Source organism: Budorcas taxicolor, chromosome 3, assembly GCF_023091745.1.
Source record: "Budorcas taxicolor isolate Tak-1 chromosome 3, Takin1.1, whole genome shotgun sequence".
In the NCBI taxonomy this organism is placed as follows: Eukaryota; Metazoa; Chordata; class Mammalia; order Artiodactyla; family Bovidae; genus Budorcas; species Budorcas taxicolor.
Genome location: NC_068912.1, coordinates 109,543,633 through 109,612,885, shown reverse-complemented (window position 1 = coordinate 109,612,885; position 69,253 = coordinate 109,543,633). Strand labels below are relative to the sequence as shown.

At 49.2% G+C, this 69,253-nt stretch overlaps 3 protein-coding genes across 4 annotated transcripts; all 3 read right to left on the bottom strand.

The window, feature by feature from the left end:
- Window positions 1-8,658: 8,658 nt before the first annotated feature.
- Window positions 8,659-36,868, bottom strand: OSCP1 (organic solute carrier partner 1). Of its 2 annotated transcripts, XM_052637820.1 has the most exons (10): window positions 36,729-36,868; window positions 26,507-26,661; window positions 22,011-22,178; window positions 21,378-21,458; window positions 13,647-13,750; window positions 12,592-12,720; window positions 11,981-12,050; window positions 10,226-10,365; window positions 9,229-9,292; window positions 8,659-8,990 (listed from the first exon to the last, which is right to left on the bottom strand). In XM_052637820.1, exons 1-10 carry the CDS (start codon window positions 36,838-36,840, stop codon window positions 8,874-8,876), a joined length of 1,140 nt encoding a protein of 379 aa, XP_052493780.1. In that variant the 5' UTR covers window positions 36,841-36,868; the 3' UTR covers window positions 8,659-8,873. The 2 variants fall into 2 exon arrangements, with proteins under 2 accessions (XP_052493780.1, XP_052493781.1); XM_052637821.1 differs by lacking the exon at window positions 10,226-10,365.
- A 6,801-nt stretch (window positions 36,869-43,669) lies between these two features.
- Window positions 43,670-49,456, bottom strand: MRPS15 (mitochondrial ribosomal protein S15). The gene is made up of 8 exons (XM_052637484.1): window positions 49,234-49,456; window positions 48,911-48,955; window positions 47,902-47,977; window positions 47,064-47,112; window positions 46,502-46,586; window positions 45,518-45,576; window positions 44,071-44,262; window positions 43,670-43,822 (listed from the first exon to the last, which is right to left on the bottom strand). The coding sequence occupies exons 1-8, from the start codon at window positions 49,367-49,369 to the stop codon at window positions 43,685-43,687; spliced, it is 780 nt and encodes a 259-aa protein (XP_052493444.1). The 5' UTR covers window positions 49,370-49,456; the 3' UTR covers window positions 43,670-43,684.
- A 2,415-nt stretch (window positions 49,457-51,871) lies between these two features.
- CSF3R (colony stimulating factor 3 receptor) lies at window positions 51,872-62,501 on the bottom strand. The gene is made up of 15 exons (XM_052637753.1): window positions 62,438-62,501; window positions 59,874-60,170; window positions 58,453-58,576; window positions 58,111-58,298; window positions 57,153-57,322; window positions 56,882-57,035; window positions 56,710-56,789; window positions 56,131-56,344; window positions 54,876-55,064; window positions 54,405-54,506; window positions 53,680-53,826; window positions 53,427-53,567; window positions 53,095-53,188; window positions 52,770-52,851; window positions 51,872-52,351 (listed from the first exon to the last, which is right to left on the bottom strand). The coding sequence occupies exons 1-15, from the start codon at window positions 62,499-62,501 to the stop codon at window positions 51,872-51,874; spliced, it is 2,526 nt and encodes an 841-aa protein (XP_052493713.1).
- Window positions 62,502-69,253: the final 6,752 nt, after the last annotated feature.

The window sequence follows — 69,253 nt, the reverse complement described above, 5'->3', positions numbered from 1 at the left end:
GCAAGTCCTGCGTTCTTGTCTCTGCCTTTGCTATCGTGCTCATCTGCCTGGGATTCTCTCTTGTTTATCTATGGATGTTAAGTCCAATCCCTCCTTCAAAGGCTGGCTGTACCTTTCTGAAGTCTGATAATGCCAACTGGGAGTGAGGCTGATAGCATATTGCTGGATACATGTTTGCTTGGTGCATGCAGATTCACCATAGCTATTTATGTAAATCTCACCTCTCCTACTCATCTCTTGGGTGTTGAGACAGGGAGAAGGCCCTAGGAGGCTGAGATGCTTCACCCTACAAACAGCAGTTTCAGGAGGAACAATGGTTTTATGAATGTGCTGTGATGATGGGAGCTGAATGAACTGGTGGCAGTGGGATGGAAAGAAGGGATGAGTGTTAAAGACCCTGAAGAGAGTGAATCAGAATCCTTGGGGACTGATTAAATCTGGAGTGTAGTTTGCAGGAGGGGAAATCAATGATTTAAATTTTAACGCTGATGGCCTATTGACAGGAATAAGAGTGGTAGGATTGGGAGGGGGTTCACGCCTGTAGAGGGTATCTCATTTTTGGGCTACACAGCCCACTGAACTCCTTTCCCCACCTTTGGGGAGATCTGCCATTCTGTGAATTTCAGTGAGAGGTGAGTTTCTGTTCCCACTCTAGATGGTTTAAAGGGCAGATATCGTCTCTGATCCTTGTCAGCTATGGCACAGGCTGGTGACCTAAACTCAGGTATTATCGGATTCCAAATCTGGAGCAAGGGACACAGACAAGCATGAACTGTTGAGGCTTCGTCTTGGTGTCTGCGTCATCCAGCGCCTCATCCCTGCGGGTGCTGCTGCTGCTGCTGGCGTGCTCTCCGTGCCGCCTCCCTGTCCCTGGTTCCTGGCCATTTCGCATGGTCCTTCACTCTTCCTGACAACTGTCAGTTGCCTGAAGCCCTTTCAGTAAATTCCTTCTCCACCTCAGTGGAGAATTAGTTCCTTTTTTTTTTTTTTTTTTTTTTTGCAGTTTCAAACCCAGACTAAGGCCCACTTGAATTGAGTTCATTTCAGGATCCTTGAGAACTTCCTTACTTCCTTGGTGGCTCAGACAGTAAAGCATCTGCCTACAATGTGGGAGATCCGGGTTCAATCCCTGGGTCAGGAAGATATCCTGAAGAAGGAAATGACAACCCACTCTAGTATTCTTGCCTGGAAAATCCCATGGATGAAGGAACCTGGTAGGCTACGGTCAATGGGGTCCCAAAGAGTTGGACACAACTGAGCGACTTCACTTTCACAGGAGCCTTGAATTTCCTTGTTCCCTGCACATGATTTCGTTGTGGTTCTGTATCCAACAGTCAGAAGATACAGAATCCTGAGAGTTCAGGTGATTCCCAGGCCACCTGCTCCAAATTCCCACCCAGGGTCCAAATCCCCTCTCCAGTCTCCCTCACTCCCGTGACCCCGTAGTCACTGCTTGATATTCCAGTGACCAGCAACTCACTCCTGTGCTGGGCGTTCTACTCCATTGTTAGGAAGTTTTGGGTAACTTCTATTCATTGCTTCTGGTGCTTTTCCATGGAGAACTGTCTTATTTTGTATGAAATTTAAGAAGATTCTTCATGCCTTTTGAAAGTAATGTGAATGTCCTGCGTAAATAAAAATGGTATCAATATTAGACCTGAAGCGTGAGGTGACGGAATGTCTCAGAAAAAGTGAACCTGCAGCCCAGAGACAGGAATATGGAAATTTGTGAGTTAATAGTACGGGGTCAAAGTAATGGCCTCTCTGAAAAAAGGAATGCAAAATAGTTTGCAGAAGAATGCAGACTAAGCACTGCAGGGCACATAAACTATATGGTCAGCAGGCATGGAGGTGGGGAGAGCGAAGGATAGGGCCAGGGTGAGAAATGGAGACAGCAGCCGACAGCTGAAGTGAGAGTGTGGTGACAGGGTGGGTGGGGGAACCCCAGGGGTGAAACAAGGATCCTCCAGCAATTGCCCCAGCCATTCTGACAGACTCTGAGAAATGGCTACATCAACATCTGTATCAGAGGGCGAGCTTCAATCAGAAGCCACCGAGGGGGGCCTTCCCTGGCGGTCCAGTGGCCAATAAGACTCCGTGCTTCCAGTGCAGGGGGCCCAGGTTCAGTCCCTGGTCAGGGAACTAGATCTGACATGCTGAAGCCAAAATATCCTGCATGTCACAACTAAAGCTGAAGATCCTTTGTGCCATAACTAAGACCCAACATAACCAAGGGGGGAAAAAAAAAACCCACTGAGGAAGAGAGGGGAAGTGTGGTCAGAAATTAGTAGGATCTGAGCACAAGGACATAGTAAGAAAAGAAAAAGGGCCTTGAACTGGGCCCGGGAGAATGGGGAGCAGAGACAGAAGCAGAATCCAGCAGAGCTGGGGCTGGAGACTGGAAAGGGACTGTGTTGTGACTGAAGCTACGGGAGTGGGAGAGAGCAAGGTGAAGCAACGGGAAGGCTGGAGAGCTGGTCGGGGGAGGAGGTCCTGGAAGAGCTGAGGCCATGCTGCGTGGGATCCAGGGGCTCTTTGGCGGCCTTTTGGCTTTTGGTGAAGTTCTGAGGTGCAGAAAGGGGGCTGGATAGGGGTAAGGAAGGTAAATGATGTGCTGAGGTAGAGGGGAGAGGTGAGGGAGGGCATCCCACACAGGTTATTATCTTCTCAGTTGTAACTGAAGCTGGGAGGCCTTCTGGATATCCAGAAAACCTGAGCTGAGAGCATCCTTCCTTGTCCTTCCCCTTAAATACACGAGAAAAGGAGAAGGCGAGGGTGGGATGGTTTGAGAGAACAGCATTGAAACATGTATATTACCATATGTGAAACAGATCGCTGGTCCAGGTTCGATGCATGAGACAGGGCGCTCAGGGCTGGTGCACTGGGATGACCCTGAGGGATGGGATGGGGAGGGAGGTGGGAGGGGGGTTCAGGATGGGGGACACACGTACACCCATGGCTGATTCATGTCAATGTATGGCAAAAGCCACTACAATATATTGTAAAGTAATTAGCCTCCAATTAAAAAAAAGAAAAAGAAATGAAAGGAAGTTGGGGAATTTTACAAAGAGGAGGGTGGAGGGATCTGAAGCCAATGTGCACGTGTAGGATTCAGGAGTCTTGGGTCTGCCCCCGGGTCTATAAAGCTTCGTTTATACTTATTTTATCCTTTGTGTGTTTTAAAATTTTACATTTTAAGTAATCAAAAAATAAAGAGAAAACAATTTATGAAGTTTATAGACAGTGACTTTTGAAGAATTTTGTAAGAGATGTGAATTTAAACAACTTCCTTTATTGTAATTTCAGCTGTCTCTGTGACTTTCAAAAGGTCACTTTTAAACTTTTCCTCTTATTTTTCTCCCAGAGTATGGGACTAGTGTTAATGACACATCCTGGCACGTCCTTTACCTTCATAATGAGAAAGAAAAAGGCCACACCTCGCTAGGCCTAATGTGACGGGTTTCCTGTGGTTTTGGGAACTAGCAGAGAAGATACTGTTATTTTTATCAGCAGAGGACCCAATGGCCAGAAACAAAAAGGATGTAGCGTGTGTGGATGTGGGGGGTGGGGGAGGTGTCAAGGTGACCAGAGAATCCAGAATGATTTCCACTGGCTCTTGGAATGCATTTTGACATTCTCATTTGAAAAGAGGTGGGCTATGATATGAAAATTTACTTTGCATTGAATCCTGAAGCTGGGTAGGGAAGATTCAACTGAGAAGAGGGGTCTCCAGCCCAGTCCCTTGAAAACAGTTCTTTCCACTCCCTCTGCTGCCAGCCGACCAGGAATTTGGCAGTGGAAGAGGAATTTTCCAGGCTTGACTTAAGGGAAGGAGCGTGTGCATGTGCTAAGATGCCTCAGTCGTGTCTGACTCTGCAACACTATGGACTGTAGCCCGCCAGGCTCCTCTGTCCATGCGGTTCTCCAGGCAAGAATACTGGAGTGGGTTGCCATTTCCTCCTCCAGGGGATCTTCCCGACCCAGGGATCGAACCTGTGTCTCTTATGTCTCCTGCACTGATATGTGTGTTCTTCACCACTTGCGCCACCTAAAGGGAGGAAGGGGTAGGTAAACGGTGTACTGACTTGGATTTTAATTTGGGTCTTTATAATTAGGTATTAGTACATGAACCAAGAACTTCCAGATGTTCAAGCTGGATTTAGAAAAGGCAGAGGAACCAGAGATCAAATTCCAAACATCTGTTGGACCATAGAAAAAGCAAGAGAATTCCAGAAAAACATCTACTTCTGCTTCATTGACCATGCTAATTAAGTGGATCACAACAAACTGTGGAAAAGTCTTTATTAAGAGATGGGAATAGCAGACCACCCTATCTGCCTCTGAGAAACCTGTATGCAGGTCAAGAAGCAACAGTTAGAACTGGACATGGAACAAAAGACTGGTTCAAAATTGGGAAAGGAGTGCGTCAAGGCTATATATTGTCACCCTGCTTATTTAACTTATATGCAGAGTACATCATGAGAAATGTCAGGCTAGATGAAGCACAAGCTGGAATCAAGATTGCCAGGAGAAATATCAATAACCTCAGATACACAGATGACACCACTCTATGTCAAAAAGCAAACAGAAACTAAAGAGCCTCTTGATGAATATGAAAAAGGAGAGTGAAAAAGTTGGCTTAAAACTCAACATTCAGAAAACTAAGATCATGGCATCTGGTCCCATCACTTCATGGCAAATAGATGGGAATACAATGGAAACAATGACAGACCTTATTTTCTTGGGCTTCCAAATCACTGTAGATGGTGACTGCAGTCATGATGCTCCTTGGAAGAAAAGCTGTGACAAACCTAGATAGCATATTAAAAAGCAGAGACATTACTTTGCTGACAAAGGTCTGTATAGTCAAAGCCATGGTTTTTCGAGTAGTCATGTGTGGACATGAGAGTTGGACCATAAGAAAGGCTGAGCACCGAAGAATTGATGCTTTTGAGCAGAGGTGTCGGAGAAGACTCTTGAAAGTCCCTTGGACTGCAAGGAGATCAAACTAGTCCATCCTAAAGGAAATCAGTCCTAAATATTCAGAAGAATTGATGCTGAAGCTGAATCTCTAATACTCTGGCCACATGATGCCAAGAGCCGACTCATTGGAAAAGACCCTGATGCTGGGAAAGATTGAAGGCAGGCGGAGAAGGGGACGACAGAGGATGAGATGGTTGGATGGCATCACTGACTCAATGGACATGAGTTTGAGCAAGCTCTGGGAGATGGTGGACAGGGAAGCCTGGTGTGCTGCAGTCCATGGGGTCGCAAAGAGTCGGACATGACTGAGCGACTGAACAACAATTAGGTATTATGGGGAAAAAAAAGTATATATATATACACTTCCGCCCTGTAATTTGCATTTGTCTTTCTACAGGTTCCTGTGACTTGAATTTGTCTCCATGGATGTAAACCAGAGTGACAAACCTGTTGGAAGAGGATGAGGGGATCTGATCCTGTTTAGACTCAGGGATCTCCAGGATCTGATTGCGATGCTAAAATTTGTTTCATGCCTACCAGGATCTGGATGTAAGGAAAAAAGTGAGTTAATCTTTTAAAGGATGGCATGACTTTCATCCTTGAACTGAGGGCTAAATACATTTCCTCCCTTTCTTCCTGCCCCTTCACTCTCAATTTTTAAAATAATTTTTCTTTAGTTGTTTTTGGCTGTGCTGGGTCTTCTTTGCTGCTCGTGGGCTTTCTCTAGCTGTGGCTCAGGCTTCTCATTGCAGTGGCCTCTCCTGGTGCGGAGTGCCAGCTCTAAAGCACACAGACGTCAGCAGCTGTGTTGTGAGGGCTCAGCAGCTGTGGTGCGTGGGCTTGGTTGCTCGGTAGCGTCTGGGATCTTCCCGGACCAGGGACCAAACTGGCGTCTCCTGCATGGCAAGGTAGACTCTGAAACCCTGGACTGCCAGGAAAGCCCCACTTTCAATATTTTATTATTTTCTCTCTTTTTTTTTACTCTCAATATTTAAAAAATATTTATTTGGGGATTTCCTGGTAGTCCAGTGGCTAAGACTCTGAGCTCCCAATGCAGGGGACCTGGGTTTGAGCCCTGGTCAGGGAACTAGATCTCACATGCTGCAAGTGAGACCTGCTTCAGCCAAAATAAATAAATACATAGATAATTAAAATATTTGGCTGCACCCGGTCTCAGTGGTGGCACACACTCTTCGACCTTTGTCATGGCATGTGAGAGCTTTAGTTGCAGCGTGTGGGATCTAGTTCCCTGACCATAGATTGAACCGGGGGCCCCTGCATTGGGAGGGCAGAGTCTTAGCCACTGGATCACCATGGCAGTCCCTTCACTCTCAATTTTTATTACATCTTTCTTCTGGAAGCCATTAAAGTACTTTTGTTCAGGAGGCGTTTCTAGAGCTTTGCCTTGCACAATTTTCATGATCAATACTATGATAAGAACAAGAGTAGGACAGTTTTAAGACTGAGTTGAGAAGAGGTAAGTCACAGATTTGCTGAAAGAGAACAGAAATAGCCCCCTAGAGCATGGAGATGGGGGGAGGCATGGGTAAAATTCCAGTTGTCAGATCCCACCTGAGGCAGCGTCTAGGAATCTGTAAACTCACCAACTTAGCTGGGGCAAGATGGCTTTGAGTCAGTGAACTAGTTCTTTCTGTTTCTTACAGATGAAGGGAGGAACTGAGGCTTGTTGAGGGAACAGCCCAAGACACCATGGCAAAATCGGGTCAGGGATGGGGATCCTGGTGCCCCTTCCCTTGGAGTGAACTGGGCACTGCTGTATAACAGCCTCAGAACCCAGGTGAAAGGGTTAGTCACTCATTCATGTCTGACTCTTTACAACCCTGTGGACTGTAGCCCACCTGGTCCCTCTTTTCATGGAATTCTCCTGGCAAGAATACTGGAGTGGGTTGCCATGCCCTCCTCCAGGGGCTCTTCCCAACCCAGGGATCGAACCTGGGTCTCCTGCATGGCAGCCACCAGGGAAGCCCTCACACCCCATAGCCTGGTGTTAAATGAACAATGATGCCTTGTCAGTACTCAGTCCAGATTCTTGCCAGAGTAATCCTTGTCTTCTTTTTCCTTTGCCCCCTCCCAACTCCCCTGCTTTTTCTGGGTGCCCTAAGCCACAATGCAAATAAACTTGTTTTTCTCAACATCCGTGTAAGACTAGAGACATGAAACTCAAAGGTTGCCTCATCACCAGGCTGCCTTACCAGAGATCTGTATCTTGTTTATTCACTGAGACAACAGGGAGGTTTGAGATCATCAGCATGGCTCTGGGGTAGGTGGAGGGAGGAGGCTGCCTCTTGGCCACCCATGGCCCATCTCCACGGTCCCAGGACACACTGGGAACAGATGGTGGAGTTCAGGTCTGTCACAGTGTGGTGGCAGCCAGACCCAGGACAGGGCCTTCCCTGCGCTTGTCGTCTGCTTACAAGAGACTGAAACTGCAGGCACTTTGTAAGCCTGTAAGAAGCAGTTTGGGGTCCCCAGGTGGCTCAGTGGTAAAGAGCCCGCCTGCTACGTCCAGAGATGTGGGTTCCATCCCTATGTCGGGAAGATCCTCTAGAGGAGGGCATGGCTGCCCACTCCAGTATTCTTGCCTGGAGAATCCTCATGGACAGAGGAACCTGGCGGGCTACGTCCATGGGGTCTCAAAGAGTCAGATACAACTAAATAACAGCAACAACAAATCTAAACCCTATGCCTTGGGTAGGCTAAAGGATGGGTACCCTGACCCTTGCTTTCCAGAAACATGTTTGCCTCCACTCTTACTGTGGGTGCAGGGGTCCCGAGTGGTCCTGGCTAGTTCAATCTCAGGCAGTGACCAGCTCAGCTCAGTTCCTCTCCCACCCTTTGCCGTTCCAGATATTGCTTCCAGGAGACTGAATGGACCTTGACCTCTGGATGTTGGCTGACCTCGAGCTGCCAGTTACTTGGCCAGAATGAACATGAGGTGGAGGGCTGAACCTCCTTCCTGAAGCAATGAGGGCAGCCCTGGCCTGAGACATTTCTCATGGATCCAAATTAGACTTTGGCATCCTGCCAAGGGAAGTATTGACTAACTCATCTGGTGCACGGAAGGGAAAGTGCTACGCCACGTGCCTCCCCACGTCCAGCTTACAGCTCTGCTTGGCTGCTAATGGCGAAGCAGAGGAGACGGCTGTCATGGCAACTCACGCTGGGCGCCTTTAGAAGGCAAGATCGCTACGTGGCAGAGGAAGACTCTGGGGGTAAGGAGGACGTATCACGCTGAAGAGCAAACACATTTCCATACGGGATAAGCCCACACCACATATGGATGGAGAGACATGTGGAGAACCACAGACGCCCACAGGCTCTGCGCGGGGCCTGCGTGAGGAGTCCCCTGTCACGGCCTTGCTTCCTCTGCGTCTGAGGTGACAGCTTCCAGTGTGCCAGGCTGTATAAACTGGGCCCCGACAGTTTGAGGCAATTGCCTTTTCCACTTATGTCAGACTCACAAGGCTGAAGACATCCCAGAGAGCTCTGAAATTTTGTGGCGATCCACGGGCATCTGTGAGCGGCAGGCCCCCCGAGCCAAGCTTGTCATGAAGGTGGCAACAGGAGCACCGACTTGCTGACTCTGGGCTCCAGATGCTCTGAGTGCCATAAAACCAGGAAGAAAATGGGGAAGGGTCCAATTTCAAAGCCAGAATATATTTTGCTGAAAATATGGATATGCGTGTTGCCTTCCGGACAGTGCGCTCCCCGAGGGAGACCCGCACAGTTTCTTAGGACGGAAATGGGAACAAGAGGGTAAGGGCTTCGCTTAGTAGAAAACTAGCAGCATCGTGTGGTTCCCTGGGGGGCACCCCCGGGGTCCTCATCAAGCGGCCTCTCCGCAGGGGAGGGGCGCCTGGTCAGCACAGCTATAACTCATCCATCATGGCGAGCCAGTCGTCGCCCTTGCTAGCGCTCCGCCTTGCCTGGTCCGTGATCTCAAACTCCCCCATGATCCGCTCCAGCTCTTGGTTCGTCTGCCGGTCCTGTGAGAGGAGAGGAGGGAGAGGACGAAGAAACACGTGGGCATGACGGCCTATCTGTGCAGCTGGTGGTTCATTTTCCCACCCCTGTGATGCACTTCGGTTCCTCGCCTGTTTGTCAGGAAAGGGACTATGTTACCTGCTGATTAGAGAGGAGGAGGAGGGAGGGCCTTTGACGTTCATTGTTATTATAAGAACAGGAGGGGAATAAGATTTGACTTGTATAATCGCCTGCACGCACCTGAGTAGCTTGGATGTTGATAACTTCGTAGGATAACTCTTCTGGCCTGGTGAGCGCTGCTTGTCTGTACGAGAGGGTCGAGAAACGGGTCAAAGGTTAGGATTTTCCTCCCTGCCAGCCTGGCAAATTGGTCCTCGATAATCTGGTAACCTATTTTTTTTCTCTCTCTTCAACTTTCTACCCTCTCCCCAGCCAATACACCCTACGCTCCAGGAAGTCAAGTCCTTTTATGTCTCTGTGCTTTTGCACATACTAAAGTCTGCCAAGAATAACTCTTCCCCTTCCTCTGCTTGGCAGACTCTGAGACCCAGCTCAGTTGCCAACTTCTTCAATCTGCTGGGGCCAAGTCAGTCCCTGTGTCCCTCACTGGAGCACGTGCGACACGGCGCACATGTTCATGCTCCTGCAATGCCGGGAGGACCTGAGGACAGGCCCCAGGTGTTGTGTGCCATCCTTGGGTCTCTACACTTCCCACAGGGCCTGCCACTCCAAAGGAGAGAGAAATAGAAGGCGCCCACCCCCACCCCAAATACATGGCTGTGAGATATCGCATGAGATAATGAACGCAGAAGTTCTCTGGAAACTGTAAGGCACATGTAAGTCTCAGTGAATTACCACCGCTATTGGTTCTGTGGGCGACTGTCTCATCCTGAAGATGTCATGCTCCAACCTCCTTCTGGTTTCTTAACAGTCTTTTTTAAAACAGGATTATCTTGACTTCCAATTCTCTTGAGCTGTGCTTTGCTAAATAAAACATTAGAGCTACTTTTTTTTTTTTTTTTTTTAACAAATCCAGAAGATTCAGGCTATTTAATACTAGTGGATTCTTCTTTAACTAAGGTTGTTGAGTTTGCTGATCTTTCATTTTTGATCTTTATTTACATTTATGTTTATAAGTGATAAGAGCCACTTATTTGGTTTATGATGGTCATTTTTTGGTTCTTACCACACTTAGGATTTTTACATAGGTATTTAAAGAAACAGGTTGAAAACATACTCCTCCTCTTCATCAGTGGTGAAGAGATTCAACCGGAATCCTGGCTCAGGGCCACTGGGTTTCTGAATCTCCATGCCTCCTATCAGCCTGGCCAGGAGATTCAGCTCTTCTTTAGCAAGAGGGTTTGGAACTATGCTTTCCTGCAAAATCAATTTCATGATTTTTAGCCACGTGAAGGTGATTCAATTCCCTGCTGATACCCCAGAGACCCCGGGTGGTATTTCAAAACAAGGCAAAACAGTAACTGTCTAAATGATTTCTGGGAAGGACTGGGTCCACATGAAGCATAGGAAATAGAACCAGAAGAGAAATAACCCATGTCAGAAGCAGAGGGACAAGCCAGAGATTCTCACACTTTCAAGATGAGTGAAAGGCCCCAGGGATCCTCGTTCTCCTCAAACCACCTTCCTTCCTCCTTGAAGGAGAACGCTGCTTCCTCTTCAGGCAGTCTAGTTCCCCCAGCCTTTACCCGTGGCCTGGGTGAAGCCTCCAGGGCCAAGGGCACGCGTTCCACGGAGCGACCACACTGCCCTCCGGTGGTGACTGGAGAACGCTGCTTCCTCTTCAGGCAGTCTAGTTCCCCCAGCCTTTACCCGTGGCCTGGGTGAAGCCTCCAGGGCCAAGGGCACGCGTTCCACGGAGCGACCACACTGCCCTCCGGTGGTGACTGGTGAGCACACCCTCGTATCCCTTCTCTCTCGTGGCTCCCTCTCTCGCGGCCTGGCCCCTCTGCCGCCTGCACCCTCCTCCTACCTGGCTCTCTCTAACCCGGCTTTTCCCCTGCTTCGCCTCTGGAATCAGGCCCTGTGTGCCTGTCTGGGCGGGTCTCTGGCCACTGCTGCTATCGCCTTATGATCCAGCTACACGAGAGGGACGCTGACTGCCTGCTTCCCCCGAGGAGCATGCCTCTGGTGCCTTTGCTCGTCCTGTCATCTTGGTTTGTGTGCCTTTCTCTCCTTCTGAGCTGTTTAGTATCTGCCTCACTCCAGAGCTCCACTTGAATGTCACCTTCTCCGAAAAGCCTTCCTGTTCCCTGTCCAGGGGGTTCCTTCCCACCCCCTGGACAGGATATGTCTTCTGACACAGTTCTTTGTTCAGAATGCTCAGCAAGTTCACCTTCTGTCTTCCGCCAGGTTATACTTATTTGTACCTATCGCTGTCTTTATAAGCCTAGCGTATTACAAGGCCCTTCAGGAAGGGACCAAATCTAAGCCAGCTCTGTGTCCTGGGAACCCCTCCCGCTGCCCCCAATAGACATAGTTCAATAAATGTTTATAGCATAACTGAATTGTCCATGATTTGGCCTATAGCTAGATGATAGCTAGTTCAGTGAAAATTTGTACAAAAGAATTCAGAGAACCCCAACCTCATTTTGAACTCAACTTTCACATCATTACACATGGAAGCAGGGAAAGGGGATGTTTTAACAATCAGAATACACACAAGTGCTGAACTCAGCAGCCACGGGCCTCACGGCACTGGTACAATGCTGTTTCACATGTCCTTATGTGCGGTTCCTGCTTAATTATGGTGGTGGAGACAAGCTTAAAATTACCTAATTAGTCAGATCACTAGAAGTCTCCATGAGAAACTATAATTTAAAACCTGTGTACTGGTAAGGCGGAACGGAGAAGACTGCAAACAAGGAGGGAGCCTTGGCCAGCTCTGAACTCTAGAGACCCCTCCCTTCTCCCTGTCCAGACTCTTGTATCTAGAAATTAGCTCTGAAGGTAAACACGGGAGGCAGAAGCTTACCTGCGTCCGTGAAGCTAAGTTCTTTGATGCTGCAGACATGTGGGTTTCCACGGGCCGGTTCACGCTATACCTGGTGGCAACGGAAAACCACAAAAGCATCGTCCAGGCCTTTTGCCCTGACTCCCTTCTAACTCATAACTATAGTGCACGGCTTTTACTTTGAGGTATTAAAAAGCATCCAGAAAGGTGCTGGGGATACAGACTATAACTAAGCGGGTATCAACCACTCAAGTTTTGCTTCTTCCCAAATCAAAATACCTAGGAAGCTGTATGGCAACTTTTCCTCTTGCAAAGTAATGTGTATTTCTGGAAAAAAACATGATCGGTACATGAAGGCCAAGGCCTTTTGGGTCTCTACTGCATTATAGGTTTTGGCTAGTTCTCTTGTATGGCTATTTTAAGTTATTTATCTTTTTGACCTGCTAATCTACCTTCTGGTGGAAGATCCGAGGTGCCCTTTGGAAATGCCGGGGCCCTGCCTGCCGTGTCTCTAAGAGGAAATGGCTTCAATTGTCAGCAGGGGTTTTTCACTGCAGAAGTCAAGCCAGTTCTTTAAATGAAGGGACCTCTGCTGCACGGGAACTCATTAGGGGAAGGAAGAATTTGCTTACATATTAGTTCCCAGCTTCAGGACTCGGTCTCCATAGAGCTCGAGAGACCCTTCTTTGAGGGCAGCGACATAGCTCCCGCCGTGCTTAAATTCTGTCTTCTTCACTTCTTTGCCTTTGTTGTTGAATGTTCTACAATATAAAGTAGGACATGATGGGACTTCCCTGGTGGTCTAGTGGTTAGGAATTCACCGTGCAATGCATGGGCTTGAATTTTGGTTGGGGAACTAAGATCCCATATGCCACAGAGCAGCTAAGCCTGCACGCTACAACTACTAAGCCTGCATGCTCTGTGCGCCAAGACTCGAGAGCCCGTGTCTCCGCAAGTGATCCCACCTGCCACAACTAAGACCTGATGCAGCCAAATGAAGAAATATTAAAAAGAGAAAACAAAGGAGGACGTGATGACACGCTCTCCAAGACTGGAGAGTCCCAGAGGCTTCATTATTCTTTGCGCTATGGGACCAAAGGGAATTTACACACTGCTTCAAGATAAAGACGCTAGCTGATGTAACGTGGTGTGTGTGTGTGTGTGTGTGTGTGTGCGTGTGCGTGTGCGTGACTTTGCGGCCCCAAGGACTGTAGCATGCCAGGCTCCTTTGTCTGTCGAATTTTCCAGGCAAGAATACTGAAGAAGGTTGCCATTTCCTACTCCAGGGGATCTTCCCGACCCAGACCCAGGACCGAATCCACGCCTCTTGCATCTCCTGCATTGCAGGTGGATTCTTCACCACTAACGCCAGCTGGGTGATAGTAATACAATAATAATGATAATAATATTTATTGAGTATATGCTATGTACTGGGTGGTGTGTAGCACTTTAGAGCATTACAGTATTATCATATTTATCCTCACAGTAAACATTCAGTAGATGAAGAAATAAATCTTGGGAGTATCTGCTAGGTGACAAGCTGGGATTAAACCTCATCTCCTCTCTGCTGTGCTTAACTGGGAAAAGGGAGGGGCTGAGTATGGCTGCAGTCTATGTGGCGGCTCACATATTGGTTTCCCGGCCCCCTGAACACTGGTCTGACAACTACTGTTGAGCATTCATTCACCTGATGAGTCCAGGGACTTCAGTTCCCCAGGGAACGGGTCCAGACACTGGCAACACAAAGCGACCATTGGAATTCTGAACTTTGTCCTTTAGAAATATGGACACCTGGGGGAAAAAGAGATACTTGGTGTCATTTTCTTGGCATATTTCCACAGACATATGCATTCTGAGGATGGGAAGTGTGTAATGGCTTAAGACAAGAGAGAAAAACACACCATAACAAACACCTGCAGGGTACAGTGTTTTCACAAACAGAACCTCTTTGGAGCCACATAACAAATCTTCCAGGGAGGTAGTACTGCTGTGCTGTGCTTGGTCGCTCGGTCGTGTCCAACTCATTGTGTCCCCATGGACTGCAGCCCGCCAGGCTCCTCTGTCCATGGGATTCTCCAGGGTAGAATACTGGAGTGGGTTGCCATGCCCTCCTCCAGGGGATCTTCCCGACCCAGGCATCGAACCGGGGTCTCCTGCATTGCAGGCGGGTTCTTTACCAGCTTAGCTACCAGGGAAGCCCATGGGACGCGCCACCTGCCTTCACGATGAGGAGGCTGGGGTTCACAGAGTGAAGTGACTTGCCCAGAAAGAACATTAGGAGTCGGGACCAGGATTCGAAACCAAGGATGACTCCAAATTCCATGTCCATTCCTTGGCTCCTTGCAAACTCTCTATATAGCTCTGAGGCTGGAGCTGTTAAGGCCCTCATTATCTCCTCAGAGGTTAAGACACTCCCTCCAGGCCCGCCAGCTCATAAGGGGCAGAGCTGAGGATTCACACCCTTGTGTTTCTAACTCCAAGCTCTCAGCCATTTGGTGAGGAGAGGCCAGACGGGTGGATCCAGCGGGCATAGAGTCTGAAAGCCTACTATATGACGGAAAAGCCCACACTACGCTTATTTCTCCTCCTTGCTTCAGGCACTCTTGTATTGAGGTCTTGGTTGAATTAAGATTGTAGCAGTCAATCAGTTTTATTGGGGAGTTTCCTGGCAGTCCAGTGGTTAAGACTGGGTGCTTTCACTGCCGGGGGCCTGGGTTCAGTCTCTGGTTGAGGAACTGAGATCCCACAAGTTGTACAGCATGGCCAAAAAAAAAAAAAAAAATCAGTTTCTTCCTCATCTGTAAAGTGAGATGAACTTGAAGACTCCTTCAAACTCTAAAATTCTGCAAGATTATATCAGTAACATTGCCAAGAATAAGCATCTGTTGCACGCAAGGCCGTGAAAGTGCAAAGTGGTAAGGAGTCGTACGCTGGCAGTGTGGCCTGCCGATGTTACACTGTCCAGGCTCACAGCTCTCAGCTGGGCCTCTCCTTGGCTCTGAGTTTTTTGGTAAGCTACACTACCTTTCTCTTTGGTCAACCGAAGATAGTAACAGAACCTATTCAATGGGTTAGTTGAGCACTAAATCCGGTAATGAACAAGAAGTCCTTTCCACAGAGCCTGACATACAAGTGCCCAATAAGAGGTGTTAACAGTCTCAGTATCACGGTCTGATTGGACACAGGACACAGCATAGAGTGCAAAAACAATGACGCTACCAAGGACGGCGCGCTGCACAGGCAAAGGAGCCCGCAAAGAGAATGGCCGCAGCCAGAGGGCGTGGGGAGGGGCCACTGTGGGTTTGCAGCTGGGCCTGGAGGACGGTGGGTGTGAAGACACTTCAGAAACACAGAAAGTGAAAGTGAAAGTCACTCAGTCACGTCTCTTTGCGACACCACGGACTCTATAGTCCATGGAATTCTCCAGGCCAGAATACTGGAGTAGGTAGCCTTTCCCTTCTCCAGGGGATCTTCCCAACCCAGGGATTGAACCCAGGTCTCCCGCATTGCAGGTGGATTCTTCACCAGCTGAGCCACAATCGGTGGGCAAAAAGGCATGTTTTGGTTGGAGGGTTTGGCTTTAACCTTGAGATTCTGTGACCACCGGATATGAATACAAGCAAGGAGAAAGAAAATTCTGAGAGAAGTGAGACTTTATGCCTGTTTTGGACTTTCTGGTTAGTTAATTCTAACAGGGGTGACTATGTCATAGACCTGAAATGTACAAATTTAGTCAAGGGTGTGTCTGGGTTTGACCTGAAGCACTGCCCTTGGCTGGAGGGGACTGTTAGGTCTGCCTGCTTGCCCAGCCCCTCTGCTGACGCTCAGCTTAGCTGTGACTCTCCAGTGCCCTGTCCCTCTCACTCCACCCTTTTTATTCTGAGGTGATCTCATCCCATACACCAGTGTTCACCTCAGTGCTGACGGCTCCCAGATCTGGAGCCTCCACTCGTCTTCTTTCCTGGGCATCTGACCCGTCTATTCCCACTGCCTATTAAACATGTCCACCGATTCATGGGAAGCACCTCCAATTCACCCTGCTCAGAACAGGGCTCCATCTGTCTTCCCTAACCTGATCCCCCTGAATGACACTACCAGGTCAAGGTCACCGCGTCAGCAATCTGAGTCCCCTGCCCACCACCTCCCCTGGCTGTTCAGTGGCCAGGCCCTGCTCACCCAGCGATTGTTTCTGTGTCCGGCCCCTCCTCTCTGCCCTGCTCCCTAGCACAGACCTTCATCACCTCTAGCCTGGCCACTGCAGAGCCTCCCTGCCTCTGCTCTCATCTGTCCTCCACTCTGCAGCTAAAGAGACTCTTCTCAACTCCTCTGACCGTGTTCCTCTCCTGCTTCGCTGGCTTAGCTGCCTGCCCGATGATGTCCAGCTGGCCCATGCTCCTCTCTGCAGCCGCGCGCCTCCTCGAGCCCGAGGCAGCCTCCTGGCCCCTGCACTGCCAGTTATGCCGGGTGGTCACCTGATGGTGCTTTACAAGGTGGTGTCCTCTTAACCCCTCCTCTTGTTTTCTCACGGTCCTGGGGAAAACCTCTCTCTTTTAAAGCTCTCGGATCCTCTGTGCAGACGCCCTGATGCTCTTAGGTAGAGGTGGCCATGCCCCACAGTGTCCTCTCTTTTCTGGGTCAGAACCAAACATCCGTGAGGCCCTTAGTGCACATTCCCTTCTCTGAGGAGGTGCTGAGGGCAGGACACGTGTTTCCTATGGAAAGGGGGAATGAAGGTTGAGGAGCTGTGGGGCTGGCGTGCTGGATGCTCCATGAGTGCCCACACTCCCCCAGGATGATGGCGGGATTCAGGTGGCTGGGAGGAAGTGAGCCAGGGATGTAAATGCTTGGAGAATGTGGGTGAGTGACTTCATAGTTGGTTTCAACAGTGAGGGCTGAGTGTGGGGCTTTGGACGGTGTGATGGTTGGTTTTGGACAGTGGTTGCTGGTCTGGCCTTACAAGAGGAGGGCTAAGTTTGTGTAGGCAGGACAATAATGATCTGAAAGGGAGGGGGAAGCTGGTAGAATGCCGACCCTGCTTCTTGCAGCCTGCCTGCGGATAAAAGAAAATGACTGGCCACCTTCAGGTGGCGAGAAGACTTTGCATACTGCCTCCCTGCTGCATGCTAGGATGCCCACAGTCATGTCTCCAGCTTGCCTCTCCCCTCTGAGCTCCAGGTTTAGACATTCAGCCTCCTACTTGACTCTGCTACTCAGACAGCAAATCGAGTGTAAACAGAATGACTTTTTCTACTCAAATATCCTTCCCTTCCGTCCTTCCCCAACTTAGAAAATGGCACCAGCAACCTAGTAGCTGTTCTTCTTTCCTCTTTCCCTCATTCCCCACATCCAATCTCTGAGTAAATCTTACTGACCCTGCCCTGAGGGTGAATATGTGAATATTTTTCATGATCTCCACAGCAAACATCTAGTCCAAGTGCTTTCGCTTTTCACCTGGATCTCATTTTTTTGCCTAGATTTTGTAACTGCTAGCCTACCTCTTTTAGTTCATTTTCCAGATCCAAGTCAGATCATGTTGCCAATTCATCTTAAAATGCTTCAGATCTTTTCTTTACTCTTCGGATAAAGTCCTTACTAGAATCTAAAGCTAAGTCAACTGGTAGGTAAGAACCAGTTTATTCATGATAAACTGGCATCTCTCTGCTTAGTGACCATTCACGCTACCTAGGTGGTTAACTTTATTTGAGTTATTGCCCCCCGCTAGATATGCTCTGTTCACACATCCTTGCTCTCTGTCCATGGAGCATTTTGTGCTTTTCCCACCTAATGGTCTTTGAACTCGCTGTCCCTTCAGGCTAGAAGCTCTTCCCTGAGATCTTTGTTAGTTACACTCTCAGCTGAAGCGTCTGTCCTCAGAAAGGCTGTCCTTGCCTCTACCATCTAAGGATATACTGCCCAATAAGGTAGCTATTAGTCAAGTGTGACTATTTAAATTTAGATGAAATTAACAGTTCGGTTTCTCTGTCTGATGAGCCATGTTTCAAGTACCCAACAGCCCTATGGGGCTAGTGGCTCTCACAGTGGACAGCACGGATACAGAACATTTCCATCAAGACAGGAAGCTCTGTTGGACAGCGCTGTTGGACAGTGCTGGTCGGAAGCAACATCCCATCCCAGTTCCCTCCTATAACTTGACTTTATAAGGCCATCTTCCTGAGAATTATCAGAACTGGAACACAACTTGATGTGTCCTCATGGTTTCTTCCTACTGGCATGGAGCCTTCTCAGGGCAGGGCCTCTGCCCTGTTCACTTCTATATCTCAGGACTGAAAATGACCTGGAGTGGAGCAGGCACTCAGTACATATTTGTTAGAGTGACTAGTTTTCCAGGGATGCAGTGTTTCCAAGTGGAGTGCATAATGGAGTGGAGATATAAGGACCAGGCTGTGAAGAGGTGAGATGGAGTGATGTTTCCCAACTGGAACAGTGGAAGCACAGGAGGAAAGTCCGTGATAGAAGGTGCAAGCATGCAGAGGGGCGTTCGGGAGAGGGTGGGGGACCTGAGGGTCGACCCTGTCGGAGGCAACTCTGAAGGCACTCTGGAGGGCTGAAGGGGTTTGGACTTGAGACGCCTGCACATAACTGCTCTGATTCCACATGGAATCTGTCTCTGTGGAGCCTCTGGGGCCTAGGGCACAGGTCAGGGCTGGGCCATACTAAGGCCACTTCAGGCTGCTTTTAAAAAAAAATCTCTATTTTATCATGTATTTGGCTGCTCTGGGTTTTAGCTGAGGCACATAGGACCTTCAGCTGTGGCATGCAGGATCTAGTTCCCTGAGGACGGAACCTGGGCCCCCTGCATTGGGAGTGCAGAGTATCGGTCACTGGACTGCCAGGACAGTCCCAGTCAGGTTGTTTTGTGATATCACAGGAAGCTCTGGACGGTAGGATGTGGAGTCTTGTATTTGCTTTGGTTAAACAATGAGCAAGGGAGTGTTAGGTCAGAGCTGTGTTTTCTTGATTTAGTTGGTTGGTTTTGCTAAACAATCTAAAAACTACCAAGATTGTTTTGAACACAGAGAAAATCAGTATATAGGCAATCATAAAGAGCAGCTGAGCAGAAACACCATTAAAGGCCAGATTTGCAAAAGCAGCCAGATGTTACAGACCAGTGGCTGAGTAATGTCAGGATATGTGGTTCCTATTTCTCTTGATGAACATTCTGATGTTTTATTGCCTGCCCATTTAGCAATTAAAGCTTAATGTAGTTTGTGGTTTAATATATTTTAATGATTTTGTTATAGACTTATTATTAGGAGTCTTCTCATCATAATGAATTTCATCTTGCCAGAACTGAGAAATCAATATGGCTGCTTGTATTACAACGATCCATAAAATACTGTCCAAATATGCACAGGCTTGACAGCCATATGATGCAGCGTTTTCAATATTTTAAAGTAATGTAAAACTTAATCTTATTGGTACTTTCACATTTTTAATTTTAATTGATGCCTATTAGACATCTTGATTTACATCGATGTTATTACTGCTCCATCCATAGCAAATGAAATTACTCATGAGGGTTAAAAATAAAATTGGCCTCAGCATTGTCATCTATTTGTCTTTCCCTGTTCATAGGAGGGAAATAACGAGGTTCTAAGCATAGTTTATTTCCTTTTTTTAAAAAATTTAATATTATTATTATTTTCTGGCCATACTGCACAGCATGTGGGATCTTAGTTCCCCGATCTGTAATTGAACCTGCACCGTCTGCAGTGGTCCCTATTTCTCTTTTAAAAAAAAAAAAAAAAATTTGTTTGTGAATATGTTACACATGAACATGTACAAAATTCAAAAAGTTAAAACAGCGGGACTTCGCTGCTGGTCCACTGGTTAGGACACTGTGCTTCCACTGCAGGGGACACGGGTTTGATCCCTGGTTGGGGAAACTAAGATCCTGTAAGCTTCGCAATGTGGCCAAAAAAAAAAGTTCAAAGAGTATACAAGGGAAAGTAAGTCTCTTTTGCATCCCTGTCCTCCATGCACTTCCCCACCCCTAGGAGGCAAGCACCATGACCAGGGTCCTGTCCCTCCTGCCAGAAGCACTCTGTAGTGTGTGTATATCTATATACACATCAGTTCAGTTCAATTCGGTTCAGTTGCTCAGTCGTGTCCGACTCTTTGTGACCCCATGAATTGCAGCACCCCAGGCCTCCCTGTTCATCACCAACTCCCGGAGTTCATGCAAACATATCTATATGCAAATACATATGTTACATGTGATGCCTTACTTAATGCCCCTGACAAACTCTAAATCAGGTATTATCATTTCCATTTCTTAGATGATGAAACTAAAGCCTCAGGGAAGTAATTTGCCCAAGGTCACGGAGCTGTGCTGGAGCTGAGTGCCTGAGTCTAGCGCCTGGCCTCACTGTGGGTGTCTTTCCCATATCAGTGTGCTAAATCATGGGGAGGAACAAAGTCCTGGCCAAGAGACACAGGCCCCAAAGTCAGAAGCTCAGGAATGTGGTTTTTCAAACTTGGAGTATAGAATTGTCTGGAGCAGGTATGAGAGGAGGTGGTCAGGTCAACTGCGAGGCAAGGGCCAACAAAAAGTATGAAGGCCTGAGCTGAGCGACCGGAGTGGACAGGAGGGTGTGGATATTGAAGAGGCAGACTTGATGGGCTGCAGACACAATCAGATGAAGATCAGAGAAGGGAAACCAAAGGTGTGATGGCCTGGGGCTGAGCCAAATGAGTGAGGGAATGGTGGTTCTCTCAAAAGAAACCAGGAAGTTAGGCAGGACTTGAATTCTGGAGACTCGTTTAGCTGCATGAGGCTGTGGGCACTGGGGGAACTTTTTAGAAGCAGGTGGAGCTGTGGGTCTTGATGGCACGGCTGGGGGAAGGGGGGTACAGAGGTTAGAAGTAGGAGTCACCACAGATAGAGGAGTTAGTTGGCAGCCAAAGTGGGGAGGAAAGTGACTCAAGAGCAGGGGGTGGGTAGAGGCAGAAGGGGAAAGGCTTGGAGACAGGAGGAGGGGAGCAAGGACTGAAAGATGGAGAGATGGGAGAGGGTAGGGAAGGCCGAGATGGGGACAGTTCCATGGAGCAAGAGCGTTGCCTCCTGACAGCTCAGATGCTGGACAAGTCAAGGCGATAAAGGCTCGGGAAAAGGTTTTGGAATTGAGATCAGGCTGGGAGCCTGGAGAAGCAAGGGAAGAAGCCATGTTTTAAAGAAACGTACAGAAGGTAACTGGGATGGAATGGTGGCATCACTGTCCTGCTTGGTCCCTTGAAAATCTGCTGAGATTTATCATCAGACAGTTGATCATCATGGAAACAAACACCGAGGATGTGCTAATGGGGCGGAATCCCAGTCTTGGTTTGTCCTGACGACTTGCGCCCTGTCTCGCAAGGATGGCAGTGCAGGGCGCTCCCGGGTCACCCACTCACTCACCCGGATATGCAGGTCCTGGAAGAAGATGAGGAGTGTCTGTCGGATCAGCTGAAACTCCCCCGCAGAGAGGTCCCCATATATCTGCGCAGGCAAAGCAGAAACAGGCATTCTGCTTTCAGAAGTGAAATGGGAGACTGTGGACAGGCAGGGGGGTGGGGTGGAGCGGGGGTGGTGGGTGCCCAGAGATGGAGCCAGAGGGCAAGGAGAAGACTCAGCTGCTGGGCGGGGTGGAGGGGCAGGAGGGGAATACCAGTCGCACCCCACCCCACCCCCCGTCCACCCAAGGGGCAAACCCCCCCCGCAGCACACTGAGCGGGGCACACTCTGGCTCTCCCGTTCCCCAAGATTCCGCAGAACATCTACTACCAACTCCCTCTCAGAAAAGTTAGGCAAGAACTGCTATGTTCTGTGCCGCTGCTTTCCGGGTGTGAAGGCCCCAGTGAGAGGGTATCAGATGACAGCATCTCTTGTGTTACCAAAATGGATTCCTGTGGATTTTAGAATTTTCTGGGAGAGTGGCCGGCTGGGTCATTCCCTGTCCTGTTTCCTTTGTCATAGAACCTGCCTGTCCTTAACAGGGAAATGGGAACGAGTGCTGGGGGCTGAGAGGAGGCGCACCGACAGCCCGCTTACGTCAGTCAGCTGCCGGAACGTCTCGTCCACTTGATGAAGGATGGTTGGGGAATCTTGGATGAGTCCCTTGATGGCATCTAAGTGATTCAAAGTGACCAGCAGCACATCCTTGGGACGAGGACACAGCAACACTTGATACTTGAAAGCCATCGTCATCAGGTCGTAGAGCTGCCAACCCACACGTGAACAAAAGAAACGGACCTTGTATAAAGGCAGGCCTCAGAACGGCCAACAGTGACTCAGTACCGGAATCCAATTCAGCGCTCACCATGCAGCTCAGTGACCACATCATGCAAACCAAGACGCTGTGGAGAGCGAAAGGGGGTGACGGTAACAAGCTGGGGCAACCGCAGTAAACCAGGACGTCCCTGGGCAAACCAGGATGTCCGGTCAGCTTCTGTGTGGCGCTGATGGTGCATGTGAAACAATACGGGCAGCTGTGGGGCCCGGGACTGGGTGCTGGCGGAGAATGAAAGCCTGAGTCCAAGCCCTCCTTGCTGCAGACTTGCTGGCGTGCTGCTGCCGTGCTGCGCGCAGTCGTGTCCGATTCTCTGCAACCCCTGGTGTGGACTGTAGCCCGCCAGGCTCCCCTGTCCAAGGGATTTTCCAGGCAAGAATACTGGAGTGGGTTGCCCTTTCCGCCTCCAGGGGATCTTCGTGACCCAAGGATTGAACCTGCGTCTCCTCCGTTGCAGATTCTTTACCTACTGAGCCACCTGGGAAGCCCAGATTTGCTGGATGGCCCTGGCCAGGTCTCTGTGCCTCTCTGAGCCTGAGTTTTCTCATGTGTAAAAAATATTCCCTAATTCCTCAACGTTGCAGAACTGCTGAGAGGTGTAAATGAGAAAACACAGGTGAAAGTGGCAAGACTAAGGTTCTGTGTATGAGATGAATAATGGAACTTAATGGGATATCAACAAGCTCCACGAATGGTATGACCATCCATGAAGATCAGAGGTGAGACGCTGGCAAGGACCAAAGTGGTCACGCTGGGCTTTGTGGAAGGAGTGGGCCTGATACAGACTTGAGGCAGGGTTCCAACTGGGTAAGGGAGGAGAAAGGCATTCGGGTGGTAGGGAACAGTATGCTTGAGGGTCCGGAGGCAAGCCGTGGGTATGCTGTTTTCCTGGGAGAAAGAGTAGAACAGCCTGACTGGAGGGGATGGTTTGTGTTGGGGGTGGTGGGAAATAAAGTTGGATAATTATGGCAAGGTTAGAATATTAAATGTTTTTGAAAGATGCACAAAATAATTTAGACTAGATGTGGTAGGAATTAGGAGGCTACTGAAATTTTCTGCGCTGATGCGATAAAAGTGGTAATTAAACAAGATCAGTGAGTCTGGCCATGATGAGATGTGTGAGAAGGGAGAGGGTGGAGGGAGGGCAGTTAGCTGGTGCCTGGCTCCTAGGAGGGTGGGAATAAAAGGACTGTATGAAAGAAAGACATTTTGTTGGAGAAACCCGGATGGAAGGCCTGGAGGAAGATGGTGGGGAAGATGAGGCAGGGCAAAGAAGAGACTGTGACACTCAGGAGAAAAGCTGTTTGTTAGTACATGTTGACTGCCTGATTGGATCTGGGGGACGAAGATGAGGGCTGTCCAAAATGACCACAGCATTTTCAAAGTGGTGCCTGGGAGATACATGATGTTACATGACGCTACTGATGGAGGCAAGTTTGGGAGAGAAGGTACGGACATGTCTGAGGCAGGACTGAAAGTTAAACCACCTGAGTGCTTTGCGGAGCACGTGGATGTGCATGACCTCAACTAATCCCATTTAATTTCACAGGAACTCTATGTGTGTGTTCAGTTCAGTTCAGTCGCTCAGTCGTGTCTGACTCTTTGTGACCCTATAGACCATAGCCTGCTAGGCTCCTCTGTCCATGGGATTCTCCAGGCAAGAATACCGAGGTAGGTATTATACCAAGTTTAAAAATGAAGAAACGTGCCTAATTTCACATGGCTGGTAAAAAGTAGCAGGGTGAGATTTGGAACTAAAGACAGTCAGATCCTGAAGCACTTGCTCGAACCCTCTCCATGATCTCCTTTCTCCAACATGCAGCTAGACATTTCACTTAGAAAGTGCCTGCCTACATAGAGGGGTGGGGTGGCGGGGTGGTAGAGAGGCTCAAAAGGGAGGAGATGTACGTAAACATATGCTGATTCACTTTGTTGTAAAGAAGAAACTAACACAACATTGTAAAGCAATTATATCCAGTAATAAAATTAAAAAAAGAGAAAGTGACATACAGCCCGAGCTGTCTTGGTTTGTGTGTGTGTGCGCGCGTGTGTGCAGGCTTGTCTAATACTAGAGACGTAGGTTTGTGACTCTCAGCCATCATCATCAAACATGAAGTACCTGTTGTGTACAGGACACTGTGCTAAGAATAAAGGATAAAAACAGGTATAAGATGAAGAAATGAAAGTTCAGAGTTATTCAGTGAATTGAGTCTCATAGCCATTGGTAGTGGAGAAGGAAATGGCAGCCCACTCAAGTACTCTTGCCTGGAGAATCCCGTGGACAGAGGAGCCTGGTGGGCTGCTGTCCATGGGGTCGCACAGAGTCGGACACGACTGACGCGACTTACCATGCATGCATGCCATTGGTAGAACTAGGACTTGAACCCAGGTTTTCTGTTTCTAAATCCTGTGTCATATCTCAATGGAAACCTAAACTTTCTTAAAGGCAGGGGGAGAAGAACAAGCAGAGAGGAGAAGATACTGAACATTTATCTATGTGCTAAGCTTTCTTCTGTCATTATATGTATGTTTCTCACTTAATCCTCCCTCTGACTAATGAAGTAGCTGTTATTATCCCCATTTTATAGATGAGAAGATGGAGGCTCAGGGAGCTAAAGTAACTTTCTGAAGGTAATCGGCAGGAGGCAAGAGGGCACAGTTGAAGGCAGTCTGTCTCTCTGAGGTTTCCAGGTGCCAGCACTGAGACAGTGTTGCATTTTTGCACACCTGGGACCCACTGTCAGTCCTCATGATTTATGAAAATTCACATAATAAAGAGACTTGAAAAGGGATTCTTATTAAAATTATTTCGCATTGCAGGAAGATTCTTTACCAGCTGAGCCTCAAGGGAAGCCCAAGAATACTGGAATGGGTAGCCTATCCCTTCTCCAGGGCATCGCCCTGACCCAGAAATCAAACCGGGGTCTCCTGCATTGCAGGTGGATTCTTAACCAACTGAGCTATCAGGGAAGCCCTGTTATTCAGATTAGTTTCTCCTAACATTTTAGTTCCATTTCCCACATTCTATTTAGTCGTCATGGCTCCTTAGGTGTCCTCTTGGCTGTGACAGTTTCTCTAGTTTTCCTTGCTTTTGGTGGCCTTGACAATTTCGATGACAGGTCAGGTACTTTGTAACATGACCTCCGAATAGTATTTGTCTGCTGTTTTTCTTCATGATCAGCCTGGGGTTGTGGGTTTTGGGGAGGAAGATCACAGAGGCAAAGCATTATTCTCATCTTGTCATACCAGGATACCGCCACCTGGCTTATCACTGCTGATGCTATCACCTGGTTGAGGTAATATTTGCCATGTTTCTCCACTGAGAAGTTAGTTGTTTCCCCTCCCCCGCTATGCATATTGTCTTCCTTGGAAGGAAGTCACCAAGTGCCACCACATTCAAGGAGTGGGGAGTTCTGCTCTCTCTCCCCGAGGGCGGGGCATCTATATAAAGTGTCTGGAATTCTGATGAACAGGAGATCTATCTGTTCTCTGACATTATTTATGTGGAATTATTCCTTTTAAAATCAGTACCTTAAAAAATTGTTCCACAAAGAAACAGATATGTTTACAGTAGAAGTAGAGACTGAGTGGTTTTGAATTTGCTCTTTAAAAAATGCCTGGCTTGCAGGGCCGAGATCTGTTAAGAAGGAGGCAGAATTAAGCAGGGCTGGGTGCTTGGATCGGACTGGTGGTGTTCACCCAGTCGAGTCTGACTCTCTGTGACCCAACGGACTGCAGCATGTCAGGCCTCCCTGTCCCTCACAATCTAAACGTGGACATGCAGACCAGCACTCTCTGTGGGTGATATAATGACTTAATAAACTACAGAGGGGTTTGAAGCTCCAATATTTGGCCACCTGACGTGAAGAACGGACTCACTGGAAAAGACCCTGATGCTGGGAAAGGTTGAAGGCAGGAGGAGAAGGGGACAACAGAAGATGAGATGGTTGGATGGCATCACCAACTTGATGGATATGAGTTTCAGCAAGCTCCAGGAGTTGGTGATGGACAGGGAAGCCTGGCACGCTGAAGTCCATGGGGTTGCAAAGAGTTGAACATGGCTGAGAGACTGAACTGAACTGAACAGAGGGGTTGGTGCGGATGACTTCTGAGGTCCTTCCCAACTTGAAACTCAAGAACAAGCCATGTTTACACGTGCCTGTCCTTTGTCATGCACCACTGCACACATCATCTCCTTGGATTCCAGTCTGTGGTAATCCATAAGAAACACAGCCCAGGGATGGAGGCAGCTGCTCACCTTATCCATGCTGGCCTGGTTCAGTCTCATGATCGAGGCATGAGCCAGGCGGTCATAGACAGTCCTCAGGGCCTTCTTGGAGTAGAGCTCCTGGGGTTTGAACAATTCCTCCATGAACTTTTGATTGAACATGGTTGAAATGATGTCATTCATAACTGTAGAGACAAGAGAGGATGCAGGTGAGCAAAGCACTGGGGGAAGCTTTATTCAGGAAATGCTCCCTGTGTGCAGATGGAATGGAGGGGCAGGGCCTATGTAGTATGGGGATGCAGTGTGCTTGGAGATCTGCTTCTTGGGGAGAAACCCCACGTGTGTCCCAGTGGAAAGCAGGGTCCAGAGTGCCTTATGAGCCCATCTTAGGGCAAACGTAGACGTGGCAATGTGCTGTGGTTCAAACCACTTTCACATACAACATTTCACTTGATGATAGAGAATATATTTATTCCTTCTTTAGAAAAGACTTCTATTAGCATTGCAGATTAGATATCCACCTCAAAATGAGAAACAACATCACTTTTTCTGTTTGTTTAGCAAGTCTATAACATTTTTACTTTAAATTTTATAAAATGGGACCTAAATGGTAATTTTTCTTTTGTTCTTCAAAACAGTTTACAAAAATAGACACAGAACCTACCCACTGGTTAGAGATTAAAACTTTTTCTAGTGTTTCTACAAGACATGTGCTTCAGATTAATACTATTTGCTGCTGCTGCTGCTAAGTCACTTCAGTTGTGTCTGACTCTGTGTGACCCCATAGACGGCAGCCCACCAGGCTCCCCCGTCCCTGGGATTCTCCAGGCAAGAACACTGGAGTGGGTTACCATTTCCTTCTCCAATGCATGAAAGTGAAAAGTGAAAGTGAAGTTGCTCAGTTGTGCCTGACTCTTCGGCTCTTCGCGACCCCATGGACTGCAGCCTACCAGACTCCTCCATCCATGGGATTTTCCAGGCTAGAGTACTGGAGTGGGTTGCCATTGCCTTCTCCATAACACCATCTGAGGATGTCTTAATTTCCCTGTATGATCTATAATACTGACATCATACTGTAGTGATATGCCCCATACTGTTGTTCAGATGGAAAATTTCCAGGTGGCGAGAATAAAAGGTCCAGTGTGCTTAGTCGCTTCAGTTGTGTCCAACTCTTTGCAACCCCATGGACTGTAGCCTGCGAGGCTCCTCTGTCCATGCGGATTCTCTCCAGGCAGGAATATCGGAGTGGGTAGCCTATCCCTTCTCCTGGGGATCTTCCTGACCCAGGAATCGAACTGGGGTTTCCTGCATTGCAAGTGGATTCTTTACCATCTGAGCTACCAGGGAAGCTAAGGTGTGTGCAAATCAAACTATCTATAATTCTAGGTCTTAATTCACTCATTCATTTAGATATTTTGTGCTACTCAAATAACATCATTTGAGGGCTAGGAAAACCATTTGGTACAAGAAATAGAAACAGATATGGTTGAACGCAGATTATTCTTAGTTAAGCCAGATATATTCCTGCCTACTGTATATGGATGCTGAGACTACATATTCATAATAATTAAAATCTGAAAGAAAACTGGCTACTTAAAAGAATGATACAAAATCACTTGAGTGATTATTGCTGAAAGATACAGAGCTCTCTTTCTCTTGCCACACAAAGGACACAGCAGGTGACCCATGGTCACCCTTGTATCTTAGAGTGGAGCAAGGTCATGATTTCAGACACTCTTTCTACCTGTAAGTAACCAACAGAAGTACCCTGAGGGCTCAGATGCATTTTAAAGCATCTCAAAGAGCAGTTTTGGGGAGAAGTAGGGAGCTGAGGGCTAGATGTACTTAAATCTTAAATGGAAGGGTTATAGAGAAAGGCGGGGAGGGAAACACCCCCTCTCCCCACTCCCACCCTGACATCAAAGAACAAACTGAGTGAATGTGACTGCTTTCGGAAGTACTGGACTCACACTTGACCTCTGTATTTTACTCTAGACCCCATCCCATCAGTGAGGAAGCAGCAGATCCATTACCAACACAGGGTATCCCTCATGTCAGACAGTTTCAGCCCAGGCCAGCTTGCACTCAGTGTGCACTAACCTCCCCCTACTGTCCACAGCCTGGAGACCCAGGAACCCTTCTGGGTTTGCCTCAAGCATGGCCTTTGGCCTTCGACCTAAACAAGCAAGCTGCTGCTGCTGCTAAGTCACTTCAGTCGTGTCCGGCGCTGTGTGACCCCATAGACGGCAGCCCACCAGGCTCCTCCATCCCTGGGATTCTCCAGGCAAGAATACTGGAGTGGGTCGCCATTTCCTTCTCCAATGCATGCATGCATGTTAAGTCGCTTCAGTCGTGTCCGACTCTGTGCGACTCTATGGACAACAGCCCACCAGGCTCCTCTGTCCACGGAATTCTCTAGGCAAGAATACTGGAGTGGGTTGCCATTTCCTTCTCCAAAACAAGCAAGGGTCTGCGATAAATTGGACTTTCTGACATTTTTCTTACTGCAGCCTATATAAAGTTCGCATGGAAATAGCTACACATGGAAAGCCACATATAAGGCCTCAACAAAGAGGGAATTTGAAGAATTTTCCATAGGTTTATGGAGGCCAGGGAGGAGTGCCAAAGAGGAAGAACTCACATGAAAGAATTGCATCAGCTCTGATTATGTTCATGATTACAAAGAGCTCCCATTCACTGAGGTGCAGAGTCACGTCTCTAGGGTCTTTGAGCCTTTAGCAAGATCTAGGAAAATAGCTTAGACCCAAATAAGTCAGTTCTAAAAGAAAGAAAGCCCCAAGGTGATTGTCAGCCACTCTGGCAAAGTAAAGTGAAGCCTTTTCTTTGGGAAGTGAATAAGCTCTGTATCACCATGGCTTCTTGCATAAGAACATCCAGAAAGTTCTCCTGCTGGGAAGAGAGTATGGCAGGCCCTGTCCCCGTGGGCAGAGCAGTGAACACAAATGCCCCCAAGGGGAGATGGTAGTTTTGCAGTTGGGGCCTGGCACCCAAGGCACCCACCTTGGTCTAATTTTTTGGAAGGAGCATGGGGGCACAAATTAACATGCTTACATCTCAGTGCGCTTCAGCTGGCACTTGCTGATGTGGGCCTACTGTCTGCCAGACACGGGGTGGGGGGGGGTATGGGCAGAGAGGAAGCGAATGTTATCCTTGCCCAAGAGTAGCAGCCCACACCGTATGTATGCTAAACCTGAGTTTTTTTCTTAAATAATATGTATTTTATTTGGCTGCATCTTAGTCGCAGCATGCAGGGTCTTTCATCGCGGTACATAGACTCCTAGTTGTGGCGCTTGGCGGGCTCAGTAGCTGTGGCGTGTGGGCTGAGCTGCTCTGCCACACGTGGGATCTTAGTTCCCTGACTGGGAATGGAACCCACACCCCCTGCATTATGAGGTGGATTCTTAACCACTGGACCACCAGCGAAGTCCTCTGAGAAGTTTCAACCTGATCTGTAAGTTAGTCTTGGTGTTCGTTTTTGGCACTCACATGAGCGTGGCATAACTGCATGAGGCAGGAATGTGCTAGAAGCCAGATTTCATCAGGAGACTAAAGCCAGGTGTGTGGAGGGGCGGTTTCTCATGGGTGCACTGGGAGGGTCAGTAACTGAGTTCTTAACGTATCAGGCTTCTAATTTATGAAGTCAGTTTCTGCTTATTATTTTTGGATATATAAGATAAATTCCAGTGATTCAGTTACTTACACAAAAAGTCTTCAAAATCCACACTTTTCACCTGAAATTCTGCAGTACATCAAGAGGTGGGCCAAAAATTGCTTAAGAGAAGTGGTGAGAGACGGTTGTGAAATGTTATAAAACTTTACCAACCACTTTGATTGGACTTTTCTTCGAGCCTGGCCTGATGAAATAATTCTCTGAATGAAAGCAACTGCGTTTTTAACTAGTATTTCTGTAAATTTTATTGTTTATGGTAATACACAACTTGAAACCAAGGGTAAAAAAGAGAAGCTACTATTTCTGGGTGGTTACCATGTTTTGAAGCCTTATTATGTTGTAAGTCTTGGGCTTGGAATGTTCCATTCATTATCTTATTTAAATAAATAATCAAATGATTTTGAAGGGTACCCCACTCCTCACCCCTAGTTGCTAGGGCTTTGAAAAGAAAAACAGAGATTTAAGAATACTCAAGTTTCTCAAAACCAAGGCAAACCTAATCAGACTATAAACCAATTTAAGAAACTGAAATGATAGCAAACAAGCACAAAAGGCTAGTGGGGGCGGGCTGGACAAAGCATTTGCTGAAGTATCACCCTATTTATCAAAGGGGAAAACTGAGTTTTCCAGAGGTTAAAGTCCAAGGTCACATAGCAGGGGGTGGAGCTGAAAAGAGAAAGGGGCTGTTTGATTCTAGTGCCTGTGCTCTTAAATATTACACGTGTTATCTCCTCTGAGTACTCAGTGTGGAGAGAGCACTTGAAACATCGAGGCTGATGGCTGATGACATGCATAGACTATTCCCAGGGTCAGATAATGACATTTAAAGGCGAGAAAGGCGAAGGTTTTATTCTGAGGACTCAACAGCTTTCTCAGGTGTGCTACTGGGTGTAGGTGAAGGGGAAACTGAAGATTTGGCATGATAAGACCACAGTGCATGCGTGTCATGCCTTCTGCGCTCAAGCCTGTCGGCCATGCAGCCACATGCTTCCACATTTCTCAGTTGCCCAACAGCTATGTCTGTGTGCTCAGGAGAACAGCTCTTTGGCTACATGATGCTATCACAGGATTGTGTTAAGGACGACTAAATAGGACAGCCCACCTGGAAAGGTAGCTATTGTCCCAGGTGTCCTTGCGACGCTTGGAACGGTGAAAACGGACAAATGCCTCAGGTGCAATAGGGTCCTTTGACTAATATTTGCTTGGTTTTCATCTTTCATGTTGTATTTAAAAGATTCAACTGTATAACCAATATCTCAGCTAAAGAGAAACTCACGCCTATTCTTTTACTTGGAAATGTCTAGAGTGGTCCCACTCTAAGCCCCACTGAGGAAGGACTGGGTGAACCTGTGGGTGCAGACTGGATACATGCAGCCCCAAGGTAGCATACCTCGTTTTCTGTCCACCTCTGTCCATTCATCTACATGAAGCATATAAAAAGAAAACACCGGTTCATGAAGCAAGAACGTTATTTTCAACGAGGCTTTAAAAATACCAATTCCAACGATCTGGCTTACGAAACTTTATTTTTCATGTTTGGATTAATGTTTAATGCAAATACTCTGCCTTCCATTTGAAGCTTTTAAAAGGCTGAAGGATAAATAACAAGTTCCAAAAAAGCCCTAGGGAGGCTGTATCTTATAGAGGGTGGCCCAGGAGGAGAGGAAGCTCAGGAGGATGAAATACCCTGGGATTTACCTTGCAAGGTTCAAGAAGCCATCCTCTCTAATGCTCTGAGAGTAGACATCTTTCAAAATAAGGCTTTTAAAAACACTAACTTCCACAAGGAAGAATAATCCTGAGAACAGGTACAGAAAGAATTTTCTTTCTTTACAACCTGATTCTCTTATTAATGCAAGAGTTCTCTTTCTAGAACTACTCAGAACTACTCACTACTTACAGAACTACTCAAATTAAAAAAAAACAAAAACTAGAAATATAAATTAACAGAAAAAAACTATTTGTTTCTGATTTACCTTTTATACAGAGAGGTATGACTTCCATGTAAAAAGAGGGAAATAATGATGGGACCACTGTACAGAAAGCTCCTGAGGACAAAGGTAGACAGGGAAATACCAAGAAGAGACTAAATAAGGAAAAATGTACTTGGCTAGAGAAATCTGTGAGAATCATGACCCTTTAATGGGCTGAGACCTGGCTCTGCTGCTTACTAGCTGTATAACTTCAAGCAGCTTGTGTAATTTCAGCTTCTTCATCTGTGAAATGGGGATTATAATTACACCCACCCAGTAGGGTTGTTGGGATAAAATAGTTATCCGACTTCTCTCAAACACTTATCCGACTTCTCTCCTAGTTCTGCTTTCTCTATTTCAGAATTTTGGGTGCCACCCATAAAGGCTCTTGATTTTTTGGGAGAGATTTCAATCTAAAACCACTCATGGATAAACAGAGTTCTACACACAACCACATTTTAAAAACATTTTGTAGTTTGGTGTATTTTGTGAACATTTGCACTAAATTGTTTGAGAAGTGACTCCTGAGGTTATAACATGCATGCTGCTGCTGCGGCTAAGTCGCTTCAGTCGTGCCCAACTCTGTGTGACCCCGTAGACGGCAGCCCACCAGGCTCCGCCGTTCCTCGGATTCTCCAGGCAAGAACACTGGAGTGGGTTGCCATTTCCTTCTCCAATGCATGAAAGTGAAGTCGCTCAGTTTCGAGACCCCATGGAATGCAGCCTACCAGGCTCCTCCGTCCATTTGATTTTCCAGGTAAGAGTACTGGAGTGGGGTGCCATTGCCTTCTCTGAATTAGCATATACGTGCCTACAGTATGCAGTGCCGACAGCTCCTGAGACCCTCCTGAAAGCACAGCGAGTGCCATGTCCTGCCTACCCGCAAAGGGTTCCTACTGCAGGGTCAGACTCCTCTGGGAAAATTCACCGTCTTTCTCCCACAGAGTTACAGGGTTCTGGAGAGAAAACACTGGGGAAGCAGCACCAAGACTCTAGCCTTCTTTGAGCAGATGCTGGCTTCTTTGGCATAATGTCCACATCTGTCATTTCAGGGCATTTATTTCACAGGTGGTCTTCCCTGAAAGGCTCGTGGGAATTCAGAGGGATAGAGCTGCAACCCTCTTGAAGGTGTGTTTGGCAACAGCGGGGCTGCCAGGGGCTCACCAACCCTAAGGGAGAGTGATTACCTGCTGCCGACCAAAATAAAAGAGCTGGCGAACACATGCCCAGGGCTACCAGGCACTCCTGCAGGCAGTGTCGTTCATCTCCAGCAGAGGTCGCTGTCGAGCTGTGTGTGCTCCTGGCCCTCTTTCCTTCTGAGGATCCAGGGAAGGTAAAGAAGGACGACTTGTTTGTGACAATTCCACTTTATATTTTGAGTGGAAGGTAGGCTCAAGGCTTATCCAGAGCTTCCTGTTACATTGGAACTATAAAAATATAGTATCTCACAGCACTCAGTTGCTCAGTACTACTCTGTGATCTGCATATCTTGGGAAAATCACTTAATAGCCCCATGCCTTAGTTTCCCCTTCTGTCAAATGAGGAAGGCAAACAAATGGTAAGAGGGCCTTGCTTATGAGTATTTGTAAGAGGGTGAGTGAGTGAGTGAAAGTTGCTCAGTTGTGTCCGACTCTTTGCAACACCATGGACTATACAATCGATGGAATTCTCCAGGGCAGAATATTGGAGTGGGTAGCCTTTCCCTTCTCCAGGGGATCTTCCGGGAGTGAGGCAAAGGCAACTTTTTTTTATTATTCTGGCAATTGCTTAAACATGGGACTTCATTCAGTATGCAACAGTCAGAAGTTGCCCCACAGAGAGAGCACTTCCTTTCTGTTGAAGGCTAAACTAGAGCGAGCTGCCTTCTGGGGAGAAACTGCAAGATCGGCCCTGGACTTAAGGGAGTGGGATGGCCTCCAGGAGACCAATTAGTTGTGTAAGACAGTGAAAACTTCTAGAAGAAACACGATTTCCATCCAGAGCTTCAGTGAGGACTAGTTGACTGCTTTAATCTCACACCCTTTGCCCTGTTTTCTCATTCTATTTTCTGCATGTCCTCATCAACCAACTATTTTCTGTCATTTCTTTGATGAGACCAGTGGGAATCCTGGATTTTTTTTCAAGCCTCTCCGTCCCAACCTTCCAACTCCCTCCCCACCCCATTCCCTCCACCAAGATTCTGATGTAGTCCCCTCGAGTGTGGAAGTACAGGGCAGCCGTGAAGGTTGTGGGTGAAGAGGATGAACTCTAGAGCCTGATGACCTGGGTTCAAATCCATTACTCTTCCTTCTTACCAGTTATGCAAACCTGGGCAAATGGACCTCACTTTCCCCATCTGTAAAACGGGGATAGTAGTATTACCTACACGATAGGATGGTTGTGGGGATTAGGGTGTTCAGAGAAGTCCATGGTACATGGTTAAGTGCTTAATAAGTATTTGTTGCTATTGCATTAGGAAGACATATCCCCTAGGTTTAGAATCAGTTACTGCAAAGACTTGTCAAAAGCCCTACCTCCAGAGGATGCAAAGGGCTGCATGAGGCTGTGCCCAGCACCTCAATGGCATCTGATACAACTCAATGGTGGAAGGAAAGTGTGTGAATGTGAATTATGGAAGATGGCTGAAACTCCCTGGTGCCGTCTCTAGCAAACCCAGGACTGCAGCTCCTGAACACAAAGGAAGCCAGGCCCCTAGTATAATCACAGGGTCTTGCCCAGACCACCTCTTGAAAGACCACAGCTGCTACTCATTGTGTTAAACATGTTAAGTACATCATCTCATTCGATCTTTACGATGTCACTGTGAGGTATATTTTATTAATCCCCTTCTATGGAGAAAGAAACAGGCATACAGAGTTTACACTCCAAGGTTATACAATTAGTTAAATGGCAAAGCTGGAATTGGGAACCATATCTGTATGACTCCAGACAGCATGTTCTTAAGTGCTAATGTATCCTGCCTTCCAAGACTGCAGACCACCAGTCCAAGCACTACCTATCAGCTCACTGGTGCCAAAAGCCTAAATGAAATCACAGAACAGCACCAAGGAAAACAGAACCCTCTTGAGGGAAAAACGGCAATGTAATATCAAACAGTAGTTCAACAAACATTTACTGAGCACTAGTTTATTCAGTTGTAGGCATTATGCTAGGCGCTGGAGTACAAAGGTGAATAAGACAATCACGTGGGGGAGACAGACACATATGCAGACAATTTCAGTATAATGTGGCTAGCGATAAGGTTGAGGGGGACACAGATCTAGCATGGGAGTATGCGCAGGCCGTTTCCATGTGCCAATGAGGAGACAATTCTTAAGCTGAATGCAGGATGGAAGGGAAGTGACTAGCATGGAAATGGGAGGGTTGGGGTAGAATGGGAATTACCAGCATGGAAACATGAGTGAGCATGCTTTAAATGGAGACCTACAAGCAGTTTGGTATCAAGATACACAGCAGGAGGCAGGCAGCGGTGGAAGCTGGGACTGCAGAGGTGGACAGGGGGTCAGATCAGGAAGGTCCCTGAAATGTCCTGCCAAGGACTTGGCCTCCATCCAGACAGCAGTGGGAAGCTGACAAAGGGTTTTCAATAGCGAGGTGTATGGACAGATTCAAATGTCAGAATGCTCACTGGCAGCAGTGTACAGAATTAATGGAGGGGGTATGCTATAGGGAGCTCTTTCTCTTTATGTATGGACTTGGACTCAATTGCACAGACACAACAGTGAATATCTGCATTTGTATGCTGAACATCAACTGAGTGTATGGAGACTGTTGGAGACAGTAAATATTTGAATCAGCGACTATGTCAGTTACTTTTATACCAACTTTCCTTTCTCTATCTTCAAATACAGTATTTCCTTCATACTTAATCCCAGGAAACTTAGTGAAAACAGCTGTTGGTTGAGAAGGAGGGGGAAAGGAGAGAAAAAGGGTGGCAGAGAGTTCTGGGTGGCCATTTCTCTGGGGTTAGATGTGGTGTGTATGGGAGGCATATTTTACATTTTAGAAACTCTCATATAATTATTTCCATAACTGCATTCTCTCCAAACAATTGTGAAGGGAAAAGACAACTTTCTTATATTTTCTTATTTATCCATGTTATTTCAGACGCCCACCTTTCTAGAAATAGCTAAAAACAGCTTCTGAACTTAGCAAGACTGGCCTCCGGTTTATGAAGGAGGATACTGTACAGAGGAATGGAGACTCAGAAGGTTCCCTGGGGGGGAAAGAGGATGCTCCGACTAGCACTGTGCCACCACGGATGGACCACTGGGACGCTCATATTTGGGAGGGATCAATTGTCAAGAGAGGTTGGGAAATCATCTCCGGTTTAAGGGGATGAGTAAATGGGGGGAGGTCAGGTACCCTCATAATATTCAATGGGGGTATTAAATCCCTCTGTGGTGAAACGATCTTTTGGGGACTGTGCTGATGAGGGGTTCTGTCTGGATGGGGCTGTGGGTTATGAAAGAGGTCCCCGGCTATGAGGGCGCAGAGTGCAGGGGTGTTGGTCAATCTGTAAAGGCGCTTGGCTCTAGAGGTCTGGCTGAGGGGTCGGGGCTGGCTGTGCGGGCCGGGAGCCTCTCACCTTTGCGGGCCTTGTCTCCGGGAATGTTCTGGGCCCGCAGCCGCTGGTCCAGGATGTAAAGCATCTCCCCGCCCAAGTTCAGGAAGAGCAGCGGTAGCGTCCGCATGGACATGGTGCCGGAAAGCCAGCGCGTCTGGTACAGAGCCTCCAGGTTTAGTAGCCAGAGGCCTGGACGGCCCTCAGTCGCGTCCCTAAAGCCCGGTTGCTAGGCAACGCGACAGGCGGCAAAGAAGGCCAATCAACAGGCCGTTTGTTGGTAGGCACTCGGGGGCGAGCGCGTACTGGGCGGGGCGGCTAAGACCTACCGGGTTGATTGGACGGAGCTCCCCCGGCCTTGGGCCCTGAGCGCCAGTTTTGATTTTCTTGAGACCCGGAGGGTGGGCGAAGATCGGCAGGGCGGCCTCCTTCTCCTCGCCAGGGGGAAGTGCTCACGTGCCCCTAAAGGAGGAAACTGAAAGTGTTTGTCGCCTCTGACCTGACGGACTCTGTGACCCTGTGGACTGTAGCCCGCCAGGCTCCTCTATCCATGGGATTCTCCAGGCAAGAATACTGGAGTGGGTAGCCGTCCCTTCTCCAGTGGATCTTTCCCATCCAGCGATCGAACTCAAGTCTCCTGCATTGCAGGCAGATTTACCCTCTGATCCACAAAACCCAAGCCGAACTCTTTTAGAGCAGACTCTGGGCTCTTCCCTGGTGGCTCAGATGGTAAAGCGTCTGCCTACAATGTGGGAGACCTGGGTTCGATCCCTGGGTTGGGAAGATCTCCTGGAGAAGGATATGGCAACCCACTCCAATACTCTTGCCTGGAAAATCCTATGGAAAGAGGAGCCTGGTAGGCTACTGTCCATGGGGCCACAGAGTCAGACACGACTGAGTGACTTTATTCACTCACTGGGCAGACAGGCCTGTTGTTGTTTTTAAGTAATTTTTAATATGATCATCACATTAGCTTCAAAATTATTTATATCATGTAATTTTACCAACAAAAGCCAAAACACAATTTTCAAGTTAAATCAGATTTTCCATTCTAATAGACTTTCTCAGTAAGTTCAAAGGAATTGGCAGATTTGTGACCCTGACAAATATGAGAATCACTTGATTCAATTTGGTTAGAAGTCAATTCCTTTATACCTTTATTATAGGAAGCACTGAAACCGCCCACCCTGGCCAGGCACCACAGTAACCATTTGCATGAATTGTTTTTCGGCAGGAGGTTCTGGTAAGGAACAGGGAACTAATAAGCCTCCACCAACCAAAAGAGTTTGGGAAAGGTCAAAAGGAGACACCACCTGTCTGACCACTTCCCAGAATCTTTCTCTCTGGCATCCATCTTGGCTGAACAAGGCATGCACCACCAGGAATGACTCTTGAGTCAGAATGATTGGCTAAGGACAACCTGGAAACTAATCCCATCACCATAAAACCCGAGACTGGAAGCCATGTGACAAAGCTGTTCTCCTGGGTTCCCTTACCCTACTGCTCTCCACCTGGGTGCCCTTTCCCAGTAAAATCTCTTGCTTTGTCAGCACATGTGTCTCCTTGGACAATTCATTTCTGAGTGTTAGACAAGAGCCCAGTTTTGGGCCCTAGAAGGGGTCCCCCTTCCTGCAACACGTTCGTAGGTGGTGGTTTGGTGGTTTAGTCGCTAAGTCATGTCCAACTCCTGTGACCCCCATAGACTGTAGCCCACCAGGCTCCTCAGTCCCTGGGGTTCTCCAGACAAGAATACTGGAGTGGGTTGACATTTTCTTCTCCAGGCAGACCTGGGTTTGAATCCCTGCTCTGCAGTTTCCTCGCTGTGTGACTTGGGGCAGTTGTTTCGAACCTCGACTTCCTCATACTGGAAAATGGAGGGGACAGCCATCTCCCCATGTTGCAGAGAGGAATCACTGAAATCATGCAAAATGCCAGGAAAGCCCTCAGCAAAATGGTAACGTTCAGGCGGGGAAAGTACCAGAGGTCCTTGAATTATTTGCGTTTCCTCCCTAAAAGCCACTTGGCGTGAAGCCCCTTGTTTCATGCACCAGGAGGCAAACCAGGCCTGTTCAGGATGCATGCTGTGCTCTCTGAAGCTCCCGCACGGTTAAGCAGGCCTACCATCCACTTCTCTGTTTTGAGGGCAGTGACCACGTTCTTCACCTTCATCTGGAGCTCCAGGATCACCTTCTCATCATCTGCTGTTTTCACATTTTTACTTTGATAACCATTTCTGTAAATTTCAATGCTTCTAAAACCTAATCTTCCCCTCCAGCCGCTCAGACTTGAAACCTGAGCCTTGTTTTCCAGCTCCCTCCCCCTGGGTCTTATTATCTTTCACCAATTCTGCTTTTCCCACCAAAATCTTTCTCACATTTCTTTCTTTTTGTCTGCATTACCATGTTTCTCCATATTAACTGCTCTTTTCTCACTTCCATGGGCCTGGCTGCTAGGCTAAATTTCAGAAGACACCTGTCAGGCTTTTGCCATGACACCCCTTCGGTGGCTTTCTACTGTTTGGCAGATCACAGGTGAAATGCCTTTGTGAGGCATTCAACCTGTCCACTTTGGCTCTAACTGCCTTTCCAGAGACCTCTTCTGCACTCCCTTGATAGTTTGCAATCCAGTTGAACTCAAACTCATTAGCGTCATCTCTTTGGAGCATCACCTCCTCTTACTGATAACTACACCCACCACTGGAAAGTCTTCCCTTAACATATAAGCTCAAGTCTTTCCCACACCTTCTGGAGTCCACTTTCCTTCCTTTCAAAGCCAAGGTTTTAAAAGAATAGTCTACTCTTGTAACCTCAATTTCCCCCATCACCATCACCCACTTCATTGCCATTGGATTCAGCTTTCGCCACTCCACTGAAACTGCTTCATCATGAAGAATTTTTGGTGCTTAACTGACATCTCAGTGGATGCTATACAGTGATTGAAAGCTAGCAGCCCAGGGCTTTGATTTGATCTTGGCTGGTCTGTGCACTGTCTTAAAAGGGACTATAACTAAGATGGGACTGTAATAAGCAGCTTAGCATCATTATCTTCATGCACTATGCTATCTGCCTGGTTGCTAAAAGCATTTGAGTTTGTTGGAGTGTAGTTTCCTCCCAGAGCTTCTCAGACCACTTTTCCCCCTCTGTTCAGTTCAGTTCAGTTCATTCGCTCAGTCGTGTCCGACTCTTTGCGATCCCATGAATTGCAGCACGCCAGGCCTCCTTGTCCATCACCAACTCCTGGAGTTCACCCAAACCCATGTCCATCGAGTGGGTGACGCCATCCAGCCATCTCATTCTCTGTCGTCCCCTTCTCCTCCTGCCCCCAATCCTTCCCAGCATCAAGGTCTTTTCCAATGAGTCAACTCTTCGCATGAGGTGGCCAAAGTATTGGCGTTTCAGCTTTAGCATCATTCCTTCCAAAGAAATCCCAGGGCTGATCTCCTTCAGAATGGACTGGTTGGATCTCCTTGCAGTCCAGGGGACTCTCAAGAGTCTTCTCCAACACCACAGTTCAAAACCATCAATTCTTCGGCACTCAGCTTTCTTCACAGTCCAACTCTCACATCCATACATGACCACTGGAAAAACCATAGCCTTGACTAGACGGACCTTTGTTGGCGAAGTAATGTCTCTGCTTTTGAATATACTATCTAGGTTGGTCATAACTTTCCTTCCAAGGAGTAAGCGTCTTTTAATCCCTAGGCAGTGTGATATCATGAACAGAACATGGGCTTTGGAGTCAAGACAGATGTGGGTTTGAATCCGTGCCTACCTCTAACCAGCTGTGTGAATTTGAACAAATTGCCTGCGTTTCAATTCTCTCATGGTAAGATGAGGATAATTACGCCAATATGGCAGTGGGGTTGGCGGGGGGAAGCTTGGTAAAGGTGGCTTTAAAGATTAGGTGAGTTAATGAGACTAATGCAACACTTAAAACAATGCCTTTCCTGTAGAGCCTGTTCCATGAATCTGTGACTGTGTTCCTTTTTCGCCTTCTCCTCCAGCACAGCATCTCTAAAGTAGCTGTGTCTATTCAAGTCCTGTCCTGTAACAGGCATTCCCTCCTGTTCCTGGAGGTGGTATCTGACCCTTTCATCTCACTTCTGATTCCTCAGGACCCCAGGCCCTCTGTTCCACCATCATGTCACCTTCCTCTTGACCTCAGCTGCCCCTCCTGACTCAGGATACGCCCTCAGAAATTATCCTTCCCATCTGGACATGATCCTGTTTTCTTCACTCACATTCTCTCCCTGAGCAATTTCACTCACACCCATGGCTTCACCTTAAAGGTAACTCCCAAACCTGTCTCTGGTTTCCAGCTGCTCTTTGGACCTCACTATAATGCACCTTCCTTCCTTTCTGGCTTCCTTTCTCGCTCAGCATGAAATCTAAAGTCTTTCCCCCAGTGTTATGTACTGAATATTTGTTCTTCCCAAATTCAAAGGTTGAAGCCCTAACTCTCAATGTAATGGTATTTGGAGATGGGGTCTTTAGGTGGTCATGAGAGTGAGGTCATGAGGGTAGAGCCCTCATGAGGGGATTAATGCCCTTATTAGAAGAATAACTTTTCTTCTCCTTGGAAGAAAAGTTATGACCAACCTGCACAGCATATTAAAAAGCAGAGACATTACTTTGCCAACAAAAGTCTGTCTAGTCAAGGCTATGGTTTTCCCAGTAGTCATGTATGGATGTGAGAGTTGGACTATAAAGAAAGCTGAGTGCTGAAGAATTGATGCTTTTGAACTGTGGTGTTGGAGAAGACTTTTTAAAAATGTTTTCATGTTTTATTTTTTTACAATATTGTATTGGTTTTGCCACACATCAACATGAATCCGCCATGGGTGTACACGTGTTCCCAATCCTGAACCCCTCTCCCACCTCCCTCCCCATACCATTCCTCTGGGTCATCCCAGTGCACCAGCCCCAAGCATCCTGCATCTAACCTAGACTGGTAATTCGTTTCTTATATATTACACGTTTCAATGCCATTCTCCCAAATCATCCCACCCTCTCCCTCTCCCACAGAGTCCAAAAGACTGTTCTATACATCTGTGTCTCTTTTGCTGTCTCGCATACAGGGTTATCGTTACCATCTTTCTAAATTCCATATATACGCGTTAGTATACTGTATTGGTGTTTCTCTTTCTGGCTTACTTCACTCTGTATAATCGGCTCATTTCATCCACCTCATTAGAATTGATTCAAATGTGCTCTTTTTAATGGCTAATACTCCACTGTGTATATGTACCACAGCTTTCTTATCCATTCATCTGCTGATGGACATCTAGGTTGTCTCCATGTCTTGGCTGTTATAAACAGTGCTGCAATGAACATTGGGGTACATGTGTCTCTTTCAATTCTGGTTTCCTTGGTGTGTATGCCCAGCAGTGGGATTGCTGGGTCATAAGGCAGTTCTATTTCCAGTTTTTAAAGGAATCTCCACACTGTTCTCCATAGTGGCTGTACTAGTTTGCATTCCCACCAACAGTGTAAGAGGGTTCCCTTTTCTCCACACCCTGGAGGAGACTCTTGAGAGTCCCTTGGACTGCAAGGAGACCCAACTAGTCCATCCTAAAGGAAATCAGTCCTAAATATTCATTGGAAGGACTGATGCTGAAGCTGAAACTCCAATACTTTGGCCTCCTGATGTGAAGAACTGACTCATGTGAGAAGACCCTGATGCTGGGAAAGATTGAAGACAGGAGGAAAAGGGGAAGACAGAGGGTTAGATGGTTGGATGGCATCACCGACTCAATGGACATGGGTTTGAGTAAGCTCTGGGAGTTGGTGATGGACAGGGAGGCCTGACATACTGCAGTCCACGAGGTCGCAGAGTCAGACACAACTCAGTGACTGAACTGAGAAGGGCAAAAGCAATCTCTTCTCTTTTTCTCTCTCTTCATTTTCCTGCTTCCCTTCACATGTGAGGACATGGTCAAGATGTGGCCATCTACAAGCCAGGAAGATTCCTCATCAGAAACCAAATCAGCCTGCACCTGGATATTGGAATTGCTAGCCTCCAGAACAGAAAATACATCTGTTAAGCCACTCAGTTTATGGTACTTTAAAACAGCAGCCTGAACAGACTAATACACCCCAAAAGCTCCGTATTATCTGGTTTCTGCTAACTCCTCTGACCTCATCTCTTCCTACTCTTCTCTTTGCTGGCTCAGCTTTAGTCACACAGTCTTCTTTGGATTTTTCAAACATACTAAGCATACTCAGGCTTCAAGGCCTTGGCACTTGAATTGGTGTAAATGGGTGGGCTTTATGGGAAGGGAGTTGTCCGTAATGCCCCAGAATTTATAAGCAATGTTTTGTACCTGTGCAGTTTTAGGGACAGACTTTTTTCAGATTTTCAGTCTGAACACCAATACCCCTGTCTCCCGCAATTAATCGCTCTGATCTCTCCCCGTCTTGTCCAGCTCTACACTGCTGCTGCGGATCTAGTGCAAACACAGACTTTATCATCACTCCTTCCCAGCCAGCACATGCAGCCTCTCATAGCCCAGCTGGAGCCTACCTGTCAAGCTGTGTGTCCAGCTCTGCTGCTTTTCCGAGTGCAGCACACGCTCGTACACTTGTCTTTGCACTTGCAATCCCTCCTGCCTAGGACACCCTCCTTCCCCACTCCCGCCTGGTGAACTGCCACTCATCCTTTAGGCAACCGTTTAGAGGCAGTTCCAACACTGGCTTCCTCACCCAGCAGCCAGTCAGCCTTGCTTCCTCTGTGCCACCGTGTGCTCGGTCTCGCCTCCACTGAACGGCCCCTGGATGACAGGGGGTTGTTTACCTGAGCGTGTGTTGAGGTGTGTGATGAGAATGTGTCCTGTGGTGCATGAGGGCAGGGACTCTGCCTCTGACACTCCCAGGACCCCAGAGCTGCATGAACGAGTGAATTCCTCCTTGTCCCAGGCCACAAGGAGCCCCACCTTCTCTACTGTTATTCTTCAAGGCAGCAAGACATGACTTTATCAACATTTATTGGGTTTCTTTGATTGCCTCTGGTCTGGCTTCAGAAGGGCTCTCTGGGTTCCTCTGGCCTTGTTTCTGGGCTGCTGCAGCTGCAGTTTTTAAGGCTCTTTTTTGCTTCTTCAGCTTTTGAACCTCTTGGAAAACCTGGGGATAAGAGGGGACGGGATAAGCCTTTGTAATACTATGCAAAACTGCAGACTCGAAGCAGCTGGGGTGGGGAATGACTCGCTCAGATGGTCACCCCAGCCTTTCTCCATGGACTTGGTGGCCTGGGAGCCACAAGGCCTCAGGCCCAGCTCCATGCCTTGCTCAGACTCAGACGACCCCTCCCTCTGCTCTCTCCACCACAGTCCTGGAGTGGGACCAACCAAAGCAGCAGTTCTGAATCATACCCGAATGCACAGAGCCTTCTTGGTTGCCAAGCGTCGGTGGATTTTCCGGTGGTACGGAGGGGGAAAGGTGTACTCAATCCCCAGCTCCTTGCATGTCTTCTCAAAGACAGGATAGTTGGTCTTGCGGAGGTTTTTGAGCATCTTTTGCCTTTGGTCAAGGCTCATCAGCAGATAGCGCTTGTGGGCTTTGTCCTGTATGAGAATCGGTATTACTTTGAGTATTATGTAGATAAGTGGGTGCCACTTCACAGAAACAAAGCGTGGTCATTTTACCATGGCACTGAAACAATCTTAGGCAAATGTCAGCGCAACTCTGAGCTAGGCAGTGTCATGCCCATTTCACAGATGGGAAAGTAAAGGCTCAAAGATGTTAACTGATTCATTAAAGGTTTCAGAACTGTGCTGGGTCAGGACCTTGTTTAAGATCAGTCTGGAATCCAAGTCTGGTGGTCAGACTCCACATCTCATGCTCTTTCCCCTCCACCTACCCACTCAGCCTCTCCACAGCTCAGCACACTGTCAGCTGGGGTGGGAGGAGGGAAGGCCAAGGAAGACCCCTGCCGGCAGCAAAACACTGCTTCCTCAGTTGGGTTGGTGTTCCATACTCCAACTTTGAGCTCATGGAACAGCTCAACTAGCTTCAGGGAAGAGAGGTGCCAGGCGTGGAGCCAGACCAGTTCGTGTTAACAACTGTGTGTTTATTAAAAATACCAGCAACTGCTTCATTACAGCAGCTCTGCGTCTGACACTGTGCTGAGATCTGGCAGACCGGTTAGGAATGTGGGTCTGGAGCAAGACCACCAAGTTTCAAGTCCCAGCACAGCATTTCCTAGTGGTGTGCCTGCAGGGGTAACTGAATCATGCCACGCCTAGATTATTCTTCCGTACTACGGGCTACAAAGAAGAGTATGAGGGTTAAATGAACTGGTGCACACAGAGTATTTAGTATGAGGCCTATAAATACTTTATAGGCCTCATGTTGGCTGCCATTATATTCATACGGTCCTTGCAATCCTCTCAGCAGGTACTAATTCGGTCCCCATTTGACAGACAGGAGAACCGAGGCTTGGACAGGTAACTTCCCCAGAGACCCACAGCTAGTCAAGGGGCGGTGGCAGAGCTGAGTTTTGAAGCCAGGGGAATCTGACCCCACTCATGCACTCACCAACTACTGAGCGCCCCTGTGGGCCACACACTGTGCCCTTGCTCTGAAGTTTGTGCTCTTTTTGACCATTAACGACCCTCAGCCCGCCCTGTAAGCCTCCCTCGTCTCCTCCGGAGGCGAGGCGGGAGGGAAGTGTTTCCCACTGCAGCTGAGGGGCGGGTGCTCTGCTGCTCTGGCCACCGGGCTTCTCAAGCTGCTTCTTCGGACCCGGAGCCCCTCAGTGCGCAGGCTCCTCTCCCCACAGCTGCTGACGTTTAGCTCTGAGTGAGGCCCAAGGGTTACCTTGCGATGTTTCTGCATGTGTTCTTCATAACTGCGGATCTTGACAGTCAAGGCAACAACTGAAACCACAAACCACAGAGGATGAGAGACAGGCACAGAGGAAGGAAGGGCCAGACCTTGGTAATGTTTTAAAACCTCAAGGAATAACAATCACCAAAGCTCTTGTACAGCTCTCCACCATTCCCAGAGCAGTCTGAATTTTTAAAGCTCAAAAGACTTTGGAATATCTTGCCTTTAGAATGCAAAGCCTGAGGAAAGGAAGTTCCTTAATTTTATGAAGGTCTCATTGCCAAACCCCAAACCCCCAAATCAGCATTCGTAATGGTAAAACTTTAGAGCGTTCCTATTAAACTTAGTCTGGAATGCCTGCTCTCATGGTTACAGATTCAATACAGCCCAAGAGGTCCTTGCTGAGGCAATAACTGAAGGTTAACTGTCAAGGGTCTCCTCCTTGCCTCTTTCCCCCAGCTGCCATCCTTATCTCTGTGTTTCCACTAATGAGTTTTCAGAATTATCAGCTCCCATTCATCTCCTTAAGCCTCAGAACATCCTTCCTTCAGGTATCCTCTTGTGTGGCTCAAGCCTGTATTGCAGAGATAGGGACAAAGGCAAAAGCAGAAGATGGCCCCAAGGAGAGGCTGTCACTACAGAAGGCCCTTCCTGTATGCGGTACACTGTGTCCTGGGAGCACTGCAGAGAGTGCCGTGGGGACACTGGCCCTGACCACACGCCCTTTCACACCACCTTAGCTGCAGAGCGCAGAGAGGAACAGGCTCCTTAGGAACGTCACCTGAGCTCAAACAGAGATACGACTACAGCACGGAGCTCAGAAAACCGAGTCCAGTGTTCCCTGGTCCTCCTTCCCGTCTCTCCCTTTATCAAGCCACCTCTAATACCAGTGTATCTGCAGATGAGGGCCCTGAATCAAGTACCAGCTAGCAGACTATCCTGTACCCCGACCCCCCAAGGGGCCCCCTGACCAACTTCGAGCCTCCAGGGAGCTGGTGTCCTTCGGGTTTTCCACGACCTTGCTCATCAACTGCTCTTTCTTGATTTTTAGCATTTCCTTCTGTTGAAGATAGAGAGGGAGAATCTGTCAGGTCTGCCAACCGCTAAGAACTAGCCCTCACGCCTCCAAGTACAGGGCTGCGGTCACAGCAACCAGGCCACAAGGCTCAGGGACTGACTTCACTCAGCTCATCAGGGTATGGCCTCTGGCCAATCGCATGGCTGTTCACATCTAGGTGAGCCTAAGGCCAATGCCACTGACAGCAGAATGTTGGATGAATGTTGCTCACTCATGCAGGCATCAGATTTTTATTGAATCCCTACTGTTTGTCAGGTGCTAAGGGTACAACGAGGAACAAGCTGTACCCTTAGTCCTTGCCCTGGAGATGCTCAGTCTGGGGTACTGACAAGTGGGTACAGCCTGACAGTGGGATAAGCACTTTGACTTGAGAAGCATGGGCTGAGGGGTGCTACCAGGGTAGGAGGGAGTCTCCAGAAGAGGACAGAGAGAGGTCAAAGCTTGGCAAAGGCCACTCACCTTGTTGGCCATTTCCAAAGATATGAGTCTTTTCACAACATCATCAACCCTGTGGGGAAAAAACCACAGCAATGAGAGACAGGTGTGGAGGGAAAGGGGGAAGGAGAAGCAATGCTGTTTTCATTTTAGTTTGAAAAGCAAGAATGGTTAAAAATTTCTTTTACAACAGGACTCTCTGGAAGTGGGGTGCCATTTCTCAGGAATTAAGTCAGCATGGATCTGATCTGCTAGGCTGAGAACATGCAATGATGTGGTAACAGAAAACTGGGGCTGTCAGCTCGAGTGTTCCAGGCTCATTGCAGGGAGGGCAAAAAGAGGATTTCCATTTTAGCTGGGATACGGCTCAGCCTGTCTTGAGACACTTCAATTCGACAGTCATTGTTTCTTTCTCCTGTCACACTGCACTGTGGGAGGGACTGGACAGACTGCCCAGCTCCCACTGCACAGGACAGGGGCTGAGCACAGGGGCCTGGTTTTGATGTCTTTCAGCCCTGATTCCCCTTAGAAGCTGTATGACACTGGGGAGTCTGATAATCTACAAAATGGGAACACCATGTCTTCCCTCACAGGATTGAGAGATGCAAGATTTCTACAAAGACCTGTGAGGCACGGTGCCTCCTTGGTATCTAATGGCAGAGGGTCTTTACCCAGAGCATAGAAACAGCAGGCAGGTATGCTCCATCTGGCTCGCCTGCCCACTCACTCTCACCATGCCTGGGCTTCTCTGCCCTGTTTCACAGTCAAGCTTCAGATCCAGCAGGTATCTCCCTTCGAAGCCCTCTCCTTGCCAATCCTCCCAGGGCTCTCTGCCTCATCAAAGAGATTCCGTCCTGCTTACTTCTCAATTCCAGGGACATTCTGGTAGTCCTTCAGCAGCGTGGAAGGGGGCGGGTCATCTTCTTGGCTTTGCTGGACTGTCAAGAGCAAAGGATGGAAAACACCCAGAGTCAGCTCTCACTGCCCTTCCTCCTGGACCTGGCTCTTCCCATCACCTCTGTCAGAGACATCCAGGGTCTCAAGCAAGGCACTGGTATCTCCAGGTTCAGTTTCTCCTCTGTAAATCCTGTGGACATCTGCCTTGATATTTCATGCTGGGAGCAGACAGCCTTTCCCAAGACCCTGTACTGTGCCTGTGCCTCTCACACACCTGTCTGGCTCTACAGTTATCAGATGTCCCACTAGGATGGGTCCTCCTGTGGACAGACTGAGTTCGACTCCCTTTGATTCCCCCCAAGTCTGGTCCTGTGGCTCAGCACAGAACAGACACTCTACAAATACTCGCTGGCTGACCGCATGAATGAAATAAGGGGCTTACTTAAGGAGATGTCTGAAAGGTAAACACCAGATAGAGATCACAAGAAAGCCTCAGCCTTGGTGTGTGCCTGCAGGTGAGGGAGAGACAAGGCAGAGATCAACTTGTCCTCTCCACTCTGACCCTGCTCTGCCATTACACTAATAATATTAAGCAAGTAATATTAACATCTAGTAAGAGAGATCTGAACAGCTATGCAGACTGCCTGGGGATGGGAAACCAGGCTCTCCACCCGGGAAGGGCGGACACAAATTGCTGTATTTTAGGTAAGCCTCGGTAGTGTCAGCCCCTTGCCTCTCAATGGTTCATTTCCACTCACGCCCACTCTAAAAGCTCCTGCTCCCATCCTCCCCTCCCCCTGCCCTTCATGCAGGATCCAGGCCCACGACTTTGTTGCAAGGTGAATGCGGGCTTCTTCGCAGGACCTCTGCACCATCACCCCTCTACCCCCGCCTCCGGGTGGCTCTAAGTAGCCACCTCAAGCCTTCAAGGCAACTGAATCTCTCTTCCGCCTCATGTCGCATCCAGTTCCTACCTGGTTTCTGGGTGGCATATCCGCGGGCGGTCTGCAGGACGAGACCTACGCAAAAAAAAGGGGGGGCTGAGGTCCGTCTCCTTCAACAGTCCAGCCGTGATTCTGGTCTATAGCCGTCGCATTACCCTTCCTCTGTGCCGAACCGCCGCCGCATTTCTTCGGCACCAGGATGCACCGTGTCTCTCCCACCTCACCTCACTTCTTCCCACCCACCACTTTTTCTCCTGCCGCTACACCGTCCCCGAGTAGCCTCTTTCCACTCATACCCTCCATCTCCTCCAAATTCTATTTCTCTACTCTCGCTGTCCGGCTTCTCGGCTCACCTCTAGGACTTGAGGGAAGGTCCCGCTGGACGGAGAGAAGCTTGGCGCACCCTCCGCCCGGCAGCCCGAGGACTGAGGGCTGTGTCACCGCCTGGGTTCGAATCGAACTCAGCGCCCTCCACGCCGCCCTCAGCATGGTGACTTCTGACCCCCAAGGGACCCGCGCCACGGCCGCGTCGCCTTCGCGGTATGGACTGGGTTACACGGGCGCCGCCATGTTGACTCCGGCTCGACCAATCGAGTGCAGTTGCGAGACCGGAGCAGATGAGGACCGAGATGATGGATTGGCAGGTAGGCCTCCGCGATGACGCCGAGTTGGGTCAAGTGGAGAGGTCTGGTTAGCTATAGCGCTCCAGTACTCTTGCCTGGAAAGTCCCATGGACGGAGGAGCCTGGTAGGCTGCAGTCCATGGGGTCGCTAAGAGTCGGAAACGACTGAGGGACTTCACTTTCACTTTTCACATTCATGCATTGAAGAAGGAAATGGCAACCCACTCTAGTGTTCTTGCCTGGAGAATCCCAGGGACAGGGGAGCCTGGTGGGCTGCCGTCTATGGGGTCGCACAGAGTCGGACACGACTGAAGCGACTTAGCAGCAGCAGCGCGAGACTGGTTGCCTGGCCCTATTAGTGGCCTGCGGTGCTGTATCAACTCTAATGACACCTTTTCTTGTTCATGCATCCTGCCCTTAATCCCACTCCAGTTTCCTGACGAGTTATCCTAGGGGCTTCCTGTGGGGCTGTCAGTGGTCTTCTTCCCCCGACTTAGTATTTCCATCCCCTCTCTCCCTCTCCCCCCAGAGTGCAGGATGGGGCCCTGTAAGAACTGCCGGGTTTCAGCCTCTCCTCTGGCAGCATTGCAGCGTGGTGACTGAGGTCGGCGATTTTGGACGGCTGGAATCCTAGCGCAGCTGATTGCTGGCCGTGTCACTGTGGGCAAGTCACTCAACCTTTCTGGGCCCCAGTGTACTTACTGCATGATATTGGGGTGGTAATAACAGTATCTTTATTTTAGGTTGTTAGAGGGTTAACTGAGACAGTTGTGTGCAAAGTACCAGGAATATAGTAAGTATTCAAGAAATATTAGTTTTGATATTTGTGAAATGAGGGGTATAAGGGACAAATACCAGCTTCACAGGTGGCCAAGTGATAAAGAATCTGCCTGCCGGAGTTGCAGGAGACAGATCCCCTGGAGGAGGAAATGACAACCCACTCCAGTAGTCTTGCCTGGAGAAGCCCATGGACAGAGGAGCCTGGTGGGCTACAGTCCATGGGGTCACAAAGAGTCGGACGTGACTGAGCCACTGAGCACGCAGGCATGGACAAACGCCAATTAAAAGTAGGAAAAATATACCTTAATTTCCCCCAGTACAAAAAAGAGAAAGACTCTCCTCCTCCTTGCTTTTCTTAAAGCATTTACTTTAGAAGACATGTAACTGAATTCTTTTTCTGCCCTTTTGAGATGCATGTAAATCTTTTTAAAAGCTAAATAGGCCTCTTGCCGGTTTTACCACTCAGGGATGTCTTTCTCAGGGACCTGGGAGTGGTCTGTTTGAAATGTAATCATTAAGAAAGATAGAGCCCTTGTCTCCCAGTTTCTGTGGAAGAGCAGGAGCTGGTCTCCCGTTCCAAGTTGCAAACCTCCCTCCTCTTATAAAGATATGAGAAGTTTATTTTTCCTTTGGATAAAGGCAGTTAGCAAACCCAGGTTGGCTACCCCATTTCCCAGCTGAATGTAGGATGACCCTTGTGTGACAAATAGTGCTGTCAAGTCCTCTTGCTTGAGAACTAGTTATTGATTATCTTGAGAAAATGTATGCAGTGAGTTGTATCCGCTTCACTGTGTAAAAGTGTAAGACTTCTTTTTGTCTTTGCAAACTCTTGAGCTGCTTGCCCATGACATTCTGGTTTAATTCTCACCCAATTAAAAATTTTTTTTCTTCCTTGCCTACCCTTGTGGACAGGTTTTCTAGGCTGGTGGGAGATTTTGTTTTTAATTATATTTCCTTTACAGGGGTTACTTGTTTCCGAGGTCTGTTCGCCACAGCCCCAGTTATCTGTGACTGCCTTGGTAACCCTGGCCACTGTGCCCTGGTGGTCATTTTTCAGGGTCTCCGTCACTAGAATGGGAACTCTTTGAAGATGGACTAAGCCTAGTCATTTTCGAACCCTGCTGCCAGCACAGCGCCTAGGTGCTAGTTGAATGAAGGAATTAAAGAAAAAATAAATAAATAAATGATTCTGAGGAGCACCCCACCCCTACAATTGCTCGGGCTCCGAAAAGAAAAAGAATAGAGATTCAGGCACACTCAAGAGTTGCTCAAAATCAAGCCAAACCAAATCAGACCATAAACCTCTTTAAGAGACTGGAATTATAGGAATCAAGTACCGATTATAGGAAACAAAGGCGAGTGAGCAGGCTGGACCAAGCCTTGTCTGGCCTTTGAAGTGGGAGACCCAGTCCATGGAGATTGGGAAGATAGGGGAGGGATGCTGAGGGTCAAAGACAGGGGGAGGCTGGGAGCCTTTCTGTGTTTCCTGGGGCTGAGTGGTTTTTTAGTGATGGGCTTACTGGCATTCTCTTCTCTAGATAGCCCAGGCTTATCAAGGAGCAGGCCCAGATGGGGAGTCCCAGGAAGCCCTAGAAGCCCCCAAGACCCTCCGCCCCACTGACCCGGAGTCCTTGTAGTAGAGGGAAGTCAAGCAGAGGCTCAAAGATACTGTCATCCTCCGGATGTGGGACTAGGGGCTCTGGGGCCCCCAGGGGGCTGGTCTGGAACCAGACGTTCTCGTAGGACTTGGGACTGGGGGTGAGGCCCTCCAAGAGGGGCTGAGTTGAGTCACAGCGGAGGTAGTGCCCAGGCCCTGGGCCTGTGGGGCTGCCTAGCACCTGCACATAAAGCACCTGGTTGCTGTTGCCAGACTGAGGCGGAGGCTGAGTGGAAGGTACTCTTGGGTCCCCCTGGAGCACATAGGCCTGGACAAGGGTGGAGAGGCTACCGGTCCCTGAGCTGTCACTGGACTCGCAGGGCCGTGGCTTCTTCTCTTCCTCCTCCAGCACCGTGATCTTGGTGATGGGTGGCATGCCGGGGTCCCGAAGGCTGGGCAGCTGAAAGATATCCTGACATAAAGATGTGTGGTGAGGGCCTGGTTCGTTTCAGATGTCTGTTCCAGCCACTGTCCCTTCCTGCACTGGGGTGGTGGTGGGGCATTCCTGCTGTTCCTTGCTGGAACGCAAAGGGTTACTCAGAGGATGCAAAGCACCTCATATGTGCCGGACGCGTGCTATGTGCTGTTCAGACTTAGCCCGGTGAATCTCCCCAGTGCTTCTGTGTGTGATTTGTCCCATTTCACAATGAGGTGACTGAGGCTTCAAATGGGTGGAGGTGGGATTCACACTTAGGTCTGCTTTGCTCTATAAAGAGGTGAAGTGATGGGAAGGCCTGAGTACTCATTCTTGGGGGAGTATCCCTTCACTTTGAGCCTGGGGCAGGAGCCTAACCCTCAGACCCATTTCCCTCTCCCTCCAGTGTTCTCACCTCTGCCGTGATGGTTGGCACCCAGGAACCCAGGCTGCTGCGGGCTGGGTCCGGGACACTCGGCCAGAGGGAATACTTCCTGCTGGAGAAGAGGGCAGGTGAAGGCTGGGTCAGCATGCCCTCCCGTCCTTCCAGCATTTCTCCCACCTACTTCCAGCAGCAGAAGGGATGACCCCTTCGTGCAGAGAGGAGAAGGAGGGGGGCCTGACTCCCAGACCTGAACCCTGTGGCCTGGCAAGTCTGAAAGGAGCCAGCCTTGCTCACTTGGGCCTTCAGTTCCCTTAGGCAGGGTTACCTGGGTGTCAGCTCTCTCAGAAGGACTCACCTGGGTCTGCAGCAGAACTGGGCAGCCCCACAGAGGCAGATGAGCAAGACCAGGAGGCCAAACAGGCCCAGGAGGATGTGCAGCTCAGACTCCTCTGCGGTGAGGGGAAAGCCAGGAGAGGTAAGAGGGCATGAGTGAGACTGAGCCTCTGCCCTCAGACTGGGCTCCAAGGGCAGGGCTGGGCCTCCACCCTCAGACCAAGATACAAGGGTAGTGCTGGCTCTCCCCGCTCAGAGGACCCAGGCAAGGCTTATCTAGTTTCACAGTGGCAGCCTTTGGGGTTAGGCCCCCTCCCAACAGCTTTGCCTGACCAGGCCCCATTCTCCCCTTACCTAGAGTCAAGGTCATCAGGGTGAGGCTTGTACTGTTGGCGGCCCACGCCTGGCTGGCGGCCACGAGTTGAACATGGTACAAGCTGGAAGGCTCCAGGCCACGGAGGACAAAGCTATGGGTGGAGGCATTCAGGACAGTGGCTGGGAGTAGAGGAGACTCATGAGCCTGGGCCTGGCTGCTGAACCTCCCCAAGGCCTGTGAGCACCCCATCCCAGGCCTTCTGGGGTTGCGGGTCGCTGAGGATAGACTCACAAAAGGACTGGTCCTGAGTGTTGGTCCAGAAGATGGTGTAGTGGGTAAGGGGGCTCTTCCCCAGCTCAGGGGCCTCGGGCACCCACTCCAGCTGGGCCCAGGTCTTGCCGATGTGCCTGAGATGCAACTCTGGGCCGTGGGAGGGGGCTGCCGGAAGAGAGATGCAGGGGCTGATGGGGAGTGGGGTGGGGATGAGGGAGCCCAGTTGGACTTCTTGTGGCTCCCCAGACCCAAGAACTGGGACACTTTGTGGGGGTGGGTGATATGAGAAAGTTCAGGGGGACTCATATCCAAGCCTCGTTTTCCCAGGAACTTTCACTGAATCCCACTGGCTGCTAATAAGTGGCTGAGCTGGGATTTGAACCTGCTTTTCTTTGACTCCAAAGCCTTGCTTCCTGATTTCTGCCAGGCCTGGTTTGGTCTGGTTCACTATTTGATTTCTGCCACTCATGTGACATCTGACCAGTTTCTGCCAGCCTTGCTCCCTGAATTCTGCTGAGCTTACTTCCCAGTTTCCATTACCCCACCACCTGAGTTCTTTCCAGCTGCAGGGGTCTAGTGTAAGCCAGGGGTAATCTTAGGATTGAGAGAGACCGTTTTTCTGGGCCAGAGGTGGAGGGGGGAGCGGAGAAAAAGTTCTCTCCTAATTCCAGATTTTGGGGGGCCTAGACAGGCCTTGAGAGACAGGAGGGAATTCTGAAAAAAAGACTTCGTGGCTAACGAACCCATCTCTTGGGAGTAGGCATAGATGTGCTGGGAGGGTCCCTTGGTGTCCTGGTACAGAGGGGTCACAGTGATCTCGTAGAGCTGAAAGGGCCTGATGTTCTCTGCAGAGAGAAAATGGGGTGGGTGCTCTGGTTAGGGGCCAGCCTCTGATGATGGCTGGGGGCTAACCTTAGACTTCAGGGATAACCTGAGCCTCGTTCTTCAGGGCTGGCCTCTGCAGTCTCTTCTTCAGATCATTTGGTGGGGGTAAGGGGCAACAAGTGGGAGAGAGAGAGCTAGAAAGCTGGCAGAGTCAGGGCTAGAAAGAGAGGCTCAGTTAGACTGCAGGAAAGACTTCCAGATTCGGAGGACGTGAGATGAGAATGGTGCAAGAACAAGGTAATATACATCTTTAGGGTGGTTCAGGCAGATAAAATGCTCCCCCTGCTCCCTGGCTCTGCCCATCTGCCCAGCCCCCAGGCCTGTCTCACCCTGCAGCAAGGTTCCTGCAATGCTTCCATTATGCTCCATTCTCCAGGTCATAGGACTGCCGTTGGGGCTGGGGGGACTGAGGCCCCACTCAATCACATAGCCCTGAGGTTGAGGACTGGGGGGCTCCCAGCCCACCCAGAGGCTATGAGGGTCTCGAGCGGTGGTGTGGAGTCTGCCCAGGGGTGGGCCTGGAGATAGAGTAGGAGGTGATGTGAAGATGAAAAGAAAGGCCTAGAGCTAGAAGCCTGGGTTCAAGTCTGGCCTTTGCAACTTACAAGCTGGGTGACCTTGGGTAAGACAACATCTGAGCCTCAGATTCCTCATCTGTAAGGTGGAAATGATGATAATAAAGTTGTTACCGTGGAGGGTCATGGTGCAGAGTAAGTGAGATGGTACATGAAACAGGCCTGCTGTGGTAATTAATGATGAAAGCTCACCCTGTGTGGTTCTCTGTGTGTATTAATTCATTGAGTCTGCTAACAGTTCCACACTGAGGGCACTACTACTGCCCCCATCTTAGCAATAAGAAAATGGAGACAGAGGTTAAGTGACTGGTCTCGGGTCACATGGCTGGGCAGTGGGAATACTAGCTATTGTTATTGTTAGTCTCACTTCATGAAGACCCATGTTCAGGGGCCTCTGGGGGTGATAGTGACTGATCCCCTGAGAATGAACTCAGGGACTATTTTTTTTTTTAAATATTATTTGGCTGTGCTAGGTCATAGTTAAAGCATAGGGGCTCTTTGATCTTTGTTGCAGCTTGCAGGATCTTTAGTTCTGGCATGTGGGATCTAGTTCCCTGACCAGGGATCAAACCTGGGCCCCCTGCATTGGGAGTGTGGAGTCTTAGCCACTGGACTGCCAGGGAAGCCCTAGGCACTATGTTTTAGCTGGAAAACTTTAGAACTTTCTCTCCCATTTCCTTGGCAGAATAGACTGTGTGTGTAGGCACTGCCACCAGCTTAACTTGGTTCTGGTTAATGATAATAACAGTCACTAACACATACAGAACAGTTACTTTGTGTAAAGTAACTGTTTACATGTCTAAACTCATGTAGTCTTCACAGCAATGCTTTGAGTTAGACACTGTACCACTCCCATTTGCTAGATGAGTAAACTGAGGCCAGGGAGGGTAAGCAACTTGCCCAGATCTCATTGCTAACAAGTAAGAGGATTAGATTTGAACCCAGGCAGTCTAGCCTCTGAATTTACATACTTAACCCCCATACTCTACTAGCCGTGGGCCCTTTCTACCTCTGCTTTCCAAGAAGACCACGCAGGTGGGATGCGAGGTCCCAGCTGTGTTATAGGCCTTAAGGATCACCTCCCGGGCTTCTGAAGGCAGTTGGAAGGTACAGTTCAGCTCCGTGGTGTCACAGAGGATTGGCTCTGCCCCAGCCTGGTCTGAGGGTCTCCAGGAAACCACGTAACCTTGGATCTGCCCGCTGTCTTCTTCCAGGGCTATTGGCTGTTAGTGGGCATAGGGGGAAAAAGACGAGGGAATGCGCAGCTCATCTTGAGTTGGGGAGAGCTTCTAGATGGAGCGTCCGTGTCCCGGGAACTGAGCCACCCAGACTGGGAGTCAGTCCTCCTCCCTCCCTCCCTTCTCCCCCTGTGCCAGGTCCTAGAAGGGAGGAAAGGATAAAGTAACTCAGTGTGAGCAGCAGGCACCTATGCATTGTGGTCTCTGCAGAAGGGCACTGCCCAGCAAAGTGTGTGCAGATCACGCACAGATCCTCCAAGCCTGCCAGGCCTGCTGGAGTCCTGAGCCCCAGCTTGCAGGGGTCTGTTTGAATCTGAAGAGGTGGAGGGATGGCCTTCAGAGGGGGTTACCTTCCAGAACAGCTGCACGGCCACCGTCTGGGGGTCCAGCTGCCTCTGCCGCCACCACGTGTCTAGTCTGATGATGGGGGCTGTGGAGGGAGTGGGAGGGGAGGGTCAGGGAGGACCCCGGAGGCCAGCCTGGGTCCTGATGGCTGCTCCCAGCCCCTCACCACCTGCTCACCCCGCTGTGCGGTGGTCAGCTCCAGGCTGGGGCTCCATTCGCTCCAGTGGCCGGGCAGGCGCCAGCGGGTGCAGCGCATTTGCAGGGTGTAGGCTGTGGATGGGAGGAGCCCGCAGAGTTCATACTGGGGGGTCCTGGCAGGCAGGCCGCTCACCTGGTGGAAGACAGGCATGACTGTCGGCCTGAACCTCTGTGCCCTTCGGGGCCAGCTCAGCTTACCCTCCCCTCAGCCACCCCCACCCCAGGCCCCTCAGGTTGCCCTCTGCCTCACCAGGTCCCACCCGGCTTCTCCAAGCCGAGGCTGGTGGCGCAGCTCACACTTCTGTTCTATGTACAGGCTTGGCTTCCAGGTCTCCCAGCGCAGCCTCAGGCAGCCTGGCTGGGGCGGGGCCACCGCAGGGCTGGGCTCCAGGGCCCACAGTGTGGGGGGCTCCAGTTTTACTGCAAGGAGAGGAGTTATCGGACACTTTGTCTGCTTCATCCTCCAGGGCCCTGTCCTGGCTTCCCCTTGTCTCCCTGTCTGTGGTTCCATTTCTTCTCTGGGTCTCCATTCGTGGGATCTCTATATCTTTCCATCTCTCTCTGTGTCCCTTCATCTCTGTGTCATCCTGTTTCTGCAGGTCTGTCTCTGTCCATGAGCCTGCTTCTCTCTCTCTTTCCTACTCTTGCCCCAGGGCCTTTGCACTGGTTGTTCCCTCGGTCTGGAGCACTTACCTTCCGAATATACAGTGTCTTGCTCCCTCATTTTCTGCAAGGATCTTCTCAAATGTCATCTTCTCAGTGAGGCCTTCCCTGACTGCCATCTCCCCAGCTGTCCCTACCCCATCCCCGGCTTAATTTCCTCATCACACATACCATTACCTGACATTTTATTATTCTTTGCCCACCAGAATGTAAGTGGGCAAAATTTCGGGGGCACGATTTTTGCTGTGTTATTTACTGCTGTATTCCCAGCCCCTAGAATGGTGCCTAGCGCAGAGTGGGCGCTTCAGGAAATTTGCTGAAAGAATGAATGAGTGTGTCTCCTTGCTTGTGTTTCTCCCACATTCCTGTCTGTGTCTCCATATCTCTGTCTTCAATTGAATCCCACTTTGTTTTTCTCCCTTCTCTTCCTCCAGGTCTTTCAGCATCTTATTGTCTGTTGCTGGGTCTGTGTTTCCCTCCCTGTGCCTCTCTGAGTCTGCTCATGGTGGGGACCTCTTTCCTCCCCCACACCCAGCGTCACCCACCAACGTCCATGGGAGCAAGGCAGAGCTTCGGGGAAACGCTGGTCCCCAGCGCGTTCCTGGCCTGCACCCAGATGCTCATGTTCTGGTACAGCTGCAGGTGTTTGCGGGGGATGGCGCAGTGGCTCTGCCCATCCTCAGGCACGCAGTCAGGGATGGAATCCTTCTGCGTCTGGCATTTGTCCTGGCTCCTGCCAATGGGCCAGGCTTGGATGTAAAGTGGGGGCAGAAAGCCAAGCTCCCTTCTCCTCCCCATCTCTGCCTTGGCTCTCCACCGCAACAGTCCTACCTGTGGTCTGTCCCAGAACCCAAAGTAATGGGGCTGGCATAAGGACCCTTACTCACTTGAAGCTCTTCAGGGTGAAGCTTGTGGACAGGTGGGTGTTGGGGCCTGGCTCCCACTGGCAGATGAGGCTGTTGGTTGTGAGGTTCATGAGGCAGGATAGGTTGTGGGGTGCAGTGGGAGGGTCTGTGGGTAGGGTGGAAAGAGTGAGGGCTTCAGGTAAGACCACTCAGAAAGCTCCCACTGGGATCAGTTGGGCATTTCCTTGCCCTGGGTCTCCATGGCAAGTGGGTTGCCAACCCATCTGCCATGCCTTTGTCTCCATGCAGGGTGACCCCAGAAGGGCAGCCCTGGGGTAAGCTAAGTTATCCACACGTACACGGACAAGTAAACAGAGCCTCCAACACTCTCAACTCCGCCCTTTTTGACAGTAACAGTGTAGTGTCTGGGTTTTCATCCTGGTTCTGCCACTCATCAGTGGTGTGATCTTGAAGTCACCTAATGGCTCTGTGCCTCAGTTTCCTCATCTGTAAAATGGGGGTAATGGTAATATACCTACCACTTAGGGTTATTGTGAGGGCTGAGTGGCTTACTAGGCATACAGTGCTCAGAGCAGTGCCTGGCATATATGCTGCTGCTGCTAAGTTGCTTCAGTCGTGTCTGACTCTGTGCAACCCCATAGATGGCAGCCCAACAGGCTGCCCCATCCCTGGGATTCTCCAGGCAAGAACACTGGAGTGGGATGCCATTTCCTTCTCCAACTGGCATATGTGAGTGCTCTGTAAATCTTAACTTTCACTATTATTGATTCTTAAACAAGAACCTTGGTCTCTTTTTCATTATGCATTGGCTCGGCACAAATCCATCCTTCTCAGTTTGAGCAGAAGGCTGAGACTGGGGTAGGGGTAGAATCTAGGAGCATGCCCACCTTATTGAGAATGTCCTTCCTGGAGACACCTTCCTGTGGCTGGGGAGTTGGGCTTACTTGGCAGCCATATGGAGTAGTGGTTACTGGTTTTTGAGCCACACTGCTTGATAAAAATCTAGATTCCATCCTTATTAATTTGGGATCTCTAGCATGCAAGTTTGCTAATGGTAAGGAACCCATCTGCAAATGCAGGAGACATAAGAGACGTGGGTTCGATCTCTGGGTCAGGAAGATCCCCTGGAGAAGGAAATGGCAACCCATTCCAGTATTCCTGCCTGGAAAATCCCACGGACAGAGCAGACTACAGTTCATAGGGTCACAAAGAGTTGGACACAACTGAGCAACTAATGCACACACAGCATGCCACTTACCCTCCCTGAGCCTCAGTTTCCTCATCTGTGAAATGGGGCTATGTAATACTACCCACTGGTAGGAAAGATGTGATATCATGCTTATAAAGTACTCATTGAGCAAGAGCTCAAGAAAGAATAGCTCTTATTAGTATTGGCAGGAGGGCATTGGGGGCAGAGCGGGGGGATGGCCGCAGGGACTCACAGCCCGCCTGCAGCTCAGCCTGGTCCAGGATCTGCAGGCTGTTGCCCCAGTGCAGGCCGCAGGAGAGCAGGACCCGAGAGTGGCTGACGTGGGGCAAGGTGATGGTGGACTGCAGGGTCCCATTCGGCAGGTGCTGCTGCCTCTCCCTGGGATGAAGCTCCGGTTCCAGTTTCCATACAATCCGCCATTCGGTGCCCAGGTGGCTGCAGTTCCGGGTGATGACGCAGGAGGCCGTGACTTGATCTCCCAGGTGGACGGTGGGGGCTGAGAGGAGGATATGCCCACACTGCTCCAGGCCTGGGGTGGAAGAGAATGGGCCGTAAGTGACTCCTCTGTCTGGCAGAGCTGGCCTCCTAGACTCGGTACTCCTAGACTTAATATCTTTACCTTCCTGCTTTACCCTCCAAGATTCGGGGGGGTGGGGCAGGTACTGGAATGGCAAGGATGTGTGCAGAGATTGGGAGAGGCTCTCGAGTTGAGATGGAGATAGTGGTGTGGGGGCAAATGTTTATCAACCTGCTATACTGAGAGAAACGGGTCCTGGCTTGTAGCCTGGGCTGCTTTCCCTGGTGTAAATATTCCCACCGGGGCTGATTTCAAGCTACCAGGCTGACATTACTGAATGTGAACTTGGGAAGAGAGGTACACAATCAGTGCTTGCAAGCCAACACCAGCACGCCACCAGATGGAGACCAGTCCCCTCGCCAACAATGGCGAAACAATGGTTAGAATGATAAGAAGCCCGCGGCCACAGCAATCTTTCGAGAATTCATATCTGATTGTTACCCCATCATGACCACAGCACTTCAATGGCACATTATTCTTCTGAAAGGCAGTACGCTGTGATGGATAAGAGCATGGATGTTGGAACTAGACTGCCTAGGTTTAGAACCTGGTTCTACTGCTTAGTAATTTTGTGACCTTGATGTTACCCAGATTTTCTGTGCCCTGGTTTTCTCATCTGTGGCGTGAAGATAAAAAAGTCCTTAACTTAGTGATGTTGGGAGGATTAGATGTGAGAATATGCGTAAGGCACTCAGAACAGTCCCTGGCATGTAAGTATTTGCTGCTATGATTAGGTTAAAGCCTCAGATCCTTCTCACAGCCCAAGACTGAGATCCTTCTCACAACCCCTGTGGCCTGGCCCCTGCCTAAACCTCCTGGTTCCAGCCCAGACCACTGCCTCTCAGCTCCAGTCCCTCTAGCCTACATGCTATTCTCTGAAAATGCCACGTTCCCTCCATCTCCCGATCTTCGTACCTGCTGATCCTTTCAGAGGTGCTCCTTTTCCTTTCTGCCACCCCTCCTTCACCTGGTTGACATTCAGGCATCTTGTGAGGAACCAGACCGGGTTCTGACCAATCAGACCATGCCAGGGCCCCTGAACTTTCCCAAAGCTCATATCTTTCGTAATTATTAGAGTCACGTGATGATTTGCTACTCTGTACCCGCAGCTAGACCATAGGTTCTGCAAGGCCAGAATCCCTGGCTGTTTTGCTCACTGCTGCATTCCCAGAGCCTAGCGCCATGCAGGCCCTTGGTGAATATGTGTGGAGTAAGAACGAGCACTGGACCCTGCCCACAGTGCCTTCTCTCCTCTCCCAGCTGTTCTGCAGCCCATTTTGCTGATGGGGATGCTGAAGCCCCAAGAGGAGGAGCAATTTGTTCAGGGTCACAGAGCAAGTTTATAGGGCTCCTATCACATCACAGACTCAGAATTTCAGACCAGGACTCTTGCAACTGTTTACTTCAAAACGCCACGTAATACCAAGTCCTCTACCACAGGGCTAGGATGATCTGTTTTTGTATGGCTTGCCAGCTGAGAACATTTTTTATATTTCTAGAGGGTGAAAAACCAAACCAAACAACAAATAAGCAAGAACATGCCACAGAGACTGTATGTGGCCTGCAAAGCTGAAAATGACGTCAAAGTTTGCTGACCCCTGTTGGGCCTTGGCTTGCATACCCCTAGAGATGGGAGGCTCTGCACCTCTCAAGATAGTCTCCATAGTCTGGAGAGCTGTGCCTGGGATTCATATATATATTTTAAAATTCTTATTATTTTTTTGGCAGCACCATGTGGCATGTTGGATCTTAGTTCCATGACCAGGAATTGAACCTGTGCCCCCTGCAGTGCAAGTACGGAGTCCTAACCACTGGGGACTCCGACAGGGAAGCCAGGGAAGTCCTGGAGATTTCTTGCTTCAGGATTAAAGCTGCCTTCTCACGGCTTCCACCCTGATCCCTCTACTGCCCACGAAGGCTGCACAGGACTCAGACACAACCCGGTAGAGATTTGCAGACAAGACCCGGGTCTTTTGCACCTTCCCCACGCTGGCTAGCCCAGGTCCTCTCACCTTTCCTCAGAGGTGGTGGTTTGCCGGCAGAGGTCTGTGCGTGGGAGCCCAGCTACCCTGCATCTGTGGCCCAGTTGATTCTCTGGAGATTCTCTGGGAACCCCAGGAGCACTGTGACAATGCAGGGAAATGACCCCTCCTCCACCCCCAGCATCTCTCCCTGTGATCCCCCCACCCCATGGCACCCTCATCCCTGACCACACTCACTTCTGGGGAGCAGCAGGATGATCAGAGCAGCTCCCACCAGGCTCCAGGCTCCCAGCCCCACCATCGTGCTGGCTTGGTCCTCACCTGGAGACAGAGGGGGTGGTGAAGGTCATGGGCTTTGGAGTCAGAGCTGAGCTTAGTCTTTGCTCTGCTATGGTGTGGCTTCAGCCAGGTTACTTGACCTCTCTGAACCTGGTTGCTCTGCAAAATGAAGGTAACAAAAACCTATACTGCATAGGGTCTGGGGAGGAAGACCCAAAATGATGCACGTCAAGGGCATCGCACTGTACCTGGCACATAGGAAATGACTCTTAAATGACTGTTATTATTATATGTGCCTTTAAGGAGAGAGCAGGGAAGGGAGCCACAGGGAACAGCATTCTTCCCGTTCCCTTCTGTTTTAGCCAGTCTCCCAGCCTGCTGAAAGCAAAGCCTGAGATGAAGGCTTGCCTGCAGGTAGCTTATTTGGGGGAAGACTCCAGGAACAGAGGGGAGAGGGGAGAATGAAACAGGTAAGAAGGAAAGCCAACACAAGGGTACGTCATCAAACTGAGTACAGCTGGGGCTCAATCCTGCTGGAATCTTGCAAGGAGCCACACTGAACATGCCTCAAAACTTGGCTGGCAGACAGGATGGGAACATTGTCCACCGGTTCCTGCCCCTTGTTGGTCAAGGGCTGTTCCTTGGGGTATTAACTCCCTGGCACGTATCACATTGCACATGTCTGAGTACTGGGCAGGTCCTCCAAGGTGAGCCATGCTCAAAGAGTCAGAAACGCTCACTGCCTGGCAGAAAGGGACAACCCCACGGAACAGCTGAGGACAGGGTGCACCTTGAAAAGCTGGCTTCCACAGCAATGGCTAAAGGGAAGGGTGGGTTGGGAGGATACCCCAATTCTGGGCACAGACCTCTGGAGGCCTTCTGGGACCAGATATCCTGTGGTCATGGTGACAGTGCCCAGATGGAGGGAGCATTAGTACATTAATCTCAGGAAGTAAGCAAAGGTTTCTATTGCTGGAGTGGCTTCCAGCCTTTCCACTCTGCTCCCACTGGGGTCTTGGGGCCAGACACCTGGTCCTCTGGCACTAACTGACGTCTGGGTGGCAGATCAGTGGGAATCGTTGACCAGCTTTTGCATGTACCTACATGAACACATACATGTAGGTGGCGTCCCAACCGATCCCCTGTGCTCAGAAAAGATTAAGCTTCTTTCGCTCCAAGGCAGAGGAGTGAATAACTGCAGATACCCAAAGCTGTTTCTGCCTGCAGTGGACTTACTTAAATCCCTGGTCCCTCATTATATGTTGCAGTATCAGGCTACCAGGTGAATGCTAGCCCCTAAGTCATCTTTTTGCAAATCAGGAAAAAAGCATCCCTTTCTCTGGACAAATGCAGCCCCACACAAGGACCTGGCAACTAGAGAACAGGCTGGATTTCAGCCTCTACTTTCTGGGCAGCTTTGTGCAGTGAGAAACCCGCACAATTGTTCAGAGGACCCCAGTCTACCAATTAGTGGTTGGCAACCTTGTTCCTACGGCATCCGGTTTGACTATCCACCAATGCACACTTGTTGGGGAAGAGTTCGTCTCCTTGGCTCAGATTTCAGGACACTAGTGCCCGTTCCTATGTATTTTTGATCATTTCCTAGCCCTCCTGCCTGGTGAGGCACCACTTATCCCTCTCCACGGGCTCCCAGTAGGCAACCCAAACCCAAATCCCAAGGGCCCAGGCATCTTCTCCCTGGGTTGCCAGGGGTTGGCACAGGGTATCAGTCCCTGGTCACCCATGGCAGCCTTGGATATTCCCCACCCCAGCCGAGTGGGATCTGGGACCAGGTGGAGCATGGCATCACTTTCTGGGGGCCCAGCTTTGAGTCATCTGAACCCCAGGTCCACCACTTACCAGCTTGGCGACCTTGGACAGATTATTCCACCTTTCTGAGCCTCGGTTACCCCATCTGTGAAGGAAGGATAACAATAGCTCCTGCCTCTCCGGGTCGGGGTGAGGATGAAATGAGATGGTCCGTGATAAGGGCACTTAGCACGGAGCTTGCGTAGAGGAAGCACTCCATAACCATGTTACTTTCATGCACCATGAAGCAGGACACCCCCTCATGGAATCAGCATGGTTTAGTACCTCTCTCCCCTGCTTACCAGCTGTGTGGTCTCTGCCTCCTAGGACTGCCACCTCGCTTTTGTCTCTGTCACATTTCATGTTTCAAAGCCCCATTTCTGGGTTCCCTGCTCCTTGGCCCCCCAGGCTCCCCCTTTGCTTCCAGCCATCCCTGCTGCCTCTCTGGACTCTGGAGTCCCAGCATGCCATGTTGTCCCCTGGGGTCACTGCATCACCAACCCCTGCTCCCCACCACCCTTCTGCTTTCCTCTCCTTTCCATCCCATCACACTCAGCCTTCTCGCCTCCCCCTTCTCCAGTTCATGCCCCTGTCTCCCCTGTTGTTTCTACTCCCCTTCACGTGAAGATCCTTTCCTTGGGAAGAGGGTTGGGGAGAGGAGGGGGCTGGGACAAAACAGGGAGAGGATTTCCTAGATGTGGTTCAGACAGAGAAAGACAGGTGGAAAAAGTAGGAAAGTGGGATGCACAGACCAAAACGCTGGAGAGAGATCACAGAGAGAAAGACTGAGGGGGAGAGAGAAAGGAGCCTGAGGCAAGGGATGGTGATACTCAGAGACGGAGGCACTCGGAGGCTGAGAAGAAAGAGATACTCAGGAGAGTTTAAGACTCAAGAGACAAAGGGACCCTTGAGAGACAAAAAGAGAGGCATAGAGAGACTCTGAGACAGACAGAGGAGCTCAGAGCCAAGCAAGCCAGAGAAGGGCTGAGGAGGAAAGAGTGAAATTTACATGGAGACTGGAAGCAGTTAAGACACAGGTTGTCAGAGAGACTTGGAGGCAAATAATGAGTATAACTTTCCCTGAATCCAGCCCTTTCTTGAGCCCAGCTCAGCGTCCCAAAGAGATATTTGTCTGTCTGTGACTTCCCAAATGCAGCATCCACCCCCCGAAAAAGTAGGGGCACTTTGGGAAAAAAGACTCAGTGTCAAGGGCTCCTGGTTCCCAGGGGTAAATTCTTAAAGCTGGAGTGCTGGTTCAAGGTCACCAAGGGCCACATGCCCCTGGCAGAGAGAGGGGAGTGGACCTGAGATTCCAGGGTCCCATCATTCCCAGGCCCAGCCCTCCCAGGGGCTCCCCTACTCACGCTGGAGCCTGCGGCCGGCCGGGCACACGCCCGGCCTCCCCGTCTCTGCTCTCCTCTTCAAGGCAAGTTCCTGAAAACAGCCGCAGGCGGGCTTCTGTCCCCAACCCTGTCGTTAATGGCTCCGTCTCTGACAGGCGCAGGGGCTGCCGATTGCAACACCTGCCCAACTCCTTCCCTCCCTTGCATTGTTGACGCGGGCACGGGCAGCCCCTTCCTCCCAGGAAGGAGCCTGGGAGGGAAGCTGGTGAGGCCTGGGCAGCCTTCCTGCCTTGGGGGTCTTGAAGGGGCTGAGGGATGTGGCAATGTCGTCCCCCACCTCTGCCTCCGGATTTCCTGACTCAAAGCTTTGAGGCTGGCAGGGCCCAGGCTCCAACCCGCCTGGGTGCCATTCCCATGCCCCCATGCCCTGGGGGAGCATCACTTGGAGACAGACCCTGGCTCGAAGGCTCACTTGGCCCTAAGCCTCTTTTTGGCACTGGCTTTGGGGCCCTGATCCTCCCAATATTCAAGGGGCGGCCTCCAAGGTTATGGGAAATTCTGGACCACAGTACCTTCCTCCCCGCTCCCTCTGCACGTCATGTTCCCCCTGCTGCCCGAAGGCCTTGCAGAAGCAGAAATATGGACTCTGGGCACAAGGCAGGGGACACTCATGAGGCTCCAGTCTTCATAGGCTCACGAGACATTAATAATGTTCACTCTCAGTGATTCTGCCAAACTAAATGTTTTTTCATTGAGTGAAACAGACTACATTTTATGTCTTTCATGGTCTGTATCCACAAAACCCTGCAGCTGTTTACGAATAATTTTCTGTGCATTTTTCTGAAGAGGGTTCAGATTGTTCACAGTTTCTTGGATTTATGACTCAATAAAGATTAGGCAAAAGTAGGAAGTCAAGAAACACCTGGAGTAACAGGCAAATTTGGCCTTGGAATGCGGAATGAAGCAGGGCAAAGACTAATAGAGTTTTGCCAAGAAAATGCACTGGTCATAGCAAACACCCTCTTCCAACAACACAAGAGAAGACTCTACACATGGACATCACCAGATGGTCAACACCGAAATCAGATTGATTATATTCTTTGCAGCCAAAGATGGAGAAGCTCTACACAGTCAACAAAAACAAGACCAGGAGCTGACTGTGGCTCAGATCATGAACTCCTTATTGCCAAATTCAGACTTAAATTGAAGAAAGTAGGGAAAACTGCTAGACCATTCAGGTATGGCCTAAATCAAATCCCTTATGATTATACGGTGGAAGTGAGAAATAGATTTAAGGGCCTAGATCTGATAGATAGAGTGCCTGATGAACTATGGAATGAGGTTCGTGACATTGTACAGGAGACAGGGATCAAGACCATCCCCATGGAAAAGAAATGCAAAAAAGCAAAATGGCTGTCTGGGGAGGCCTTACAAATAGCTGTGAAAAGAAGAGAGGTGAAAAGCAAAGGAGAAAAGGAAAGATATAAGCATCTGAATGCAGAGTTCCATAGAATAGCAAGAAGAGATAAGAAAGCCTTCTTCAGTGATCAATGCAAAGAAATAGAGGAAAAGAACAGAAGGGGAAAGACTAGAGATCTCTCCAAGAAAATTAGAGATACCAAGGGAACATTTCATGCAAAGATGGGCTCGATAAAGGACAGAAATGGTATGGACCTAACAGAAGCAGAAGATATTAAGAAGAGGTGGCAAGAATACACGGAAGAACTGTACAAAAAAGATCTTCATGACCCAGATAATCATGATGATGTGATCTCTAATCTAGAGCCAGACATCCTGGAATGTGAAGTCAAGTGGACTTTGGAAAGCATCGCTACGAACAAAGTTAGTGGAGGTGATGGAATTCCAGTTGAGCGGTTTCAAATCCTGAAAGAGGATGCTGTGAAAGTGCTGCGCTCAATATGCTCAAAACTCAGCAGTGGCCACAGGACTGGAAAAGGTCAGTTTTCATTCCAATCCCAAAGAAAAGCAATGTCAAAGAATGCTCAAACTACCACACAGTTGCATTCATCTCACATGCTAGTAAAGTAATGCTCAAAATTCTCCAAGCCAGGCTTCAGCAATACGTGAACCGTGAACTTCCTGATGTTCAAGCTGGTTTTAGAAAAGGCAGAGGAACCAGAGATCAAATTGCCAACATCTGCTGAATCATGGAAAAAGCAAGAGCGTTCCAGAAGAACATCTATTTCTGCTTTATTGACTATGCCAAAGCCTTTGACTGTGTGGATCACAATAAACTGTGGAAAATTCTGAGAGAGCTGGGAATACCAGACCACCTAACCTGCCTCTTGAAAAATCTGTATGCAGGTCAGGAAGCAGCAGTTAGAACTGGACATGGAACAACAGACTGGTTCCAAATAGGAAAAGGAGTACGTCAAGGCTGTATATTGTCATCCTGCTTATTTAACTTATATGCAGAGTACATCATGAGAAATGCTGGACTGGAAGAAGCACAAGCTGGAATCAAGATTGCCGGGAGAAATATCAGTAACCTCTGATATGCAGATGACACCACGCTTATGGCAGACAGTGAAGAGGAACTAAAAAGCCTCTTGATGAAAGTGAAAGAGGAGAGTGAAAAAGTTGGCCTAAAGCTCAACATTCAGAAAATGAAGATCATGGCATCCAGTCCCATCACTTCATGGGAGATAGATGGGGAAACAGTGGAAACAGTGTCAGACTTTATTTTTTGGGGCTCCAAAATCACTGCAGATGGTGACTGCAGCCATGAAATTAAAAGACGCTTACTCCTTGGAAGAAAAGTGATGACCAACCTAGATAGTATATTCAAAAGCAGAGACATTACTTTGCCGACTAAGGTCCGTGTAGTCAAGGCTATGGTTTTTCCAGTGGTCATGTATGGATGTGAGAGTTGGACTGTGAAGAAGGCTGAGTGCCGAAGAATTGATGCTTTTGAACTGTGGTGTTGGAGAAGACTCTTGAGAGTCCCTTGGACTGCAAGGAGATCCAACCAGTCCATTCTGAAGGAGATCAGCCCTGGGATTTCTTTGGAAGGAATGATGCTAAAGCTGAAACTCCAGTACTTTGGCCACCTCATGTGAAGAGTTGACTCACTGGAAAAGACTCTGATGCTGGGAGGGATTGGGGGCAGGAGGAGAAGGGGACGACAGAGGATGAGATGGCTGGATGGCATCACTGACTCGATGGACGTGAGTCTGAGTGAACTCCGGGAGTTGGTGATGGACAGGGAGGCCTGGCGTGCTGCGATTCATGGGGTCGCAAAGAGTCAAACATGACTGAGCGACTGAACTGAACTGAACTAACACACTAGTGAAGTGTCCACACCGTATGACACATTTCAGGAAAAGTGAGCTTCTGAGTCTGTTGCGAGGGGGCAGACTTGGGTTTTGGTTCTGGTTCCAGTTTGAAATATCCAACTGTCGGCAGCTACCTCTCTGAGGTGCCCCATAGGATCCACATGCTCAGCAAATCCCATCGACTTTTCTTTCAAAATATTAGAACCAAAATCCTGAGTAGATAGGTATTCACTGTAAAGTTCAACTTGGCCATATGTTTGGATATTTCCCTGATGAAAAGTTGGAAAATATAAATATCACTTAAACCAATAGCAGCCAGCTCTAAG

What these genes read in the sequence shown, in the direction of transcription:
- CSF3R (XM_052637753.1), bottom strand. Translation starts at nt 62,501, where the DNA reads ATGGTGGGGCTGGGAGCCTGGAGCCTGGTGGGAGCTGCTCTGATCATC. An exon ending in CATCCTGCTGCTCCCCAGAA is followed by an intron (nt 60,171 to 62,437) that starts GTGAGTGTGGTC and finishes CTTCCACCCCAG; the next exon opens with GCCTGGAGCAGTGTGGGCAT. An exon ending in GGTCTTCTTGGAAAGCAGAG is followed by an intron (nt 55,065 to 56,130) that starts GTAGAAAGGGCC and finishes CTCTATCTCCAG; the next exon opens with GCCCACCCCTGGGCAGACTC.
- MRPS15 (XM_052637484.1), bottom strand. Translation starts at nt 49,369, where the DNA reads ATGCTGAGGGCGGCGTGGAGGGCGCTGAGTTCGATTCGAACCCAGGCG. An exon ending in ATATGCCACCCAGAAACCAG is followed by an intron (nt 47,978 to 48,910) that starts GTAGGAACTGGA and finishes TGCTCTTGACAG; the next exon opens with TCCAGCAAAGCCAAGAAGAT. An exon ending in CAGCTCCCTGGAGGCTCGAA is followed by an intron (nt 45,577 to 46,501) that starts GTTGGTCAGGGG and finishes TTGTGGTTTCAG; the next exon opens with TTGTTGCCTTGACTGTCAAG.
- OSCP1 (XM_052637820.1), bottom strand. Translation starts at nt 36,840, where the DNA reads ATGTCCATGCGGACGCTACCGCTGCTCTTCCTGAACTTGGGCGGGGAG. An exon ending in ACTTAGCTTCACGGACGCAG is followed by an intron (nt 10,366 to 11,980) that starts GTAAGCTTCTGC and finishes TTGATTTTGCAG; the next exon opens with GAAAGCATAGTTCCAAACCC. An exon ending in ACCACTGATGAAGAGGAGGA is followed by an intron (nt 9,293 to 10,225) that starts GTATGTTTTCAA and finishes CCTCTCGTACAG; the next exon opens with ACAAGCAGCGCTCACCAGGC.